The 60,948-nt window shown below is 32.8% G+C and overlaps 4 protein-coding genes and 1 pseudogene across 4 annotated transcripts; 3 read left to right on the top strand and 2 right to left on the bottom strand.

The window, feature by feature from the left end:
• Nucleotides 1-8,666: 8,666 nt before the first annotated feature.
• On the top strand, nucleotides 8,667-9,427 carry LOC107956602 (uncharacterized). The gene is made up of 2 exons (XM_016892209.2): nucleotides 8,667-8,921; nucleotides 9,008-9,427. Exons 1-2 carry the CDS (start codon nucleotides 8,810-8,812, stop codon nucleotides 9,280-9,282), a joined length of 387 nt encoding a protein of 128 aa, XP_016747698.2. The 5' UTR covers nucleotides 8,667-8,809; the 3' UTR covers nucleotides 9,283-9,427.
• Nucleotides 9,428-11,009: 1,582 nt separating this feature from the next.
• Nucleotides 11,010-12,955, top strand: LOC107955992 (replication protein A 70 kDa DNA-binding subunit C-like; annotated as a pseudogene).
• Nucleotides 12,956-13,042: 87 nt separating this feature from the next.
• Nucleotides 13,043-17,163, bottom strand: LOC107953932 (EEF1A lysine methyltransferase 2). Its single transcript, XM_016889378.2, has 7 exons — nucleotides 16,765-17,163; nucleotides 15,594-15,719; nucleotides 15,083-15,283; nucleotides 14,336-14,432; nucleotides 14,120-14,223; nucleotides 13,796-13,847; nucleotides 13,043-13,478 (listed from the first exon to the last, which is right to left on the bottom strand). The coding sequence occupies exons 1-7, from the start codon at nucleotides 17,001-17,003 to the stop codon at nucleotides 13,248-13,250; spliced, it is 1,050 nt and encodes a 349-aa protein (XP_016744867.1). The 5' UTR covers nucleotides 17,004-17,163; the 3' UTR covers nucleotides 13,043-13,247.
• A 1,768-nt stretch (nucleotides 17,164-18,931) lies between these two features.
• LOC107955993 (loganic acid O-methyltransferase) lies at nucleotides 18,932-23,604 on the bottom strand. The gene is made up of 3 exons (XM_016891757.2): nucleotides 23,512-23,604; nucleotides 22,086-22,757; nucleotides 18,932-19,261 (listed from the first exon to the last, which is right to left on the bottom strand). Exons 1-3 carry the CDS (start codon nucleotides 23,602-23,604, stop codon nucleotides 18,932-18,934), a joined length of 1,095 nt encoding a protein of 364 aa, XP_016747246.2.
• A 10,983-nt stretch (nucleotides 23,605-34,587) lies between these two features.
• LOC107956603 (uncharacterized) lies at nucleotides 34,588-35,466 on the top strand. The gene has a single exon (XM_016892210.2). It carries the CDS (start codon nucleotides 34,677-34,679, stop codon nucleotides 35,208-35,210), a length of 534 nt encoding a protein of 177 aa, XP_016747699.2. The 5' UTR covers nucleotides 34,588-34,676; the 3' UTR covers nucleotides 35,211-35,466.
• The last annotated feature ends 25,482 nt before the right edge of the window (nucleotides 35,467-60,948 follow it).

The raw sequence follows: 60,948 nt of genomic DNA, 5'->3' as shown, positions 1-60,948 counted from the left end.
ATTGGCTTTGAGTGGCCCTTGTTATACCTGCCTGCATTATCCAATTTATTTCCCTTCTTCCTTGGGGCATTTGTAGTATCTAAGTACTCCACCCTCGCCTGCTTTATTTCAGCTGGGTTATCAAGAGCAACAGGAAAATTGTTCCTCAAATTGGATCTTAAGCCTGTCAAACAATTCACTGGTGTCGATGTACCAGTCTGATAATGTTACGATTTGATAGTAAAGAGTGCCCCGTGTGAACACTTATCTGGCTGGATCTGTGCACTTATCGGAGTACAATCTAGGGAATAGGCCAGATCCTCAGTATTAACCCCAAAGTGGACCACTGGGTCTTTCCTTTTTTCTAACTCTCAAGCTAGAAATCGGTTGAACTGGCTCATCATAGTTCTCTGCAATTCTAGCATCTGATCTCTCATTTCCTGTTGAAATTCGGTCAATTGTTCCTGCATCTGTATCTACATTCGCTCTAATTTTTCCAACATTTGTTCCATTTCTTTAGTCTTTGCTTGGATATCGTAAGGGTGTTTGGTTGGTTAGTTTTCCAGATTAGCTGAAATAAATTTACTCCATTAGGCTCTTTCAAAAGATTTTAATGCATGTAATGCAAATGAATGAAATGAATGCCTAAAGACACGTTGAATATGATTCAATTACATTTAGAAAACTTTTCCAGAAAGCAAATTCCTTTACATAAAGCAGATGCATGCGCGACATCGCCATTATATTCCAAGAGACAACATCGATCTTTTTCTTCATTCGCATGTTTGAGACAATCTCACCAATTTCCAATAGATGCCATTACTAGTTCCTTTTCTTGATCTTAGTCGCGATTCATCATCTGCCAATCTTCATAAGGCTAGTCAGCTTTTTTAAGGGAGTTGAAACGTCGAAGGCTCTTAAACAATTGCCTTGAATCCTCAGGCCACGAAGCAAAGTCACGAACTCTTTTATCACCATTCCGGTGTTTCATGGAATATATTAGGGCAGTCGTACTATTTTCCACTTTACCAAGGAATCTGTATTCCATGACAAGCTTTCTAATTTAGTAATCAAACTTGAATCAATATCTCCTTCCTAAGATACAAATGCAATGCAATCACAATCAAAACACAACAAGAGGGGTTAGTACCAAACAGGAGTAAACAAGGAAAACAAAAGTACCTAACCGGGTGACCACTAAGGATTTGGAGTGGCTCTACCTAGGATGGGTTCCTAGGTCTTCTATATGTAGTTTGGGCTTAAAGTCAATGTACCCGAACCAGCAGATTCCTCGATCTACACCCATTATAGGCTTATACAGACCAAGTTCGGTTCAAGGGAATACATTTCCCTATGGCTGCACGGAGATGAAAATCTCACGAAGACATAGTTACGGATGTACTCCGAAAGTGATCCACTATCCTGCACGGAGGTGAAAACCTCATGAAGGAGTAGCTTCTCACTCCCACCTAAAAGGGTAAGACTAAATAGTCTTTATGCAATATGATGCCAAAATATAGAGCTTAATTTACAGTAATCATGCAAACAAATGCAAAGAGAAGATCGTAAATTTTTAAATCAAATTTTCAATTTTCAACAATAAGACAAAAAAACAATCAGTTTCGCGACTTGACTCTCGAAGTCCCTAGTGGAGCGCCAAGCTTTCGAAACCATTTTTTTATAAGTTTGAAAATGGGAATCGACTTTTAAAAATGAAAATGGGATTCGCCACCGATCTTTTATTGTGGTGTGATCAGATCGCCTTGAAAATAATTTTAGGTCTGCGAATTTTGAGAAAAATAGGCTCGGGAGTCGGTTACATACGAGGAAGGGTTAGCACCCTCGTGACGCCCAAAATTGGTACCGAATTGATTGTTTAATGTCTTAATGTCGAAATTTTGAAAATATTTTAAAATACGATCCTTTTATTTTGAATAAAATGAATTGGATGATAAAGCTCATTTATTTCAAAGAAATAAATTGTCATACTCACTAAGTTAGAGTGCAACATTTTTAATCTTTAAAATTAAGTTTGACTTTTCAAACCTATGCATTTTGAGAAGGATATTTGATTATTTGGGTCAAATGAGAAAATCAAACCCAATAAGTTAGGATTCGATTTCACAAAATTCCTAAATAATATTGCCTTTATTTTCGTCCGGTAGAAAAATCCTCGTCTCGAGAAAACAATATGTCATATCCAATGCGTTAGGACACCACGTATCGAATTCTTGAGAATGAGCTTTTTATTTTTTTATGTCTTAATTAAAAAGGATACTCGGTTTACTAGATTCAACGAGGAAGATTGGAATCCAGTAAGTTAGGACACAATCTTCTCGAGGATCCCCAAATTCCGAGTGTCGCGTTATTTTGAAAGCTTTCGAATGAAATGATTTTGATATTTAAACGACCTTTGATGTAACCTTTTAAACGAATAAAGTGTGATGGATTGATAATGGATTATGCAAAATAATAATTCGTAAGTCACGATGTATACTAATAAATGACGAATAATCAAATAATATGAACAAGCATAGTGACAATAATTTCAACCATACATTATGTAAATATCAACATTAGCTAATAATAGGAAACTATTTAAAAATCAAGCAGATTTACATAAACATAAATAAAACATACAAATTTGAAAATAACTTAAGAAATAAATAGCAAGAAAGAATGGGAATGATAAACCGTATGCGAAAATAAATTTAAAGCAAATAATATATATATGAGAGTTTCAAGAAAAGATCCAAAAATAGAGTAAAAATATATGAAATATAACATACAAAATAATATATATTTAACCTAAATAAGTATTACATACTAAATAAAAAATAACATCATATATGTACGCATGTATAATGAAAAAATAATTTGATATAGATTCTGTATATATAATATTAAATTTATATAAAAATATAAAATAATACATAATAAATTTAGATGATAATACATGAAAACTTCAAATAATTATGTGATAAATAATAATATGTTTTAAATTAAAGTACTATTGATGATAAGTTAAAAAATATATTAAGTTTAAACATAAAATAAAGTCAGATTTAAAACAAATATCCAAAAATAACAGAAAAATAAATTTGAAACAGAATAAAAACCAAATGCATTAAATTAAATAAATATGGACAAAATTATATCAAATTCGAAATATATAAAAAAAGAGCAGAATTAAGGATCAAAAAGGCATGCGCGAAGAACATGGGGACTAAAGAGGAAAATATTCCCAGACCCAAAACGCTCGGTGGCAGAAGGGACCAAAATGAAACAAAAATGAAATATGCGGGGAAAATTTAGAAAATAAAGGAAAATCAGATTAAAACTATTTGAAATAAAGAGGGACCTGTCGTGCAAATAGACCAATCAATCCCCACATGCACGGATCCTACCCGAATCGGGTCACCGTTTGGGTCGGGCTCTTAGAACGCTATCGTTTCAAAGGCATTACATTGGCTCCATCCCGCGACGTTTCGAAACCGCTTTAAAGGCCTAAACCTAAAGAGCCTCTCACTTCTAAAACCTAAAGGGAAACCATTAGTCCTTGCGCCGCTCGGTATACTGCACCCTTGAACAGTCCCCGATCCTAGCCCGTACTCCAATGACGATGGAGAGAGCCAAGATCGCACTGCAAGGTACGTCCCTCACCTTCTTTCTAATGTTTCTCTATTAACCAAGGACTAATGAACATAAAAAACCAGAAAAGGGAATGAATCTGGTAACCAGCAAAATGGAAAAGAAGAAAAAAGCTGGGAAATCACCTTTTAGTTTTCTTTTAATTTTTTGTATTTTGAATGCGTAAAAAAAGAAAAAAAAGCCTCATTTACAAATTCGAAAACGGCTTTATATAACCGGAAATAAAGTAGAAATTTACAGGAAATTTTTTTAAAAATTTCGGCTATTTTTCTCTACTCTTCTCCTGTATTTTGCTGCTGTTGCTGCCTTTGTTGCGTTTGTTGCGTTTGCTGCAGGTTGTTGCAGGTGCGAGGCCATATGGTGACGTGGCACGGCTCGGCGCAGCGCATGGAGGCTATTGTTGCAGCGGCTGGAGCTGTTTCAGAAACTGCTAGGGTTTCTGCTTATGTTCTGGGCTCAGGGTCGGGTCTAAGTTTAGGTATTGGGTTGAGATTTGGGCCATTGGGCTGGTGTTGGGTTTGTATTTCAGGTTAATTTGGGGCTTAATGGATTTGTTGTATTTTGGGTTTGGGTAAATTAATTGGGTCTGCTATTGTAACAAAAACTGGACATTTATTATTATTTATTTTATATATTTTTATATCTGGGTTTTAATAGTTGGGCTCAGGCCGGGAAAAATTTGAGTATTACAACCTATATAGATGTTGGATGCATATATTCCACCCCACTTCACCTTACTCCACTTTAATTTAATTTAGTTTTTATACTTATGTTTAATATTTTTAAAATCAAGTAAATATTTAAACATAATTTTTCAAAAAAAACATAAATTATACAGAATTTGTTTTTATAATAAATTACTACATTTTTACCTTTTAATAGTTATATATATACAAGGAGAAAAGGTAATTTCATAAGGTGGCGTGAAAATAGACAGAGTCGATAAGACAAACAATTACTATAATTATTCCATACACATTGTCCAAAAGAAATAATCCACTCTGTTTCACTCTCGCATCCACTTAAAAAAAATCGCTCCAATCAAACTGTTTAGATTTTACCATCCCTAATTACTAATCTATCTACCACCAATTTAATTGGAAAATAATTTAAAATTTTAATAAAAAAATTAACCCAAGGTTTCTATAAAATATATAGCATGGAAATATGTTTCCTTTTTGATATATAGTTTTATACAAAATCAGCATAAACAATCGAAATGAAATTGCAACATAAAATACTAAAGATTTTGAAAATTAAAATTTATTTTTAATATATTTATGTTCAAGATTCGTAACTGTCTATCTCAATAATATTATCTCCAAAACTTAAATTTATATTATTTTTTAGAGTAGATTATAGCAACATTTGTTAATTCAACTTTAGCATTTTAATTTTGAATGAAGAAAGCTAGATATGGTTGGCTATTCTATTGAAGAGGCAAGCCCATCTCCAATTGAGATTAGGGTTTTTTTTAACCAATTGGTTGATATTAAGTTTAATTAGATTTACACTTTATTTAATTAGAATGGGCACATGGGAGCGAAGTTAGGGGTGGGTTGTTGTTTTTATTAAATGGTATAATTGCATTGTTCACTCATTTTAAAATTTAATAATTCGTTTTAGTCTCTTTTACCAAGTTAATAATACAATTTAAATTATTTTAATTTTATTTTACACCTCTACGAAATTTCAGGCTTTGGCCTTGCACGTAATGATAAAATTTTATTGAAAATATGAAAAATACAAAGTTATTTTCGTGGTGCTCATGTCTTATACATATTAAAAAATATGTTAGTTTATTTTGACTAATTTTCACAATTTATTTCTGCATATTTTCTAGTTTATCCAACCTAAAAATAAAATATTTTCTAAGCGTAATAATTTATTTGTCCTTTTAATTTTTTTAAAATTATTTTAATCTTTTAATTTTCTTTTTTTTAGCTTTTAAACTTGTAGGTTTTTTTGTTAAATCATTCAAAAATGAATGGAAAAATTAACGTTTTTAACTTTATTGATGTGGCATACATGTGGATTGCCACATGAATGACACATCAATATTTATTTATTTTCTAAAATTAAAAAGCATTAAAATTATTTTAAAAAATTAATTAAATTTGTCATGTCTTACACGTGACAATCCATGTGTATGCTACAACAACAAAGTTAATAAACTTAATTTTTTTATCTATTTTGGCGTGATTTGATAAAAAATTCAAAGTCAAGGCTAAAAGAAGCGGAAAAATAATGAAGGACTAAAATGATATATATTTTTTATAAAGTTAGAGGGATAAAAAAGTTATTATACCTATTTTGTTGTTGAAGGGAACAAGGTTGCAAATTGATTTATTAAAGAATGGGAAATTTGGTATTTAATTAACTATTTCTTTCTTTATTATTGTTGTTGTGCTCTTTTTCAAGAATTTTACCATAAAATTTGAAGGTCCCAAATACAAATTTCCCAATATATATATTCCTTTTTGACCTGGTAAAAGAATATAAGACTGTAAGCATTCCTCAAGGGAAACAGCTTTGCCTAGTATTGTATGGTTTACCTTAGGAAGCCCAGAAGCATAGTAGTTGTAGCCTAGTTATCTCTAAGGGTGAGCAAAACTCAATTCGACTCGAAAAAATCGAAAAAAATTTGAATTTCGAATTAAACGAATTGAGTTATTCGAGTTAATCGAGTTATTCGAATCAACTCGAATTTTTTTTTTCGAATTTCGAGTTCGAATCGAGTTGAGTTTTCGAATTCGAATAACTTGAATAATTCGAATAATTCGAATATCAAACTATAATATTTTACATTTTTACTTCAAACTCCCAAACCTTTTTACTTTTCCCTCAAAACTTTTACTCCTTCCCACTTTCCCCCCAAAACTTTTACTCCCCTCCCCTCCCAACCCCCCAATCTACCCAAAATTTATTTCCCACCAAAATTTTACTCTCCCATTTATTTTTTTCTCAAAATTTTACTCCCAAAAACCCTCAAAACCTTTTATTTTCCCCCAAAATTTTTACTCCCTCCCACTTTTCCCCTAAAACTTTTATTCCCTTCCCATCTCACCTCCCATCTATCCCAAACCCTCCCCCCTCCAATTTTTTTTTTAATATTTTCCCTCCAAAATTTTACTCCACCCTATTTACTTTCCCTCAAACTTTTATTCCCCAAAATTTTTTATTTTTTCCCTAAACTTTGACTTCTCACCCTTTACTCCCAAATAAAAAATCAAAATTATCCAAAAAAAAAATCACTAAACATAAATAGTAATAATTTTATTTATATCTACTATTTATATTATTAAATTAAATTTCACATTTTATATTATTTATATTATTGAATTGTTTAGTCATATTGAATATTTATATTAAAATTGAATTATTAATTATACCATAAAATATTCGTGTTAAAATTTTATATTGGTATCAATTTCACATTTTATTTTTAAAATAACTTTTATTAAAAAATTATCTTTTTACATTTACTATATTTTTTTAATTCTAAAATACATAGTGACAAGAATCTGAAGATAATTGAAATAACTAAGCAAGCAAAGAAACTAACCAGTATATAAAAAATTAATAAATAAATTATGAAGTGATGAAAGTTAATAAAAAATTTGATTAAGGTGGACAAATTTTATTACGATGGGTGACAATGGTTACAAGGACCCAAAATTATTTTTTAAAATTTAACTCGAACAAATATATTCGATTCGATTCGATTCGAATTCCATCTCACTCGACTCGATTCGAGAAAACTTCAAATAAAGTTAGGATGATAAAATGAGATTCGAAAACTCGATTAACTCGAAAATTTTCGATTCGATTCGATCGAATGCTCACCCCTAGTTATCTCAATCCTAGCATGCACTATCAAATAAATTACATATAAAGATGCAATCAAAATATACCTCCATAATTACTAAATGAGAAACATTAAAACTCTATTAAGATGTTTTAAAAGTTAAAGCGGTCAAAAGTTGAAGTTAGGGTTCAAGATCGTAAAACGAACAAAGATATCGAAAAATGATTATATGAATACAAGAATCATACCTCATTTTTGAATAAAATACAATCTAATTTTAGTATTATAATGTCCATAGATATTAAATGATAAGGTTGGAAAAGGTGTTTTATGGTGGGCTGCTGATGAACTCATAATTCAATCTTCTTCGATGTATCCGACGCCGAGCATGCATGACTTCAATTCATCCAAATGTGTCATTCCAAATATCTTCTTACATTTTTTTAATTACCATCCATCAAAATGTTGGTCTAACACATCTTTATGGCCGTCTTCATATTTTAATATTATCTTTTAATGATTAAATACGCTTTTAACTTTAAATTTGTATTTAAATCAACATATATTTCCACATCTTGAGTTTATATTTTAGTCTGTGCGAGGATTCTAGGAATTTTTTTAGGGGAGATTTATATATTTTTACGAATCATTATATTTACTTATATCTTTATGGTTTTTAAAAGGACTAAATCAAATTTAGTATTTTTGGAGGGATAACAATTAATCTTATCATATATTAATTTAGGATTTTTTAATATTAAAAAATAATTTTAAATTTTAAGAATAGTTTTTTGAATTTTTTAAAATTTAAAAATTAATTAAATGTTGATGTGACAATCTACACATATGCAATGTTAGCAAACTTAAAAAATATTAACTTTTTCATTCATTTTGGAGTGATTTGATAAAAAAAATACAAGTTTAAGGGTTAAAAAAGATGAAAAATTAAATATTTTTTTTTGTAAAATTGAAAGGCCAAATAAGTAATTAAAATAGTTAATATAAATATATCAATTTTCAAATTATTCTGAAACAAACTGTTGTTATAAACACATTTTTTTTAATATACAAGGGCTGGATACAGTGACTAAATAAAATTCAATTAAATAATAAAATAATCCAAATTGTTATTAATTTAGCCGATTTTAATCTTGTTTTATTCCTTCAATTTGGCCTAAAAAGTAATCATTTTTTTCTATATATATATATATATTAAGGTGATAAACTTGGTCAAAACCTAATCAAATTTGCAGCAAAAACCATCAGTTGAGAAATATATTATTTTCTTTCAAAACCTAACTTCAAAGCAAAGAAAACAAAAATCATTGCATATAAAGAAACTACAGAATAACCTAGCCTCCTCAAAATCCCATGGCTTCTTCTTTATTACCTTCTTCTTTTACCATAGTTTCTCCATCTTTCAAGCATCACAATAATCGTCATCAACCCTTTCAAGTTAGAGCTCAAAGCTGCAGAGATGGAGGTAATAGCCATAACTTGCTGTTTTTCTTTTCTTTTTTTATCTTAAAATTTGTGCAACAACAACATAGTTTTTGTTTGTTGTTGCAGGTGGAAGATCTAGCAATGGGGTGGATGCGAATTTGAGGGTTTTAAAGGAGAGAATAGAGGTGGTGAAGATGAAGGAGAAGCTTGGGAGATGTTGCAGATATGAATATGGATGGAATTATGCAAAAGGGTATAATTATAATAAAGTGAAAAGAAATGGGGAGATTTCAGAATTGTTTGAACTTCTGGGTTTGGTTGGGGCAACTATTGGCTCAACTTGCTTTACTGGAACTCTTTTCCTTTGCCTTTTTTCTATATTTGTTCATTTACAGTCATGAAATTCATGCATAAAAGTAGGATTCAAATTCTTTTATTGCTATGTAAAATAATTATAAGCATTTTGATTGATCTTGAAAAGTGTAGTTGGTATGCTATGTAAAGTTTGGGGTTCTTCTAATTGAATAAAGTTTCAAGCTGGGAGTACAGATTTAATATCAACTTTTTTTTATTCGTGATTCCATTCATCAGTTGCGTTGGTATATTCAAACAGTACTATGAAAGACAAGCTAATGGTTCACATTAAATAATAATAATAAAACCTTCCGGGATCTTCAACACGTACACTGTAAAAAGTGATCTATTTTAATATTATGATATATAGTTTAATAAATATCTCTGTCTACGTAATACTTAAATTTATTCATGAGTTGAGTTATTCGTAAGTGGTGAAGATAGGAGAATGGACAAAGTTTCTGATTTTTTTTTAAATGGAAAAGGTCTTATCTAAGTTTATAAAATTTTAATTTAGTAATAGTAAAATTACATTTTGACTCATCCCAAAATGATAAAATTTTGATTTAATCTTTTAAAAATTATAAAGATATAGGCAATTAATATGGCCCCACAAAATTTTTTTGGCTTCACCCCTGTAATTTGTCTAAGTTTGAAAACTCGTTTAATTAGACAAAAAAATTAGACTGCTTAAAATATAGGTTAATCTTAAGCTTGAACATTCGAGGCCCAAGTCAAACTTGGCCCAACCCATTTTTTTAAGTTTAAGTTGTTTTATATTATATTATTTTCATATAGATACTACTATAAAATAAACAATAAAAAGAATAAGATGGCTAATAAATAAAAAATATATAAAAATAATGTAAATAAAATTCTTATTATTTAGAAAAATAATATGAGCAGACGTAAATAAATTTGGAAAAATTATTTACAAACATGAAAAAAGTTAGACAAAATTTAAATAAATTATTAAGCTTGAGAAACACGTAATATTATGTCTAATTTCGACCCAAATCTAACCCCGAGTGTTGAGAAATGAGGTGATGGTTATAATTGTATGTTTTAATTAATTCAAGGTTATGTCATGTGTAAGTAATTTAGAAGTGGAAACTAAATTATACGTCGTGTTACGTGTAAGCATTGAGAAACGAATGAATGATTAAATGAATCATTTACACGTGTGGTTCATGGTTCATTGACCTACGTCAGATTTCTTTTTCTTGCATGATTGCAAAACAATTATATTTAGTTAATACAAAAAGAGATGTAAATTTATAAGCTGGAATATTACCCAACTAATATTTTGATTATTATCAACATTTGAAAAAGACTTTGTTAAATTGCATCTAGAAGATGATTTTCTTAATTAATTATATATGGATTATATATATCTACTCCAAAACAAATAAATGAATAAATGCAAAATTGTTACGTAGGAAGGAAATTAGTCTTAACCTAGGCCAGTTTGGAGTCTATCTGATACAAATTTAATTTAAATCATTTTAATTTTTTTTAAAAATTTAAAGCATTAGAAATTAGATTACATTTTGTCGTAAATTAATTGCCTTCAAAAGATTTTAGAAATGGTATGCTAGTGTTTGCTGGTTCTAATTTGGCTTAACGTTTAATTGTTCTATTTTTGCTGGTATCTTTATAATTCATCATTGTCTTGTACTTGAAATTAACATATTCTGATCACTTGATATTGTTTTTCATCATTCAAGTGTTATTTTGGGATCAATGTCTGCTTTTTCCTAAGCTTTTATATTCCATGCGTCTGTTCTTGTGCTCATTGGTTATGGGATTATGTTCATTCCAATGCATGCAGGATGTTTATTATCATTGAGTTGGAAGTGATAATTGAAAAAGTATGATATCATTGGGAAGCCTAAATTAGCTAAGAACGAGATAACACCGAGGGTAATCCCGATTTCTGCTCTAAAATCGCATCAGCGGGGTTGGACAACAAAGGCCAGAGTAACGAAAAAGCAAAAACTCAGGCACTTTAAAAATGCTCGTGGTGAAGGGAAAGATTTCTCTTTCAATCTCCTTAATTCTATAATTGAAGCTGGTAAGGTTTATTTGATTTCTGAGGGAAGTCTAAAACTTGCTCAGAAGGAATATAATGACCATAACAATGATCATCAAATCCTTCTTGCGAGCACAAAGATAGTACAGCAGTGTTCTGAAGATGACGACATGATTCCTCGACAGCAATTTTTGTACCATAAGTGATGTCGAGGGCATGAAGAACAATGATGTTGTGGATATAACTGGTGTGGTATTTTTTGTTGGTCCTACTGCTTTGTTTATGAGAAATTTTGAAGAGATCCCTTTATTTGAAGGACATGTCCGGCAAGAGCGTTGAATTAACTTTCTGGGCAGCTTTTTGCAATGATAAAGGACAAAAATAAGATTTGTTTGATTCTGGGAAGTTTCCGGTTCTAGCTGTGAAATCTAGTAGAGTGAGTGATTTTAGCGGGAAGGAAGTGGGAACTATTCCTTCAACCCAGCAGTTTATAAATCCCGATTTTCCCAAGGTTCGTTTATCAGAGAGGAGGAGGAACACTCTTTCTGCCTCCATTGCTAGGGAAAAATCAAGTCGGAATAAGACAGATAATCGCAAAACTATTTCACAAATAAAAGATGAAAGACTAGGAACTTCTGAGAAGCCGGATTGGATTACAGTTGTAGCTGTTATTGCTTACATTGAGTTGGACAACTTCTATTATCCAGCTTGTCCTTTCATGGATGGGTGTCTTCAATGCAACAAAAAGGTTACAGAAAACGTAGATGGGAAATGGTGGTGCGATAAATGTGACTATAGATATGTAATTCAGTTACAGATACAAGATCATACCGGCACAACATGGGTGATTGCTTTTGAGGAATCTGGTGAGAGTCTAATAGGGGTGTCTGCAAAAGATCTGTATTGCTTGAAGCATGAAGACCAAAATGTGGAAAAATTCAAAGAAATCATGCATCAAGTTTTGTTTAACAAATACACTTTCAAGTTGAAAGTAAAGGAGGAAAATTTTAACAGCAAATCGACAGTGGTGAATGTAGATGTAAATTTTGCATCAGAATCGAAATATCTTTGGGATTTGATTTACAAGAGTAAAGCAAATGATTTTTGTCCTTTACAGTCTAAGGGCAAGAACTACACTAATGGAACACCTTTAGAGGCAAGTGTTGGACGTACTTTAGACCTGTGCTATAAATGCCATCGAATTGGACATTGGGCTACAGATTGTCCAAGGAGGTCATATAAAGGTGTTTGAAGCATGACAAGGTAAGGTTGGTTTTGAAGCCTTATTGTGCATCTGTTTTTGTAGAGCTTTGACTGTTACTGGCTTTGCATGATGGCATGACCAGGGCATTGAACTTGGGAGCCATGAGCTGCTGTTGGAATATCATTTTGGAACAGCTTTTTGCTGAACCATGAACCAAACATAGGTTAGAGCTTTATGTTTAACTTTTGTTTCTTTTGGTTGTATTATATATATTCAAGTTAAAAATGCACACTGGTAAAAACCTGAAACTGGCCAGCCTAAAAATGGCTGTTCAATCATTCTTGCTTTGGTGGGAGCTTTCCTAGTCTCTTTTTGGTTTTTATAGGAAATCCCCATCTCTGTATATGCACAATGCTTATATTTTTCACATGTACAAAGTGAAATTCTGGTGGCAGCTTATCTTTTTCATGTGTGTGCTGAAGATTGGTAGTATCTTGAGAATGTTTAGAAGCTAAGATTTTTTATTTTTTATTTTGACATTTAAAAGCCATTGCATTTTGAGATTTAAGGATGCTTAAAGATTGGCTGGGCTTCAATTTTGTTCCAGCAAAAGGAGATCAATTTCATTAAAGCTTTTCAACAACAATAAACCAAAGGTGCAGAGCCACTTGGGAGACAGACCATGATTGTGCAATTAAATATATACATACATATCATCTACATATGGTGTTATGTGGGTCAACCACCAATCCCAAAGACCTAGCCTTCAGTTATCTTTAGTTCCGTACGAATGCGACAGTAGCAACATGTGCTCCCAGAGATCCGCCGAACATGAATGTTGGATAAGTTTGAACATGGTTCAGATATTGGTACGGGGGGCAATCTCTGTGTGTTTCTCGGTCCTTGATTGTATTTGGGTCTTGGCGCAGCATTCCAGCGTTTCTATGATTGAAATTTTCCACCTCTTGTACCAATTCATCTTTTGTATGGTTGCAAGATGTAATCACCTACAAGCATCATTTTAAAGAGGAAATGATTGTGTGGAAATTGTTAAATCTACAAAGTATAATGTATTTCATTTAAATAAAATTCTCAAACAACCTATAACCATGCCCGGATGTCTAGCCTTCTCAAAGCTAAGCTTTGAACAACTCCACTTTTAAACTCATTTTTCATATATAATACTTTCATATGTTATATGTATATATATTCACAAAGCTAGCACTCGAACTTGAGCTTTGATTTCAATGGTTCTTGTTCCAGACAAGCATAAAAATCTACAAAAATAAAAGTAAAACAATAAATGAGCCTGTAAAATACTTACTAACACTCCACCTGGGGCAACCAACTTCGAGACTGAGTCCCAGTACATCATCCTGAAAGGAAAAGTTTAGGAATTTTTAGAAGGTGATCAAATAAGAAATCATAGCAAATGCACAAGTTAGAGCTACTGGAAAACTACAAAGATGAGAAACAGACTATTTTATCTCAGTAACATAACTGCAAATTATGCAATTCAAATTATGAGATTCCACCGGCATTGACAAGAACTTCCTAATAAATCAGTTATTTGTTAATATATGTTGGTGTACAAGGGAAACAGAGAGAGCAAAGGGTGAATTTGCAGTAAAGATGGTGCTATTATTACCTTTTGATAGGTCCATCAGGATGCAAGCCAATGGCATCAAGAGTCCCCTTATCCATGACAAGTTGAAATTGTCTTTCCAACTTTGTCTCAAGAATATCATCAACCTAAGGACCAAATGGAAATGGAAAATGGTCAATGTGCTCTGAGGATAATTAAGCCAGTAGAAGAAAATACCAATATGCAGTTTACAAATTAAGTCAGAAGTTCCATCCATACCAGAAACTTGATGCTTGAAAATCCATCTCTGTCAGCATGACTTCGAGCGAAGTCAATTGCAACCTCGCTATAATCAATACCAGTCAAATCCGTGAACCTGAATTGAAAAAGGCGAAGTATTCACTTGACCATTACCATAACTACGATGATAGTAAGAAATTTTAGTTAACCCCAAAACACATTTATCAGAAAGTTGACCCAAGGACTACACGTCTCACAGCACCATTAATTTAACAAAAATCACTGTTGTGACAAGGTACACTTTAAGCTCTAGAATCCTCATATTACCTAAGGTGCAAAGCACAATATGTACATGTGTTTGTGTGTATATAATAAGTTTAAGATATGAAATTACGATAATGAACTCCATAGATTGGTCCAGTTTTATCCACAGAACAGCAATTATTTTTTTCTTTTGTTGGGCCATATGCATGAATCATTGTCCTATGTTGTTGAATACTCGATACTGAGAAGTAAAGAATTTGACATCATTCCCCTTGTCAATAGTAAGGGTAAAGCTTATGGAAACAAAGTTAAACATAAAACACATTAAACGAGAACTAAAGTCAGGCAGCCCTTTTGTTTTGGTCATTGCCTTACTAAAAGTGCACCTAGGTGCATGGGATAGACTGAACAATATGCAAACCAATTTATTGTTGAACTTGAAAAAACCTATGAATTTTTTTTCTTGAATTAATTTTAGCAGCATATATATAACACCAAAACCACAATTAAATCTCAGTGTACCCCTGCTTAGCTAGTTCTTGAAGGAGTAGACCATTGCCAGTGCCAATGTCAAGTACACTCCAGCAAGACAAATATTTCTCATCCTGTGCAACAGACTCGAGCTTGGCCTCGTCAACATGATTTGGCATGTGACCTTGAGAAATATCAATACACAAGTTTTTGGTCCAAGAAGTAACAGTATCCATGATTTCAGCTCCAATCCTATTGAGAGAGGTAAACAGTGAAGAGATAAATAAATTAAAAGACCTAAAGTGAAATTCCCATAGTTGGAAGCTCTAGGAATCTGTATTAATGAGAAAGTTCTTAAACATGGCCTAGATAACAATGCAGAGTTGTCAAGCCAGTCAGTTATTGGGGGAAGAACCATTGAAATGCATATTATGTGAAATTACATTTCATATGTTCACACACAAATTACATAATTATGTGATTAGTAAAAAAACATTTTTGCTAGTAGTATGAAGATATTGCCTAGAATGAAGTGAAATTACATAGTTAAGGTTATACTGACCAAATTTCACCAGCATGACTATGATCACGAAAACTTGTCAGCTCATCTGCATATGCACCGTTCCTATAATTCTGAAGACCAAGCACTGTTGTCATAGCATCAGCATCAGCTTCATCCTTGTCAGAACTGTGTATAGTGTATATAACAGAAACCAAACAAATCCATGTTAAGCATATCAGCATAATAAATTTACATTATTAAATGCATTAAAAGTCAACTAATAAGCCTCCATTAGGTTGTTACCTTTCCTACTTTCAAGAGAAAAATATATTGTATAATAACAAATAATAATCTTGAGAACGGTAAACAAAAATCACATAGAGAACAAAAAAAACATGGTTTTTGACATTTGCATGGAACAAACACATTTCAATAGGTAGTTCATTTCAACCATCTGCACCTTTTTAGAAGGAAGTATGCAGTGCATGAGATATTTTGGGAAGTCTCAATGTACATAGCCTCCCCTTTGTTCACAAGAGAGGCTGTTTTAAGGGTTTGAACACATGTACCAGTAGATGACAATTGACCATCATGCTAAGCACAACCTTCAATCATATATGATTTTGTTTTTATACTAATTGTAATTGCTTTATAGCGAGAAAAGCACAATTAACAAAAGAACCAAAATAGAATATAAGAAGCAAGAACTTGCTTTGTGATTGCATTCATTTATACATTTATACCAATAAGCCATGTTACCTGCACAATTCATTTTTCTTTCAAGTAGCTATGCCCTCCAGCTGTGTCCAACAAGGCATGTGCACATAGGGAAAAACTTAAAAGAAATTAAGCATACACATCTCAAACAGATTACAGTATCTGATACTATTACTCACCATGAGCTAAGATAACATAGAAGATAACTAATTACGTATTGAAATCCAAAAATGTATTATTTGGCTAAAGAACTCAAATTGTATAGATTGATCATTTCGATAAGTTTTCTTTTCGTTCCAATAGCATTGATCCACTTAGAAATCAAACCAAGACAGCTAAATGTACATTTGACCTTATCACAAAGTTCGATACTTTAATTGAATTCTCAATAGATCAAATCTCAAGCTTAAAATCCAATACACTGATTCATTAGCTAAAACTCAAAATTTAGTCAAACATTCAATTGAAAATTGTGAAAAAAATGAAAGACAAATAGAATTAGAAAAAGAAAAACCTGTAATTAAGGGCAGCACGGAAATTGGCAGCGGAGGAGAGGGCTTCGGCAGCATCAGCGTGGCGCTGCTCATCGTCAAGTGTGCTCCCGTAATCGCTCTTTATAGACCAGGAATCTGCAGCCACCGACCGCTCGTCGTCGGACGCCACTTCTCGACCGGCCTGCAGCTGTTGTTGCGGCGGTGGATGTTGTTGGGTTGGATCCGGTGACTCTTCCGGCGCCAATCTGAATACCGCCATGGATTTTAAGGTATTTAATTTTAAAATTAAAAAAAGAAAGAAAGAAAATTTGATTAATTTGTAATTGAAGAAAAGAAATTCCGAGGTTTCTTTTAGTAATATTTTATGTGAAATTTCATTTATTAAAAGTTGCTTATAAACTATGAGAAATATTCTGATTACGCACGTGTGCTGAATTTATAACACCACTACTATATATAGGTCAAGTTTTTCTTTTAGTCCCTGTGTTATGTTAAAGTTATAGATTTGATCTTTATCCTTTTTGAATTTTGAAATTTCAGTTTTACCCAAATTGTAGCAATAAAATTCTTTAGGGTCAAATTTTGCTATTATTCCCGTACTAAGCATAAGTTGTGGATTCAATAATTGTTCTCCATTTCGATAATTCTTAGCCATTATATTTTTAAAATCTTGACATTTCAATCCCGACTCAAATCTATTAATTAAAATAACGTGACTTTGTTTTATTTTTTTTGTGAATATCATATGGAAATAACAAGTTCACATAGCATTATACATTTAATAACATGTTTACCGCATAAGGTTTGGAAATAATAGAATTTAACTTAACAAATATAATGGTTACGGTTTTCGTCATCACTAAAATATTAAATTTAAGAAATCAATACAGGATTTGACCTTATATCTACTATTATTTATCTTTTCATTTATAAAATCAAATTTGTTTTTGTCTTACTAACTTGAAATTTAAGATTCATCATTTTATTCTACTCTATTTTATAATATTATTAGATGGTTCAATTCAAATGAATAAAATTGTTAATTAAGGCATGAGCTTAGTCCATTTGAAAATACTCTATTTAATGAATTTTCAGTCTCATTTAAAAATTAAAACCCAACTCACAATACATTTTTTTAATTTTTAGTTAATAATAAATTTCTAGAATTAAACAAAGTTTTAAAAGTCCAAGGGACGCAAAACTAGACTAAAGTAATAATAGGATATAATGCCAAATTTAATCTTTAATGTTTATATCTTTTATTAATTTGGTCCTTCTTTTTTAGTTAAATTTAATTTTATCCTTTTAAAAAGAATCAATTTGTTTTTTTTAACAGAAGTATTAACTAAAACATTAATTTTTTTAACCGACCATATATACTTCATATTGACATGTCACTCTCTACCTTATATGTCATGTCAGCAAATAATTTAAAATTTATAAAAATATTCAAAAATAAAATAAAAATTCAAAAATTATAAAAACTTGATAAATGTTCAAAAGAAATAGCATGAAGACATGTGAATTTCCATGGTTAAAAAAATTAACATTTTTGTCAATATTTTTTGTTAAAAAAATTGATTCTTTTTGAAAAATTTAGCTCTAAAGAATAAATATCAAATTGACAAAAGATACAAACATTAAGGGTTAAATTTACCATTATGCCTAATAAAAAAAATTAAAAACACATAAGTACCTAGACCATGGTTTAGGGATTGTTTAAGAATTGAATCAAAAACTGATATCAATAGAAAAATAAACTTAAGTCTTTTATCGCTTCTTTTGAGATTTGGTGTATCGTAACACACTAAAAGTACCATAGAAACTTATGTACTAAGAGCTACATTTTGTCCACCTGACTAAGAAAATAGGCAAGTTAATCTCTACACGTTAAATCAAACAACAAACTGGTCTTCTCTATTAAAAATTTCATCCATTTCTACTGTTAATGATGCTACTCATAGAATAATCAGATAATGACACGTGGTATCCCGCATGTACCTCATGTGGATGTTCAGGGATAAGTTTTTAATAGTAAAAAAATTGGTGAACTTTTTAATAAAAAGACCCATTTACTTTTTGATCTCATATACATATACTAATTTACTTATTTTTTTAATAAAAATGATAAAATACAACTCGATTCCTAGTACAAAAGCTTCCATAGTACTCCCTCCATCATAACACTTAAATGCGCTTGAGAATCATAAACATCAAGGTATTGTCAACACCATTGTCTCCAAATACGAAGCCCTTTTTAGCGTAACATGCGAAGAACTCGTCGACGATCTCAGTTCCGAAATGGTCTTTAATCAATCCTTCGAATCCAGCTCTTACGTGAGATATACAGTTTTGGGCACTCGGCAATGGCTGCCCACGTTTTAGTTGCTCGGTTATTTCGTTCATGCTTTCGATGCTGAAACGCCCGTTTCTCTCAATTAATACCTTTACCTCCTTAGCCGAGGGAAAGTATAAGGGCAAGTTGAAAGATTTCACCTTTTCTTCATTGACTAATCCCTGCAATAAGGAACTGGGTCACATTATGGACCACATATGGTCTAAATCTGCTCTTAGTCCCTCTATTCTTTAGATGTTTGAAATTTAATCTTTCTAGTTTCTAGTTTGGGCAAACTACATTGGCAGTCACCAATTATTGGTAAGTTTCTTTTTTGTCACTCAACAATTCAATTTTGTCTTTATTATTCACCAAGAGTTAAATGGTTAACGAAAAGATGATGTGTCAGCTTTTAAAGTTGGCATAATAGTAACTTTAATCCTCAACTTTTATACACTGTGTCAATTTAGTCTTGATTTTAAAAAATTTAACCCTCAATATTTACACATTATGTAACTTTTTTTTAATTTTTACTTTTCTTTGTGACCCTTTCACCCAAAAATCTAAGATAATAATTTTCAAATATTCTCATTTCTTTTAAAATTAACTCTCAATGTCACAAAGAAAAGCAAAATTAAAAAAAAATAAATTACACAATGTGTAAATGTTGAGGGCTAATTTTTTTAAAATTGAGACTAAATTAGTACAATGTATAAACGTTAAAGTTGCTATTATGCTAATTTTAAAAGTTACTACATCATCTTTTTATAAGTCATTTAACGATTGGTGACAAAAAAAAAGACAAAATTGAATAGTTGGGTGATCATTTTGTAACTTTTCATAGTTGGATGACAAAAAAAAACTTACCAATAATTGGATAACTTACTGTAGTTTATCCTTATACTTGTAATGCCTATAATTTAGTTTTTTTTACCATTTTAGTTTAATAATTGAACTTTCATCGATAATTTGGTGAGTGGAATTTCATTAAATTGGATTATATGGCTTTTGCCCTATTTTTCTGAGTCGATATTACTTAATTTTAAAAGTGTTCATGGGTAGAGCCGAGGTTCGATTCTAAAAGAAATTTCAAGTCCAAGCCCATTTTCAGTTTAACCTGACTTGCTCAAAAAGTTCATTTCACTATTTAAAAAATAATAAAATAATAAAAATATATATTTAATTGATATTTTATATACTTCTACTTAAATTTAAAATTTAAAAATATTTTTTATTATTTAAATTGAATTCAGGTTAGACCAAACTAGCCCGAGGTGTGAAATCCTTGTCCAAGCTCGACTCTAACTAGACGAGGCCTACCGTACCAGGCGGACTACCCGACCCTTGAACAAATCTACTTAATCCTAAATTCAATGTTTTCATTTACTTATTTCACTTTCTAGGCATGAAATATTCAACTCAATTTTTTAATTCTAAAAATGCTACATAATCTAATTTAATGACAGCATAAATATATATTCGAACCGACCACTCAAGTTAAAAGCAAACTTCAACAAATGAATTGATAAAATTTGGATCCAATGAATAAGTGTAGTTACAATCAACTCCTATATTCAACAGAAAATAAATTAATTGAGTCATTAAGAAGCAAGTAAAATACAGTATTTCATGGTTTCATAATAGTCTTTGTCTCCATAATAAGGATGAATTAACCTATTGTATGTTGGTTTGTTAAACTATTTAATTTGTCAGTTAATCTAGGATAATAATTAATCATGTTTAATATATTTACTATTATTTTAATTTTATTTAGGTTTAATACATTATTTGGTATTTGAGTTTGACTTTTTTTTTCTAATGTAGTATCTGTGTTATTTTTTGATACAATGTGGTACATATATTTTTATATATTTTGGTACCTAAAGGTGTTTAATTCGGATTTTAGGATTAATTTGATGTAAGTTAATTGCAAATATTATTAAGTTTGATTTTTTCATGATTTTTTAATAGAACACATTTAGTGTTAATTGTGAATTTGTTTAATTTGTCAAATGAAGTTCGATAAATGTGATTTAATTGAAGTAGACTTGTTCGAGGGTCGGGTAGTTCGCCTGGTCCGGCAAAAGTTAATGGATATTATATCAATAAGGTTGATCTGACGGTTAAACTTTAAAACATTCTAAATTGGTAGTCGCCTAGATTTAGAATGATTGCCAGGCGGACTACCCGCCTAAATTTGTCAGAACGGTTAAACTTAATTTAAGTTTTAAGGTTCTGACGAAAGTTAATTGCTAATATTATTAGCTAATTATGAATTTTCATCAAATCAACTCTAAAACTCGAATTAAACACTAAAAAAATTAGGAGTTAATTACACCAAACATCCTTAAACCATGGCAATCATTCTAAATTTTCCTAAAACTTTAAAACATTCTAATTTCATCCTAAAACTATTGATGTTATATCAATAAGGTCTTTCCATTACTAAAATCGTTAATTTAACCGTTAAATGAGAAACCATATCCTACATGACATAATTTAAAACGAAGAATTTAAATAAAAATGAAATCGTAAAAATGGATATTGTAAAAATATTAGTTTTGAGGTTTTCGAAACTTTTACAAAGATTATTGTTTACTCTCTCTTTTCGATTTTACTTTATTTTTAATTTTTAATTTTAAAAGTTATGCGGCAACACTTTTCTTTTCTTTTAAAACTTTTATTTTAAATTATGGCACGTAAGATTTTGCGTGTCGTTTAATGGTTTCAATAATGGAAGGACCTTACTGATATAACATCGATAGTTTGAGGTTGTAATTAGAACGTTCTGAAGTTTGGGGACCATTTTAAAATAAAGGTTATAGTTTGGAGATGTTTGGTGCAATTAACTCAAAAGTTAACACTGTTACATTTAGATATCAATTTATATAACTTTTGTGAAATATAGGTATCACATTAATAAAAAGTGTCAAATTTATATAGTAAATGGTATACTAAGCATTTTATATATAAATGCAATAATTAAAAGAAAAAGAAAAAGAATACCTTGTTAGTCAAATCCAGAAGGCAAGATCCAAAAAGGTCATAAAATTTGCCAATTGCAGTGTGAGATAAAGGGATTCCATTGGGAACTCCACCCATAAGGATTACCATCAGCCCTCCATTAACAAGTTCTTCGCCTCTACCATTCAAAAAGCTTTCCATATCTTTCTCAAATTGAGCTATATACGCTTTGGTCACTTCCTTTTCAATTCCACGACAATATATACTTCCATCGTTGTAAGCTGGAGACTTACAATCAACCACTTCTTGTGGAACTTTGGACAACCATTGCAACGCGTTGGATGAATGTCCGATATGAATAGATGATTTCAGGAACAATCGTCTGTAAAACGAACCTGGAACACCGGCGACAAAGTATGGCCACGAGGGAGGGATGGATTTGAAAAGGGTGTTGAAATCGTTGGTCGAATGATCATTGAAAAACAACTGAAATTCGAGAATGGTGGGTGAGTTTCCATGGTTGTTTTCGTGGTGTTTTTGTTCTAATGCTTGTATGATGTTTTGCATGGAGAAAATTGTGTTCGGTCCAATGGAACACCCAAAATCTGCTATTCGAAATGTTTGAGAAGAAGATTGGGAACAAAACTTGTCCATGTCAAGGTTGTTTGCGATTGCATGAATGATCATTCCTTTTGTAGCGTCCACAACTCCTTTCTGCACCGAAAATTTTTGTCACTAAAGAACAAAGATCGTCGGGAAAACATTATTGCTCATGCATGTTATAATTAAACGCATGGCTTTGTTATCCCATTTAGGTTCTTCTTTATATTGTAGTGATATATAGGTCAAAATTGGTTTTGAGCTGTTACTACATTAAAATTCGAAATAGTAGACACGAATTTAGAGGAGGTAAGCAAGGTATTGGCCTCAAAATGAAATTTTTACCTTTTCATTTTTTTTTATAAATGATGTAATTAAAAGTTAATATATAGTAAAAGTATATTTTGACTCTCCAAAATTGAAAAAAAATTATTTAATCTCTTCAAAAATGATAAAATTATAAGTTAATACAATATACACTTTGACCTCACACAAAATTTATAGGTCAATCTCGCCCCCTCTCCCACGCAAAAAAGAAATTTGGCTTCACCCCTATCAAATAATTAATGCCATTAACTATTTTGATTATAATGTTGATGTGATTTTTTCTTAAACATACCTTTTTCAACTAAAAAAATCATATAATCATATGATAAATTAAAAAAATGTGTTTTTTAAAGAAAAAAAATCATTGTTAACATTTTAACCAAAATAGCTAATTGTATTGATAATTTGCACCAACTAATACATATAAAAGTATCAAATTAAATCAATTTAAAGTATAAAATTTAAAATTTAAAATTGAGGATAGAAAAAAGGATCAAAGTCATAATTTAACCTAATATTTAAGATAGTTGGTGAAACCTACCTGCAAACTAGAGTTCTTGGCATAGCTTAATGGGCCATCCCCACCTTTCATTGTGATTTGTTGAGGCACCGTTTTGGGCTCTTCATTGGCCATTTCCATTTGCTTAGAGAAAATAAGTACCTTTATTTTTTTGTTTGCTTTAATTTCAATGGTATGATGAGCTTTTATAGCTTGAAATCTAGCATATAGGGTTCCCTTTATATTATACTTGAAATATAATCATATTTTATATTTACATAAAGCTTACAAACTCCTTGGATATATTCGATGCTCTAAGGCATGCATGGACGGCTAGTCGGCTACCCTATACGATGGTGAAAGAAAACGATTCTGTTGAAATAGTATATTTTTTTTAAACCAAATACACTTATCCCATTCGGCCATTACATAGGTAATTTTTTTGTATGAAAGGTTGGGTTGTAAATATTTATAATGAAATTAAGCTTGCAAATTCCTTCATGTGTTCGATTTTATATATGTTACTACAGCGCACTTATTGTGAATACCAATGAAAGCTTCTCCAATTGCACGCCAGCAATATAATATAATGTTTTTTTTCACATATAATTTAATAAAAAGACAACGTAGCAAGCAAAGCAAACATGGATTAAACCTAAAAAGCTTTTGGGGTTTTTATTTCTTACTTTTTTGTCTCAAAACTTATACCGGTAATTATTTGATATATAATTATGGATTTTTTAAAGATTTTTAAGTGTTGTAGGCTGCGATTTAAAGTTCGTGATGAATGTATATGGAACATTCCATAGAGGTTTACTGATCAAATGAGACTCATTTAATCTACTTGAATTGACTCAATTTGTAGAACATATGGAGAAACCCATCTACTTGAAGCCTTGGTGGCCCAGTGAAGCACTCCAGTAAAATTAGAGTTACGTAGGTAATTATTATAAATACTAAGGGATAAAGATGTATAGAGTTTAAATCTCTTAGGACTCTCATTTTGTAGATAGGTACAAATATCAACAATTGATGTAATTCAATCTGTACTATTGGATCTAGGGGAGCTCAACAATAAATAGAGGTCTTCCCTCATTTGTAATCACCCAATTGTAATCCTTCAAAGTAATAGAATACTTTTAAGAGCATTTATTCAAACATTTTGTGCATACTATTTTTCTGTTCATTTGTGGCTTCTTTCTCTTTTGAGTTAGCTTTCGCTTTGCTTCGATGCCTTAGAGAATTTTTGCGAGTTCTCATTTTTCAAGAGTAAGGCTGACTTAGATGGATTTGAACCCAAGAAATCACATAAGGTTGTGTAGTTTGCCAAACTAAAGTTCTAGCCCCGTGACAGTTGGTATCCAAGCTAGTGTTCTAAGGTGCCGGTTTTGATGACGAAAGGAGGAGACAGGTGATCTGCCACAATTCGTGGTGGCAAATTAGGTTCTTTCCGGCAGTTAATGAGTTTGTTTTCGACATAATTTGGTGTTGTGTTGATTAGTTTTGCATTTTAGCCGTTAATGTTTAATTTTGATAAAATAAACATTTTTACGCATATTTTGGTGTTGTGATGACTCGTTGGGCCAATGCAAGCCTAGGGTAAGACTAAGGAGCCAATTTAGTGTGCAATACACTATTTTCAGACAAAGGAACATTAGGGATGACGCCAGTGTCGTGACACTAGCATGTAGTGTCACAACACCATATTTCGAAGTAAGGAAAATGCCTTGTGAAGTTCAGTGTCGCGACACCAATGTGACTGAGGCTAAAATACTGCTAAGGGTATTTCTATCTGTACAATGTAACTAAACTAAAGGTTGAAATCCAATATTTTATCAATCAGCCCGCAAATTGCTCTTATTTACATTAGAGCTCGCTCAAATATAAAGCTTTTCAAATTAATACCCAAAGTTACCATTGCAACTCAAGCTTTAACATTTCCAAGTGTGACAATGTCCTAAAAAAATGGTATTGTAATGGACATGAATTTAACAAATATTCTTAATGATGTTAACAATTCTTAAAATTTATGCCAACATTTTGATTAGAATAAAATTGTAACAGCCCAATTTTTAGTCGTGATGGAATAGTGGTTTGGGACTACAAATTTTTGTCTTGTCGACTCGTAAATATAATTTTTAGAATATTTATGAAGTCATTAGAGTCGTATTAAAATTTGGTTCGAAAATATTAACGTTTGGATAGTTAATTAAAGAAAAGCACTAAACTGAAAAAGGTGCAAAAGTTAGTAATTAGTTCAATTAAATGATTAAATAGCTTATTAACTACATGAGGAGGGACCAATATAACAATTAGTCCGTAATGGATAGTGTTGGACGGCAAAAGGAATTAAAATGATAAATTAATGTGATTTTAATGGAAAAATTATAATTAGGTTAAAATTAAAATAAAACAAATAGAATTAATTAGTGTTCTTCTTCATTTTTCTTCTTGTTAACCGAATGTCCATGGTTTTCTTAGGAAGATCGGCCAAACTAATCTCCTTACATATCAAGATCCCGTAGATACTCGTGGAAAAGGAAAAATAACAGAATAGTCCCTAAACTTCTACAACTACTACAATTCAGTCCAGGTAAGTTCGTACGGTTAAAATTTAACATTTATATAAATTGATGACTAATATTACATGATATAAAATATATACATATTCCGTTGTTGAAAATGAATTGTTATTTGAGATATGTTATTGAAATTTGATTTTAGGTTTGGATTGAATACGGGATAGAGTACAATCGTGATTTGGTGTGTTACGGGGGTTTGGAGTGGAGATGGTATTGGAGGGAGACATTTGCATATTACCCAAGTAAACCGAGGTTCAACATTTGTTACGAAATCTCGTATTATACTCTCTGTCTAGTGTGTTCGGTTGGACTAGCTCTTATGAGCATCTATCTAGTATGTTCGGTTGGACTAGCTCTTATGAGCATCTGTTTGGTGTGTTTCAGTTGGACTAGCTCTTATAAGCATCTGTCTAGTGCGTTTCAGTTGGACTAGCTATTATGAGCATCTGGTCTGTTTTCATTTATCTGACGATACTCTCTAATCCATAAGACGTTCGTCAGGTTGAAATCTCGGTAAGGTAATTTGTTGAGTAATTTTGATGAAATTTATATATATCTAAGCTTTGAATTGATCGTTTACGATTTACCAATTGAGATTGTGGATTGACAGGAAACTTTTATGGTTGTTGTTACTTTTGAATTGTTATACTTACTTCGGTAAGATTTATCGTTTTATTTAGTAGAACTTACTAAGCTTCATTGAGCTTACTAGTTGAAATCTTTGATTTTATAGATACTTAGAAGGTTGGACGATCAGATCAACGTTCAAGTCACACTATCCAGCTTATTTCGGTGGTCTTCAGAATGTTTGGCTCCGTTTATATGGCATGTAATAGGCTTTTGTGTTGTTATTACTAATGTTTTTGTAACACCTCTTACCCGAGACTGTTGCCGGAGTTGAGCACGAGGCGTTACTTAACTTATCTTACTAATTCGGAGTATAAAAACTTGTTTGAAAATTTATTTCACTATTTATAGCAAATCTGTCCAATTGTGCAGCAGTTACTAAATTAATTATAACTCCAGCTACGGGACTCGAAATTTAATTCTGTAAATTTTCCTTGAAACTAGACTCATATATCTTATTACCATAAAATTTTTAGAATTTTTGGTTCAGCAAATTAATACAGTTTATTAGATAAAGTCTCTCCTGTTTCACCACTTATCTGTCCTGACCTCTTGTCACTAAAAATAAATTTTCTCATTGTAGGATTTTCATATGAAGTTATTACTTGTTTCTACAGAAAATAGACTCAATAAGGAATCTAAGCATGTAAAATACAACTCATAAATATTTTTTTTACAATTTTTAATGATTTTATAAACTAAAAACATGGGACACCAAAAACTGTTCTGACCCTGTGTCACGAAAATTCACATATCTTAAAATATAAAACTCCTTTTGTTAAACCGATATTTTTCTATGAAAATAGACTCAACAAGATTTAATTCCATATATCATTCACCCTCTAATTCATTTTATACTATCCTAGGTGATTTTTCAAAGTCACATCACTGTAGCTGCTTGAAATCTGTTTATTTGCAAATTTTTACTCTTTCATGATTTCCATGCATGATTTATCATCTAAACATACATATTACCAAACATATTCGTACTTAACCATTTTAAAAGCCAAACATTATCACATACTCACACATCTTCCTTTAGCAATATCATAGATACAAACATTCAAAATGACTAATCTCTGTAAATCACTTAAGTATATACATTACTTAGGTACATGCCACGTTATCAAAAGAAAGTTACATCACTAAAGTTTCTCTGAAGTAGGGATTACTTTGGATGCTGGAGCGACACTGATTTTCTACTAACCTGCGCACGGAAACAACCGTACGCTGAGCATGGGAATACTCAGTGGTATTACCATAATTCAAATTTATAACATTAATCGATAAATTATATACATTCAATTTATATCTACAATTATTCATTAATTATCTCATACTTTAAATCAAGTAGATCATTAATAACAATAAACAATATTTCAAATCTTGTATAAATTTTATTCAAATTAACTCATACACTATTTCTTAATACAATTTATACCATTAATCTTTCAATAAACATTTAATACATTAAATCAACTTGTTTCAACAATAATAATAATAATAACTATCTTTCAATTCGATTCATTCAGTTATAATCAATTTTACACTTATAATCTTTTAACACTCAATTTATACATTAAATCCATAAATAAATTTCAATAACTTGTATTCAATTAAATTCAAGTATTATTTCACTATTTCTAATTATTTCATTTTCACTTCTCATTTTTTTTACATCATTTCATATTGTCAAAAATCTATTTCATAAAATTTAACCTTATCTGTTTCTTTAACCATAATTCCTACCTTTCGCATATGTCATATCATTCAGATTTAGTTTTATCAGTAACTTTATTTCATTTGCCCCTATTAACTTGACTCGGACTCGGCGGATACACGGATTCCAACCAAACACACCAGTAAACAGTAATCAGTAATGATAGCAGTAACAGTAACAGTAGCAGTATTCAACACACAAAATACTGAATCTGTAACAGTAACGGTAACAGTATTCGACACACAAAGTGCCGAATCGGTAACAGTAACAGTAATAGTATTTGACACACAAAGTGTCGAATCAGTAACAGTAACAGTAGTTGGCACATAAGTGCCTGATCAGTAAGCCGGCAAATACCCCGTACTCTTCCATATCCTATGGCATGCCAACTATATCCGACTTGCCCGACTAGTTAATAGGGTATTTAACTCACTTTTCAGTACAATTTTCGTATTAATTCAGTATCAATTATAAATTCCTTATTTCAATCAACTTCACAGTATTACAATAATTTATTACTTCAGTAATTTCACAATTCAATGCATTATACATAACAATATTCAGTATTTTCACAATTCACTCAGTATTCAAAACAATATCCAGTATTCCCTAATTCAGTTCAGTATCAGTCTCACATATCAATTTTCACTTTCTCAATTCAATTCCAATAAAATCCATATCAATCACCAATTTCAATATTCCAGTTCAATTCAATGATTCAATTCAAACCATTTTAGTTTCTATTCAATAATCACATTTCAATCTAATTTCATTCAGTTCAATATCAATACTTAATTTCAATAATTATATTCACTAGAAATCTACTCCATTCAAAGAAATATTATCATGCCAAATTTCTTACTTTATTTATTTACCATACATTCTAATTAAAACACAATAATTAATAATAATTAGATTTGAATTATGGTAATACTAACCGAAATTTCGCTCGAGTCACTCCTTGTTCACCTTCTCCTTTCCTTTCTCGGACAATAACTCTTGCACGGCATTAGCTACGTAATTAAACAATTAAAAATCATTAATGCACAATTTCATTAAAATATTTCCTTTTATACCTAAACTTTACCCAAATTCCAATTTAATCCCTTATCAATACTAATTTTATTTTCCCATTCTAACTCCATATTCTTTCTTAATTCTTACTAAAAACTCAATTTAGCTCTTCAATTTCATCATAAATCCCTAATTTAGGGATTCTTTCAATTTAGTCCCTACTTTTCAAAATTTACACTTTATTTTACAATTAAATCCTTTACTAACTTCTAACTTGAAATTAAATCAATTTAACCCCTAACACTTCAATTTATTCAACATGAATAACATCTAATAATCTACTAACTTTCAAAATATCAACATAAATCAAGTAGTATTTATCTCTAGGATTCCTAAAACATCAAAACTAAGAGAAAATGGATTAAATTGACTTACCAAATGAGCTTAGAACCTCAAAACCTCAATTTTCTCTTTTCTTTCTTTCCTTCTTTCCTTCTCTGTTTCGTCCATGCTATTCTGTTTCTATTCTCTTTTCTATTTTTTATTTCATTAGTTTAATATAATAACAATAAAATAATAATATAAAATTATTTACTTAAATAATAAGTAAATGTGTAATAATTACTAATATATGTATTTTATTTTTCCACATTTCATCATATACACCATACATTTGTCAACAATTTTGTTTATTTAAAATATAATAATATAATAACATAATATAATTTACAATATAATAAAATAATAATATACTTCAAAAAAAATCTCACATTTTATCATGCATATGCCGCCTCATTTATGGGACTTGGCATATTTGCCTATTTAGTCCTTTTAACTTTTCTTTAATCTATAATTAAACTTTTACCCTTGTTGCAATTTAGTCCTTTTTAATCAATTAATCATTGGAATATTAAAATTTCTTAACGAAAATTTAATACTACCCTAATGACACTCCGTAAATATTTATAAAAATATTTGCGGCTCAGTTTATAATATTGAGGTCTCGATACCTCGTTTTTGACCCAATTTTCCTAATAATTTCTTTTAAATCACAAAATTCGCTAATTCAAAAATATTTCTAAAATCACGCTGAACTTATAATTATTAATTAATAAAATTTTCTAACTTTTTCATCGGATTTAGTGATCTCAAATCACTATTCTGACACTACTGAAAATTGGGCTGTTACAGTTTTGGTTTATGTAAATGTTATGTATGATCTTTTGTGTAAATGGTCAACTTATATAATACATGAGAATGAGGTATAGTTTTTATGCTAGTATGAATGATATGTGTTAAGGAATGGTTGTGATTGAGGTACCTTTGATAGGTATATTAGTTAGGTATTAGCTTGAAGGATTGATGAGTTGAATTGATGTTTATTTTGATGTAGAGTTATATATACTTGTGGTACCAATGAGGGTACACTGGTTAGGTACTTAATAGGTTGATTTTGGTGTGTTTTTGGCTTAATTAATGTCATTTTAAATAGGTATTTTTGTTGGTATTTGAGTTTCTGACGGTCCAAGTAAACTTGAAATGGTAAACTTGTGTTTTAAGGTTCATTTTGGGTCCACATAACCTGAGACACGGGAGTGTGTCTCAGCCGTGTGTGACACACGACACGACCATGTGTCCCCTGTAGGTTAAAGGCATGCAAGTCAGGCAATTACACGGCCTAGCACACGGCCTGGCACACAGGCGTATAGCTTGGTAGTGTGACCTAAATCAGAGAGTTACACGGGCACAGACACAGACTGAGACACGACCATGTATCCCTATTTTGAAAGTCACACAGCCTAAGACACGGGCGTGTGAGTCACGACCGTGTAAGCCCTGTAATCCAAAAATTTCAACTTTCCTAAACTTTCCAAATATTTTCGATTTAGTCCCAAATTGTTTCTATAGTATTTTTAGGGCCTCGAGGGCCCGATTAAGGAACATTATGAAATTATTGGAATGATATTAGATTATGATTGCATTGATGTATAAATTGAATGATTTACTATTTTTTTTGTTCGGTAATGCTCTGTAACCCTATTCCGGTGACGGATACGGGTTAAGGGTGTTATAAAAATATTTAGGTTAACTAATTGCATTATAAACGTTGAGGTACCGAATTATGTCAAAAATTACAATATAAATATTAAATCTCAAATTTGAGTATAATATATATAGGGGCTAAAATTCAAATTTGATCATTTTTATATAATCTATAAAAGAGAGTCTAGAATTAAAATTTAATCACTATGATTAATAATGTGTAAAAAAAAAAGGTAAGGCGACTAGTCAAAGAGGGAAGGACTTAGGGCTTCCTTTTATATATAGTAGTATAAGTTATATTGCACAAGCCAATTGATTATTTAAGCTTAACTTTATTTAATCATTTTCAATACATAAAAATAAAATTAAATAATAAGAGTTAATTATACCATATATCCCCAAAATATGATACTTAATTTAAATTGGTTCTTAAACTTTAAAATATTCTAATTATATCTCTAAACTATCAATGTTAAATCAACCAAGTTCTTCCATTAGTGAAATTGTTAATTTAACCATTGAATGACATGTAAAATCTTATGTGACATAATTTAAAATGAAAATTTTAAAGAAACGTTGCCACAACTTTTAAAATTAAAAAATAAAAATAAAGTAAAATCGAAAAGAGAGAATGAACAATAGTTTCTATAAAAGCTTCAAAAACCTCAAAATCTAGATTTTTACAATATTCATTTTGCTTTAAATTTGGTAAAAAAGACTTCTCTAGTCCCTCTCAATTTTGAAATTGAGCAAATTAGACCCTCTCAAAAAAATTGGAGCAACTTAATCCCTACCAATTTCGAAAGTGAGCAATTGAGAACGATTAATTACAACGTTAACGTCTTCCATCAATTGTACATAATTTTGATTAATATAATAACAAATTTAGCCTTCCCTGTTTATATATTTTGTCATTTTGGCCTTAATTCTAAAAAATTCAACAAATTTAGCCTCAATATTTACTTATTTGCACAAATTTTGTGAGATAAATTTGTTAAATTGGGACCAAATTGACAAAATGTATAAACTTTGAGGTTTAAAAGTGTTATTATACCAATCAAAATCATGTATAATTGATGGAAAACATTACTTCATGATTAATTGTCCTTAGTTGCTCACTTTTGAAATTGACAGGAATTAAATTGCTATAGTTTTTTTGAGAGGGACCAATTTGATCTATTTCAAAATTGAGAGGGACTGGAGAGATCTTATTACCTTTAAATTTTTCATTTCAAATTGTGGCACATATATAAAATCCTAGTTCTAATATAACACGGATAGTTTAAAGGTTCAATTAAAATATTTTAAAATTAATTTAAAATAAAAATCATAGTTTGAGGAGATTTGGTGCAATTAACCCGAATTATAAATAAAAGGAATTGAATAAGGAAAAATAAGGCAGCAACAATCCCGTGATGCAGCAGCAATGGCAAGTATATGTATATGATGAGCTGCAATTCAATAATACTTTCAGTAACCGACACCGACAGACACCACCACCGTCAACGCCGCCGACACGGACATCCAACTGTGCCAGAAGAAAGAAAGAAAACATGTAGTGACAATATACTTGAATAATTTCATGCCAAGTCGTTGACTATTTTCATTAAAACTCACAAGCTAAGCTTCACATGAAATTTTCCAGTAAACTATGGATATATATGAATGATCTCTCATGCATATCTTTTAATTAAATTAAATGAATCAAAGCATATGAATTGAATTGCAAGGAAGTTGTCATTTCAAGTCTAATAATATAATACTGATGATGCAACTTCTTCCAAATTGTAAGTCTCATATTAATGAAATATAACTTCAATTCTGAGGGAATCTCTAAGCAAAACAAGGAAAATGATGCATTATTTAATAGAGCTAAGAGGATTTTAGTTCACATGCTATATATAAGTAAGGTATAATTATAGTTTTCGTCCTTCTATTATGCTAAAATTTGATCTCTACTTTTATAATGTTATTACTAAATATAAATTGATATACATAACTATTAATGGCTGTCATTAAAAAGTTAACTAGGATAACTTTCGGTCCCTTTATTATGTTGAATTTTGATATTTAATCTTTTTACTTTAATTTGATCATCTATTTTTATAATATTATTAAATCTATCCAAATTGATATCACTACTAATTGCTGCAATTAAAGTTATAAAGTAGATTTTTATCGTCAACAATGCTATTTGGGCTATGTTTGTTGTAAGAAAATTATCAACAAAAAAAAACATCATTTTAATGGCAGCAACATTACTGATGATATATCAAATTAAACCTACTGATGATATTATGAAAGTAAATAGATCAATTTATGTAAAATTAAAGTAGAAGTTTCCTTGACAATCGGTTTGAAGGAGTAAAAGTGGACTTCTTTCTCAAACATTTGACAAATCTAGAGTTGTTATTGTTGGGAGGGCTTTATTGAATACAGTAGTGGATCTTGGCAATAAGTCTTTTTTTGGGAGGGGGGGAACTAAAATTTTTTTAAAAAATTAAGGGTTTTAATGAGAATTTATAAAAATTTTGGTAGGTCTAATTATAAACTTTCAAAAATTTTGGAGGTTTAAAGAAAATTTACAGAAAACTTTTGAAAAGTCTAATTGAAAATTTAAAAAAAAATCAAAGTTTGATGTAAATTTTCAAAAATTTTAAGGGACTAATTAAATTTTTTTTAAATTAAGGGTACAATTAAAATATTCAAAAAAAAATTTGTGGGGGGCCTAGGTCTTAATGACCATCCATCGCTGAATACCATTCTCAACTCGAATAAGATTAATTTTTTTATTATAAAATGGATGAGGGTACCTGTGATTATACCCAAAAAAGTAAAAGTTTCGAATTTCAACACAATAAAGGGACTAAAACCATAATTAGACCCATTGTGAAATAATTCCAACCACATAGAGATTGTATGTAGCTTCATTGGAACTTTGACTCTCATTTTCCTTGACGCGGGACTTAGCCAATCAATGTCAAATTGTCAACCATTTTAAAGTGGTTCCTCGTTCCTTGAAGAATCCTCCAACACATTTTTTCACCATTAATGTTCATAGATGACTTTTTCCATTTCTCCATTATAAATGCATATCAACCACTCCCAAAACTTTTCAAACAAGACACAGTCCTTCCCTCAATTTCCCTAAGAAATCCTCTTTAAAACCCATATTTTCTTTTAATCTCTTCCATTGAAGAAACTAGCTTTTAGAATCAAACATGGGGAACTATGTTTCTTGCACTTTATCAACCCCATTCAGCAAATCATCAAAGACCACAAAAGTGATTCTCCCAAGCGGTGAAATCAAGCAATACGAGGAACTCATCAAAGCAGCTGAGCTAATGCTAGAAACACCAAACTTCTTCGTTGTAAACTCTCGATCCCTCAAGGTGGGAACCAGGTTTTCTCCTCTAAGTGCTGACGAAGATTTAGAGTTCACCAACGTTTACGTTATGTTTCCAATGAAAAGAGTGAACTCTACGGTCACAACAGCTGATATGGGAGCTTTGTTTATGGCTGTAAATTCGGTTACCAAAAAGGGGTTTGGTGGAAAAGTAAGAACATTGCCAGAAGATCAAGATAATCTAAGTGATGTTTCATTGGAAAATGAAGATAAGAGAACAATGACGAATCTGAATTTGGATGATATTGAAGAGTTTTCAACACCAGAGTTTATGCATAGATTATCAATGTCAAGGTCTAAGAAACCATTGCTAGAAACTATAGTTGAGGAGCCTATTCGTGCTAGATGAGGTGCTATATGAAGTTTCAATTTGTGGTATTATTTGCAAGTTGCGAGCTTTGTGGGCGGGATTGATTTAGGAACCTAATAGAAAACCGAAGATTCTGATGTATTGATGGAGATAGTATTTAAAATATTTTTTTTAATTATGTTTATGTTATTACATTTATCTGTAAATGATTTTTATATTTACTGTAAAAATATATTGAGGCATTGTGATTTGTGAGCAAAACACCTTATTGTAGGACTCAATTGCAATACTTTTAAAATGTATATCCCTAAGAAGCATTAACTGAGCAAACATTCGAAAATGATCGTCACACCAAAATTTAGTCCCAGCTATTTATTTCTTCTTGATTCTTGTATAATTCTTTTTATTTTGTTTGCGGATTTCTAAATACTATTGAATTTGTAGATTTCTTTTTTTTTTTTTAGGTTTAAATAAAAATACAAAAGCCCAACTCAGACAACATTTCCTTTTAAGTCAATGTTTCCTTATATTTCATCTTTGGCTTCCAATTCTGCCAAAAATTTAGTAAAAACTTTTTAATTAGAATATTTACGTTAAGGTGGTTTAGTGTTTCACATGTTATACTCTAATAGAATGTGATTCTTTCAAATGTAGTTATTAGGAATGTGATTAGTGAGAAGGTTATTTTACCAGTATTAATTAAAATCTATAGAAAGCTGCATTATCTTATTTGATTCATTAAATACTTTTTTGAGAATATAATGATAATTTACAAAATTACCCTTATTAAATAAAAATAATATTCATGTATTTAATATTTTACTATAAACCTTATTAGTAATAGGTTGAGTCTTAGCTCGATTGGTATTAGCATTGTTTCTAGTGCAGGAAGACGTGAGTTTGAATGCGTTAAAGTACATTATTCTCTTATTTAAGGGGTGGGGGAGTGGCTATGGATAGTTTTAAAAAAATCAAAATAAAATAGAATTAATTTTATCTTTTTAACTTTCCAAACTTACTTAGGAAAGTAGTTTTCCCACCATTTATCATATTTATAGGAAAGTAATTCGTAGAGAAAAGTTAGATTAAAAAACAAGTAATTTATTTTTACATACTAAACATTAAAATCACTCTTCAACTGATTAAATTCTCAAAAAAGTTATTACATTCTATTATATCAAATGCTAACTAATAATATTTTATTAAACAAATCAGGATGAGGAATTCGGGTAACCTTTGCAATTAAATGTAGGATTTTAGCAGAAAGTGTTATCACATTTCTATATTTACATTTTTGGAAATATGGTTTTTTTTTTCAGAATTTAATGCAAAAGTTTCTTAATAGCTTAGAATTAAAATGAAACAGAACTGTGTTCTATATAATTTGAATAAATATATCATTTACAGTTGCATTTAATTTGTTGCTATCATTTAAATGGTGGAGTTGGGTCTAATGTGCCACTAGTTGTACGCTTGACATTCAAATATTGGGAAGTTGCGGGTTCTGTTCCAGCGTGCCTAATTAGGGGTGTGCAAAATTCGGGTAAAATAAAAAAAATTTAATTAACCGATCGAATTTGGTTAATCGATCGGTTAACCGAATTTTTTCGGCCGGGGGTCGGTTAATTATTTTTTGATTTTCGGTTAACAGTTAATTCGGTTCGAAACCAGTCGGTTAACCGAATTTTTTCGGTTTAACCGAAAAAATTACTAAATAAAACTATAATATATAAATAGGCCCACTATTCACCTAAACCCAATCCAAACCCAAGTATTCAACCCAACCCAATTATCCAACCCAACCCAATCATAAAAATTACAAATAATTTAATAAATAAAAATAAAATTCTAAAACTAAAACTAAAACTAAAACTAAAGTCTAAAAGTCTAAAAATAATTTAATTATGTAGTGATTCAATTCAGTTAATTCGGGTAATTCGGGTAATCCGGTTAATTCGGTTAATTCGGGTAATTCGGGTAATTCTTAACCAAAAATAAAAAAAATATAATTTTCGGTTAATTCGGTTAACCGACCGAATTAACTGAAAAAATTTCTGTTCGGTTAACGGTTAAAAATTTTGAAAGGTCGGTTAATTCGGTTAATGTTATTTCGGGTCGGTTAACCGAATGAACACCCCTATGCCTAATGTTAATGTTCTTAAGTTTCACATTTTCACTCTGCAAAGTACCGCTGTAAAATGCTGTAAAATGTGCCACGGATGTTGTTAAAGCTTATGTTGCTTAGTTTAACTTTTGATTCTTCCTGCGTTAATACAATAATGATTCAATGATTGATTAAATATTCTCATTCTATTAGGATTTAGATAAATATGTATATACTTTTAACTTGCATTTATTCTATGTACAATATTTTTGCTCAGTTAGAACAGGGATAGGGACATTGTTCACAGTAATATCCTGAAATGCATTTTTGATATAGTGCTAGAATATTCGCTTGGCCGATTTGATTCGAATGCCATTCACAGTATCACTGATGGTACAATTTGAGACTTTAATTCCCTCAATCGACTCTTCATTTGGAACTCTCTAAGACTATCAATATTGATACCATGTCCTGGTCCACAAGTTACTCCTTTTGAGGAGCGTACCTTGCATTTTCAGACATTTTGCAGGCACTTGATGCAACTAGAAACGAAGTAGAGGTGACATCTTGACAAGGAAGCACGGGACATCATGACGACACGACGACAACGTTCCGATGAGGAAGCATGTGACGCTGCAATGACGCGACGTATTCTTCAAGCAACATAGTCACGTTTTTACAGCCAAGCAGGACTCTTTCTTCCACTCAAATCTTAATTACTCTAGAGAAGATTTAGTCATATTAATCCTTTATTTTTAGCCTATAAATAGAGCCATTATAATTCTAATAGAGGTGATCACAATACACAACGTTAGAGAAAAATCCAAGAGAATGTTTTAGAGAACTTTAAAGGAAATTTTGTGTTTTAGCCAGATGATGGAGTGGGATACATTGTGTATGCCAAAAGGAATGGGCGACATTGGTTTCAGAGATCTAAGGCTATTCAATTTCGCGCTTCTCGAGAGATAAGTGTGGTGGCTCATAAATCATAGAAATACCTTATGTTACCAAGTTCTTAGCTCCAAGTACTTCCCGGATGGTGATGTGTTCCACCTGAAGAGGGTTGACAAACCTTCCTTCTCATGGACAAGTATTATGAATGCGACAAAAACTCTTAAGGCTGGTTTCGGGTGGCAAATAGGGGATTGCAAGAAAGCAAGGATTGAGCTGGATAGGTGGGGTTTTGAAGGTCTTGATGGTAACTCCTTGAAGGATCCTAGTAGTGATAGTCAAGAAAAGGCTGTGTGTGAGTTGTGGGAGTCTAATAACCGTGCGTGGGATAGGGACCGGGTTCAGGAGCTCTATAGTGACTTTTTGGGAGATCAAATTTGTGCTCTGCCGCTTATTCAGGATGGGCTATTAGATAGAATTATTTGGTTCCATAATAAGACCGGATGATACTCGACAAAATCTAGTTATTCTTGGCTTATCATTAAAAAGATTGGGTATGGGCCGCATTGACTATTTTGGCGAATCATTTGGAAGCTTCGTGTTCTCCCTAAGATTCGTATTTTTGCATGGCGGGTTGGCCATGGTTTACTCCTAACAAACATTAAAATTTCCTCCATTTATCAGGGTTTTAATCACGGGTGTTTGATGTGTGGGAGTGGGGAAGAAATGACTATTCATGCCCTTAAAGAGTGCCTTAAGGCTTGTGCAGTTCTTGCTCTCAGTGGGATTGACAGATGTCTTCTCGACAATGAATATGAGAGGTGCATCGATTGGCTAGAGGAGGCCACTCGACTCTTGGATAAGAAGGCCTTTAAGGACCTTATTTCAGTTTTGTGGAACGTATGGAATAACCGAAATAATGCCATCTTCCACGGCAAGGATGAAGATGTAGGATAGTGTGGGATCAGGCTAAAGCTTTAGGGGACGATTTTAGAATTCACAACTTCACGAACGCTCCGATAATTCCCATGAATCCTAGTGAACCGTATCAAGAAGTATCATGAGGACATCACTATCTTTGAGTCCGATTGTGTAAGTTTAGTGAGCCGTATCAAGAAGTATCTTTGAGGACATCACTATCTTTAGCTATCTCATAAAAGAGATTATTGGCATGTTAGAGTTCTTTACCAAAATTAAGATTAATCTGATTGGTCATACAAGCAACAAAGTTCCAGACAGTCTGTGCAATTTAACATTAAACAAAAAGTGTACTCTATCTTTTGACATGGAGTATCCTTGCGATATCCATGAGTTTGTAATGCTTGATTCTTGTTAATGAGAGGTAGTGGCCTTCGAGCCCATTTTTGTTAAAAAAAAGTATAATGCTTTTTCCACACATTTTTATTTTTCGCAACATAGTTATTTAACATTCACCCAAATATACCATTTCATATCCTTCACATATATTTTTCCTTAACATATTTTATTATTTCACAAATTAGTCCTTTATTTAATATACATTTTTATTTTACATTTGTATCCTAAATAACTTCTATACTACAACATAAACATTTAACGAAAATAATTTAAAATCCTTGTAGTACTTACAACAAAATGGTTAAGATGATGTATCTTCTTCTTCCTTTACTACATAGCCATCTCTTTTCCTTTTCCTTCAATTAGGTTCTCTCCATTCTTTTCTTTTTCTTCAATTTCATATAAAAATATATAACGCTTACAAGTTAAAACTAAAATCAAATAACTTTTCTATGCTAGTTTATGAAAATAAACATGTATGGCATGATAATTTCATCATATCTTATGTAATACCCAATTTTAAGCCCAGGCCCAAAACCATAAACACCAAATTAAAATAAATTAAAACTAAACCTAACCCAAAACCCAAATCACACCCGAGCCCACCTAGACCTAAGCCCAAATATTACAAACCCAATACCTGGGGCCCATTACACCAGCCCAAATTAACCTAGCACAGAAACCTTAAGTGGCTAGCAGCAGATTGGCGTCGCACGCCCCACGTCGCAGCAACCGCCTATGGCGCAACAACCGCCCACGTTTAGTAGCCCCGCACGTTATGCACATCTTGCCAGTACCCACCTGCAATAAAAGCACGAACCACGAACAGTGAGAGGGACCGAAAATATAGAAAAATTGTAAAAAGATTATTATTTTTTCTCTGTAAGGATTCGGCTATATAAAGCCAAATGATTTTTGTAAAAAGGGTTACAAAGATCGGAGATCCAAACACTATTGAAAGAAAGAATCAGGAGAACATTTTTTTGGAAGGTGATTTTCTTCACTTTTTATCATTTTCTCCGTTATTTCTTTGTTTTTTTCATTTTTTTGGGTGTGCAAAACAGAAGTAAAAAGGAAGGGAAGAGGTTCTTACCAGTGGTGGCGCACTGTCGATGCCCTTGCTGCGCTTCGTCCGAGTCGAAGTTGAAAAGGGGGAAGAGTGCTGGCGTGAGAAGCAAAGGAGAGAATAGAGAAGTTTTTTTTCTCTTTTCCCTTTTATTGCGGCTGCTATGACTAAAAATGGATTAGAATGGGATTAGGGTTGGAAGTTGGCTTTTGAAAACGGCGTCATATTTAGTGTCCCAATAGCCTGTGTGACCCGACCTAAAAACCCGATCAGATCCGCGTGTTTTAAGCATTAATGGGCTATTTATGTTTTTAATCCTTTTCATTTTTCCATCATTTCAAAACCATGGTTTTTGTTTTCAAATTGTTTCCATGAAATATTGAAATTGTTTCATTTTAATCCAATGCTGTGCAATGTTTTGAAAGCAGGATTAATTTCCCTTTGGGCCTTCCTCCTGTTGCACGCGTTATGATTTGGTTCCTTTTTATTTTTTCATTTTTGAAATTGGCCCCTAAACTCCGTTTATTTTCAATTTAATCATTAATCTGTCATTTTAGGTTTTTTTTAGTATTTTAATATTACTAATACTGTTATATTGCATCATTATTATTGTATTATTATTAGTATAACCATGTATTTGTGCATACTTCTTATAATATACGCATATACATTTTATAATACATATACATCTTCCATATTTTATAATTCATGCACACATACATGCATTTTCTATAATATATATACGTACTTTTTTTATATATACGTATTTTAATATATGCATATACATATTTTTAAATTTTACTTATATATATCATACTTATATACATACATATTTTGTAAATACATACACATATATAATTCATATTAAAGTATTTGTTTCATGTTGTATATTAGCATTCCATCACATTTTTAAGGAAAATATATTTGGTTTCATCAAAGCATTAAAACCATTTTTGTTCAAAAGGCTTTCAAGATAACGTAATATTTGGTATTTGGGATCTTCGAGAGGATTTAGCCCTAACGTATTGGGTTCCAATTTTCCTTGTTGAACCTAAACAATCGAGAATATTCTTTATTTAAAACACATAAATAAAAAATCATTTTTGGGAATTCAACATGTTATGTCCTAACGCATTGGGTATGACTTATTGTTTTCTCGGGATGAAGATTTTCCTAAAAAAATAAAGGCAATATTCAGTGCTTAGGATTCTGAGAAATTGTACCCTAACGTATTGGGTCTTAACTTCTTCGTCTGTCTTAAACAATTGAATATACTTTTAACTTTCATCGCTTGAGTTTTTTTGGACAAGCTCATTCTTAAAGATATGAAATATCATGCCCTAACGCATTGGGTGTGACATTTTCTTTTCCCTAAATGAGAGAGTTTTAACATGTAATTTGATTTATACAAGTTTTTAAATACAAGGATCGTATTTTAAAATCTTTTTAAACTTTTGATACTAAGACATTAAACAATCGATTCGGTACCAATTTTGGACGTTACGATGGTGCTAACCCTTCCTCGTGTATAACCGACTCCCGAACCTATTTTTCAAAATTCGTAGACCTAAAATCATTTTCAAGGTGAACCGATCACACCTCAATAAAAGATTGGTGGCGACTCCAATTTTCGTTTTTAAGTCGACAACTAATTTTTTTTTGTTTTATCCAAAAATGGTTTCGACAGCTTGGCGACTCCACTAGGACTGTTAGAGAGTCGAGCCGAAAATTGATTATTTTGTCTTTTTTGTCGAAAATCAAAAAGTTGTTTTAAATCATGATTTGCCTTTTGTATTCATTGGTTTTCATCATCATATGCTTGCTTGATTGGCCTAAGTCTGTTAGCTTATTTGCATTTTTCATTTCATAAGTCGATCATTTTTACCCCACTAAGTGGGAGTGAGAAGCTAGTCTTTCGTGAGGTTTTCACCTCCGTATAGGATAGTGGATCGCTTTCTGGATACATCCGTACCTATGCCTCCGTGAGATCCACATCTTCGTGTAGTCATAGGGAAATGTATTCCCCTGAACCGAACTCGGTCCATATGAGCCTATAATGGGTGGGGATCGAGGAATCTGTTGGTTCAAGTACCTGTGCTCTAGAAGCCGAACCGCATAACCTTAAGAACTCACCCTAGGTAGAATTACTCTTAACCTTAGTAGATACCAAATTAGGAGTTTTTACTATTTCTTGGTTGTATTGTATTTAATTGATACTGACTTTTTGTGTTTTACTCTGATAGCATGGCATTACAATTACATGTCATTTCATTATAAAAAGGCATTGGTTCGTATTCGGTTGTTAGATAGAAAGCTTATCATAGAAAATGGGTTTCTTGATAGAGTGGAAGATAATGCGACTATCCAAACTTTGGCTGAGATAACACAGCGTGAAAAAAGTGATAGTTTGGACGAGGGATATGTATCAGAATTATGGGACTTCACCCGCGTTAGCGTAACCCAAAACAACTTGCAGGAGTTGAAAGAGATTTGGGATCAGTGGAATAATGATGTTAGACAGTTATTCTATTCTAATTATGGGGATTTGCCCTATTTACTTGATATGAAGATAGACAAGCGTCTGTTTTGAGCTCTTGCCCAGTGTTGGAACCCGACATACAGTTTCTTCACATTTGGGAAGGTCGATTTGGTGCCTACAATAGAAGAATACAGAGCTTTACTTCGGTGTTCGAAGATTCAAGTGGACAAAGCCTACTCGAAAGCTGTAAATGTACCGACCTTTTTGAAAAGGCTGATGAATATAACGGGGATAAGTAAGCAGTGGCTTATAGCTCGGATCAAGCAAAAGGGGGATAGCAAGTGCATTCATTGGAAAAATTTGAAGGACCTCATTCTGCCCACCCAGATGGGAAGAAGAAGGTAGATGTCTTTGCTTTAAGTATATATGGTTTGGTTGTGTTCCCTAAGGCTTTGAGACATGTTGAGGAGGCGATCACTGACTTATTTGATCAACTTGATAAGAGAGTTACACCAGTCCGGGCAATTTTGGCAGAAACCTTCAGGTCACTGAATGAATGCCGAAGAGCGGGAGAGGGTAGATTCATTGGATCTACGCAGCTCCTACTTGCATGGTTTTATAGTTACTTTTGGAAGGTTGATAAAGTTTCATATCGGGTCTTATTTGAAAGTTATTCACCATTGAAGGAGATAGTGGCTACACCAAGGAGGGATGACATCTCGAAAGTGAAATGGATGGCAATTTTTCAAAATTTGTAAGAAGAGGATATCAATAGGAGAGCTCCGTGGTTACTTCCAGATGAGATCCTATATCGGTGTAGAGATTTTGACTGGGTTCCTTTGCTTGGAATTTGAGGAGTTGTTGGTTATGCCTCATTGCTATTGCTTAGGCAATACAGGTCAAGGCAGTTTGTGCCCGCAACTTAGGGACTGGCCGAGTGTGAATTCTCGTATAGGAGCAATGGTTACAAAAAGAGAGTTCATGAGATGGTCAGTGCATAGAGTCAGACTCGCCGAATAAAGAGATTGGTTGTGGGTCCGATGACAACTTTCGAGTATAATGAATGGTGGGTTAAAAGGATCAACGATAACATTCCTAGACCAAGTTCAAAAAATAGTCAGTCGATAGAGGAGCATTTGCGTGTTGTCCCTTCTGAGCTGGAGATCATAAAGCAGGACTTTAAAAGAAGAAACGCAGAATTGGAGAAGAAAATAGAGCAAATGGTGGAAGATAAGATAAATTTGAGACTGGATGTGGACATTCAGAAACTCGAGGCCTGGAAATTAAGAAAGGGAAAGAATAAGGCCGAAGAAGAACTAGATAGCTTGAAGATGGATTACAAGAAGCTGCGTTTGTCAATGAGAACTGCTGGGCTTGGAAAAACTTCAGAGCAGTGGTGTGAAGAGATTCGAGAAGAAAGAAACAAGGCAAACAGATGGGAAAGAAAATTTTAAGAGGTTCAAGCACAAAATGAAGCATTAGAAAAGAGCTTGTCAGAGAGCCAAAAGGAAAAATGCAAACTAAAAGACAAAGTGGTTGAGTTAGAAGGGTCTCTTCGTCAACATAGAAGTCGAAATTCTGTAGTAGAGCTAAAGGCAAGTCTAAGCAAGATTGAAGAGATGAAGAGTAAAATAGAAGAATTAGAAGCAACATTACGAAATTGTGAGGTTCAGATTGAGCATCTAGAGGCAAAAGAAGGTCATCAGAATGAGCAACTTCATTATTTCCAAAATCAAGTTAGAAACAGGGATCATGTTATGGGAGAAGCTGTGGTTCAGATTCGAGAGGTAACAGATCACTTACAAGCTCTGGCAGTACAACCCAATACATTGAGCGTGAAGTATGAATTGGAGTCAGACCGGGGACAAGAATTTGCCTCGTTACTTAAGAAGATTAAGGTCTTGAGTATTAGGTCAAAGCCTTATTTGTAGTTCATTCTATGTAAAGAGATTTATTTTCTAATAAAGTATTCTAAAAGTAATTGAAATTAAGATTGATGTCTTTTTATATTCATTTTCATACATCACATCATATGCATTAAAAACTATTAAAATTTTCTAATTAATCAAAATCATTCATCAGTTAACCTGGAAGCTAACCAGCCAACCCAACACCGTTACGGTACACGGATGAAATAAAAAAGTGTGGACAAAAGATTAAAAAAGCTCGAACAGTTCCAAAAAGAAATGTAGGATCAACTTCAGCAGCAAATGCAAGAGCAGCTCGAGAAGATCCAGTAGAATGATGGAATCCCAAGGGAGCATGATGACACAGTTAACACGATTGTTAACTAAGAGAAAAGATAAGGGAAAGAGCCCTGTGGCTAATGTCGAAGAGGAAGGTGATGACAGACCCCTATATCCTCTAGGCTTTACTCCTCCGCATGCGCAGCCCCAAGCTGAAGTATACCCGCGCAAATCTTCTATTACAATTAGGCCTCAGTAGTTTCAGGTCGATGCTTCGAGGTCAATAAATTACCAAGCTGGATCATGCTCTAGCCCTGAGAATAATTCTGTCAATCCTGTTTTCCCCGATTTCGATGAGGTGGTTGAAAAAGAAAAAGTGAAAAAAGAATTGCCAAAGCAATTTCAAGAAAGGTGGAAATGGGTTGAAGAGAAGTTCAGAGTGATGGAAAGCACTGAGAGATATGGTAGGATTGATGCTAAGGATTTGAGTTTGGTTCCAGATTTGGTGCTCCCTTACAAGTTTAAGATGCCAGAGTTCGAGAAGTATAATGAGGCCAGTTGCCCTGAAGCCGACATCACCATGTTTTGTAGGCGAATGACTGGATATGTCAATAATGACCAACTATTGATACACTGCTTTCAGGATAGCCTCACATGGGTAGCATCTAAATGGTATAATCAATAGAGCCGTGCTAGGATTAGTTCCTAGAGGGATTTAGCATAGGCTTTTATGAAACAGTACAGTCATGTGGCAGAGATGGTTATTTATAGAATTACCTTGCAAAACATGGAGAAAAAGTCGAATGAAGGTTTCAGGCAGTACGCTCAGAGGTGGAGGGAGGTTGCAGTTCAAGTCCAACCACCACTCCTTGAAAGAGAAATGACGATGTTCTTTATAAATACATTGAAAGCCCCATTCATCACACATGTGTTAGGAAATGTCACAAAAAGCTTTTCTGACATAGTCATGAGTGGTGAGATGATTGAAAGTGATATAAGGAGTGAAAAAATTGATGTTGAAGAGAATAACAGAAGGCAAATCTCAAAAAAAAAAGAAAATGAGGTGAATAATGTGAATACATACAACAAATCAATTACGGTAAATCAGCCTAGAAAGGTAGTGGCTAATCAACAGGGTTCATCAAAACAGGAATCTGGCGTGAGGCCAAGTACTGAGAGGCCCCAGTTCACACCAATTCCGACGTCATATAAGGAGTTATATCAGAATTTATTCAATGTACACATTTTTGCCCCTTTTTACTTGACCCCTTTATAGCCGCCGTATCTCAAATGGTATGATGCGAATGCACAATGCGATTTCCATGCAGGAATTACGGGGCATTCCATAGAACATTGTACAGCTTTTAAAAAACTTGTTAAAAAGTTTATCAGTATTTGCATTGTCAAGGTAGACGATACATCTGGTACAGGAAATCCATTACCCAATCACACTGAAAGTGTGGTAAACATGATGAGTGAAAATATGGGGAGAATAGTCAAAGAGAGTATTGCTGAGGTAAAAATCCCTTTGAAGTGGGTTTGGAAAGAAATGGCGGGAAGAGGGTTAATCGTCTCAGATTCAGAGGGAGGTTGTGACACTTAAAATTATTGTAAGTTCCATCAAGAGGTGGGATACGAAATTCAAAGATGTAGGGAATTTAGAGCTCTGGTCCAGAGCATGATGGATAATAGAGTAATGGAGTTTTTCGAAGAAGTGGAGGAAAAAGAAAGTATATGTGCATCAAAGTTAATGATGAGGATTTCGAAGATTAATCACCCTGTGATTATCATCTCGCGCCCTAAGGTTAATGAGGTTAGGGCACAGGTGACACCGAATATTGTAATTCAGAAGCCGACAATTTTTTCTTATAAAGATAGTAAAAAGGTCCCCTAGAATTATGAGTGCAATGTAACAATATCGGGAAAGGAAGCTTTGGTTATTGTTGCAAAAGAAAACCAAGAGTCGGGTTCTTATACGCGTAATGAGAAGCCCTGCAATTGGATAAATGCCCAAGCAGAATCGGCGGAAGGACAATTTTTCGCGGCAGAGCAAAAGGAAGAGAAGATAGTTGAATCAGGCCATTGATTAATGAGCCAATAAAGGAGGAAGAAGCCACTGAATTCTTGAAATTTCTGAAGTACTGTGAGTATAGTGTTGTAGAGCAGCTGCATAAGCAACTAGCTCGTATATCTGTGTTAGCTTTGCTCATGAGTTCAGAGATGCATCAAAATGCGCTGATAAAGGTGTTGAACGAAACATATGTGGCTAATGATATTTCTGTTAACAAATTGGATCGGTTGGTCAACAATATAAGCGTCGATAATTTTATCTTCTTCAATGATGATGAAATACCATCTAGAGGTATGGGGTCCACTAAAGCTCTGCACATTACTACTCGGTGCAAAGGATACATGCTGCCGGGAATTTTGATTGATAATAGGTCCGTATTAAATGTATTGCCCTTATCTACTCTCAATAGGCTACCTGTAGATAGCTCACATATGAAAACGTGTCAAAATGTAGTAAGGGCTTTCGATGGAACAGAAAGGAAGGTTATGGGGAGAATTGAGATACCATTGATGATTGGCCCAAATACTTATGAAGTGGATTTCATTGTAATGGATATCAAGCTTTCCTATAATTGTTTGTTAGGAAGACCTTGGATACACTCGACAGGGGCTGTGCCTTCATCGCTGCATCAGAAGTTGAAATTAGTGTCAGAGGGACGGTTGGTGACAATAAATGCCGAGGAGGGTATAATCGCATCAATAACCAGTAATATACCATACTTGGAGACTAATGAGGAGGCGGTGGAATATTCTTTTCGATCTCTATATTTCATGAATGCAAAATTTATTGCTGAGGGGAATAGAATCCCAGTGCCAAAGATATCCAAGACTACAAAAATAGGTCTCCAATTAATGGTGGGAAGAGGAGCTGTATCAGGAAAAGGATTGGGAAGACATCTGTAATGAGGAGTTGAGGCACCAGTGATGAAAAATAAGTTTGATCGTTTTGGTCTAGGCTATAGACCAGACATAAAACAAATGAGAAAAGAAATAGAATAAAGACAGGAGAAAAGAAGGGCACGCCTGAGTGGAAATGAAGTTAAGTGGGAGCCTATGGCTTTTCCTCACATATCCAAGACCTTTGTGTCAGGGGGTTCATTCATCCTGAGCGAAGAATGCTTAAAGAGAAAAGTATTGAAGAAATGCTGGGAGATGTTCACATCAATGCCATAGACACAATTGAGAGAAAGACATTGCGAGAGATTCGCCCTTATGAACCTGGAAGCGAGCTGAACAATTGGACTGCGGAAGAGATTCCTGTAGTTTTTAGAGCTTGTTCAGAGTAAATGTTCAGAACATCCTTGTTGTTTTTGACTTAAAAAATAGGAATTTCTTTATGGAATATACACATGTTGAACGTTATGATTCTAATAAATACACTTTTCGTATTCATTTTTGAGCCAGTAGTCTTTTCATTCTTTTTCGAGTAATTATTCTTATATTTTTTTCCACATTATTCTTTTATTCATTCATAATCATATTTGTTCATAAATTCATACATTCTTTGTATATTCTTTGGCACCTACCATAGGTCCCCTGATATCGATGATATGAATGACGCTGCTTCAGACTTAGAATCCCCTTTTGAGCAAGAGATGTGTTTAGAGGGATCACATGATTTTGAAGATGACGTAGACTGTGGTGTATCTCCGGACTTATTGAGAATGGTAGAACAAGAGGATAAGCGAATCCTACCTCATAAAGAATCATTGGAGATTGTGAGCCTAGAGGAGGGAAATGAGGTAAAGATCAGAACTGACGTTACTACCAAGACAATGCGAGACCTCATCGAATTACTCCATGAATTCAAAGATGTCTTTGCATGGTCATACCAGGACATGCCTGGGTTAATCACTGATATTGTGGTACATTGTCTTCCTATAAAAGAATATTGCAAGCCAGTTCAGTAGAAGCTCAAGAGAATAAGGCCCGATATTGTACTAAAGATAAAAGAAGAACTTAAAAAGTAGTTTGATGCTGGGTTCTTGCAAGAATTCAAATATTCAGAATGGTAGCCAACGTTGTCACTGTCCCTAAAAAGATAGAAAGGTACGAATGTGTGTCGATTATAGGGATTTGAACAGGGCCAGTCCGAATGATAATTTTTCGTTGCCTCACATTGATACTTTGGTAGATAATATGGAAGGCTATTCACTGTTTTCTTTCATGGATGATTTTTTTGGATACAATCAAATAAAGATACATCCGGAAGATATGAGAAAGACCACATTTATCACTTTGCGGGAACGTTCTGTTATAAAGTGATGCCCTTTGGATTAAAGAATGCGGGAGCAACTTATCAAAAAGCCATGGTGACTTTGCTTCATGACGTGATGCACAAGGAGATTGAGGTTTATGTTGATGATATGATTGCAAAATCTAGAACGGAAGAGGAGCATGTTCAAGTTCTGAGGAAATTATTTTTGAGACTAAGAAATTTCCAGCTCAAGCTTAATTCAACAAAGTGCACCTTTAGAGCCAGATCAGGGAAGTTGCTAGGCTTCATAGTCAGTGGGAAAGGAATTGAGGTTGACTCAGACAAAGTCAGGACAATACGAGATTTGCCTCCACAACACACTTAGAAAAAAGTACGAGGTTTTCTGGGAAGATTGAATTACATTGCTCGGTTTATTTCACAACTAACTGAGAAATGTGACCCCATATTTCATCTTCTGAAGAAGCATAATCCAGGTGTATGGGATAAAGAATGTCAGAAGGCTTTTGATAAAATAAAACAGTACTTGTCCAACACTCTAGTGCTATCACCACCTAGCCCGGATAGGCCATTAAAACTGTATTTAACAGTATTTGACAATTCCATGGGGTGCATGTTAGGCCAACATGATGAGACAAGAAGAAAAGAAAAGGCAATATACTATCTCAACAAAAAATTCACCGATTGTAAAGTGTGGTACTCGTCTATCGAGAAGTTATGTTGTGCCCTAGTTTGGACAACTCGGAGATTATGGCAATATATGTTGTAACATACGGCGTGGCTGATTTCAAAGTTAGACCCCTTAAAGTATATGATGGAGTCGACTGATTTGAATGGAAGGATGGCCAGATGGTAGATCTTGCTTTCTGAATTTAACATAATGTACGTGAGTCAGAAGGCCATGAAATGGAGCGCAATAGCTAACTTTTAACTAGCAGAGCCTTGGAGGATTATGACCCTTTGAACTTTAATTTTCCAAATGAGGATTTGATGTATGTGGCAGCCACTGAAGAAAATCCCCAAATGGATCATGTGTGGAAACTAAATTTTGATAGAGCCTCAAATGCTATGGGTAACAGAATTGGGGCAGTCCTAGTATCTCCAAGCGGAGATCATTATCCAATTGCTAGCAAACTGGATTTTGATTGTACGAACAATATGGCAGAATATGAAGCATGCATTATGGGCATTAGTGCAGCCATTGGATGTAAAATTAAAGTGTTAAAAATGTATGGGGATTCCGCATTGGTGATATACCAACTCAAATGATAATGAGAGACAATAGACCCTAAACTAATCAGTTATCGAAAGATGGTTTTTGAATTGATGGATGAGTTTGATGTCATCACTTTCTGTTACCTTCCGCGAGATGAGAACCAGATGGCTGATTCGTTGGCCACCCTAGCCTCTATAAACCGAGTGAAAAATTTAGAGGACATGAAGCCTATTCAAATGAGTATTTCTGAAACCCCAGCTCATTGCTATAATATTGAGGAATAAGAGAAAGATGACCATCCCTGGTATCTGAATATATTGCAATATGTAAAAAATCATGGGTATCCAGATCAGGCAACGGAGAATGATAAAAGAGCATTGAGAAGAACTGTCATTGACTATGTCCTAGATGAAGAGATCCTATACAGAAAAGATAAGGATCAGGTACTGCTAAAATGTGTGGAAGCTAGAAAAATTCTGGAAGAGGTCCATGAGGATATCTGCGAAACGCATGCAAATGGTTTCACAATGGCCAGGCAAATTATGAGATTTGGGTACTACTAGTCCAATATGGAAAGAGATTGCATCAATTATGCTAAGAAGTGCCATAAATGCCAAATTTATGGCGATAAAATGCGTGCACCTCCTTCACATCTTCATGTTATGACTTTTCCATGGCCTTTCTCTATGTGGGGTATGGACGTCATTGGGCCAATATCGCCAAAGGCTTTTAATGGGCATCGCTTCATCTTTGTGGTTATTTACTACTTTACCAAATTGATGGAAGCTGCTTCATATGCAAATGTCACGAAGTCAGCAGTTAGCAGATTCTTGAAAAAGGAGATCATATGTCGATATGGAATGCCTGAAAGGATCATATTTGATAATACGCTGAATTTGAACAATAGTGCAATAGCGGAGGTCTGTAGTCAATTCAAGATCAGACATCATAATTCGTCGCCATATCACCCAAAGATGAATGGCGCAGTAGAAGTAGCCAATAAGAATATCAAGAAAATTATGAGAAAGATGACTGAGACTTACAAAGACTGGCATGAGAAATTACCATTCACCCTCTTTACTTATAGAACGTCTGTCAGGACTTCGATCGGGGCAACACCTTTCTCTCTGGTTTATGGTATGGAAGCAGTTTTACCTATTGAGGTGGAAATTCCTTCTCTTCGGGTATTGGCTGAGTTAAAATTGTATGAGGCAGAATGGGTTCAATCTCGTTATGATCAGTTGAACTTAATAGAAGGAAAAAAGGCTAAAGGCTATTCAGCACGGTCAGATGTATCAAAGGCGAATGATGCGAGCCTACAATAAAAAGGTTCGTCCTAGAGAATTTCACGAGGGGGAGCTAGTGTTGAAAAAGATCATTCCAATACAAAGGGATTTTAGAGGAAAATGGATGCCAAATTGGGAAAGTCCATATGTAGTAAAGAAAGCCTTTTTAGGGGGAGCTTTGATCTTGAGCGAGATGGATGACAAAGATTTTCCAAACCTTGTAAACTCAGAGTCGGTTAAGAAGTACTTTTCTTACAAAAAAAAGGAGAGGCCAAGGCGAAAACCTGCAAAGGGTGCTTTGAGACCCAAAGGGGATTTGAGTTAAAAACTCCAAAAAAGGCAGCTCGAATGTTGATCAAGTGGGGCATCTAGTGATTTTACTATGATTGAATCAGTAGGAAAGGGGACGCGACATCTTGGAGCATCAACAGGGTACTGTTGATCTTTTAAGCAGATCTTTTAAGCACATGTCAAACTCAAAATAGTCTTTAGAAAGTCTGCACAGAGAAGTTGAAGCTGCGATATCTGGGGTGCCTAGCCTTCCCACTATTTATATTAAATTGGCTGTCCTGGAATACTTCATTCTTTTTTAAGATACATGTTTCCAATCAATTTCTCTTTTATTCTTATTATTCTTGATGATTTATTCATCTCGAGTTTTATTCTCAATAAATTTTATCTTGTCCATTATGATAATCTTGTTCAAGCATTTTCCATTGAAACAACGATTAATGGGCTAATAATACTTTTACAAAGGAAGTTTTGCATATTATTCTTGAAGTTTTTAAATAATATAGAGACCTGAAACAAGGCCATTGTTTAGAATACACCAAGTTCAAAGGTTGAAATGTTTAAAAAAGGAAAATTCTAAAGTAAGATTATCCTTTTGGATTTTGTTGTCCAAACACTGACTGAACAAAATGAAAAGATGTGGTATTGGTGACAAAGCTTCATCACGTTGTGATAAGAAGAGGTTTCCTTGGAGAAGGAAATCCTTTATTTGTGCATAGGCATTTGGTATGACACCCTGAGAATGGTATAAAAGACCAGAGTGCTTTACATTGCGATAAGAGAGGATTGAGAAAAGTCATAGTTTTTTACCCTTGGGTTACAATGAAAAAATGATACAAATTTTGTGTCCCAGTGGATTAAACTTTGAAGTTCACAGTGGGGGGCAATTGGATTAAGTGTTTTTTAGAGATGCTAGCCGAGCAAGAGGACGTTGTAGTGCGTCAGTGATACGGCCTTAATAAACTTTGAGTAATGACAACCTAAGCGTTAAAGAGGGATCATTCTTGGAAAAATGTCATTCTGCATTCATTCAAATGTCATTCATACACGTCTAGTTAGGAGCATTTGATCCATTCTGATAATGACATCCTAATCACTAGGCATAATTAGGTTCATAAAATGAATTATACAGGTCATGTTCCCAGAGAATAGATCGGTGAAGATAACAAATCCTATCTCCATGAAGTTGCAGTGGAGTGGATTAAAGATAGCAAGTCTTATCTCCCTGAGGTTACAGCGGAGTAGATTGAAGATAGCAAATCCTATCTCCTTGAAGTTGCAGTTGAGTGGATTGAAAATAACAAGTTTTATCTCTCTGAAGTTGCAGCGGAGCAAACTGAAGATAACAAGTCTTATCTCTCTGAGGTTGCTGTGGAATAGACTGAAGATAGCAAATCCTATCTCCCTGAAGTTGCAGTGGAGTGGATTGAAGATAACAAGTCTTATCTCCTTGAAGTTACAGCGGAGCAGACTGAAGATAGCAAATCCTATCTCCCTGAAGTTGCAGTGGAGCGGATTAAAGACAGTAAGTCTTATCTCTCTAAAGTTGTAGTGGAACAGATTGAAGAAAATAATCTTATCTCTCTGAAGTTGCAGTGGAGCGGATTAAGACTGTAGATCTTATCTCTCTGAAGTTGCAGAGAGCAGATCACATCTAGTCTTATCTCCCTGAAGTTGCAGAGGAGCAGACTGAATAAACCAATCTGATTTCCCTGAAGTTGCAGTGGAGCAGATTGAAGAAAATAATTCTATCTCCCTGAAGTTGCAGTGGAGCGGATTAAAATCAGATCTTATCTCTTTGATGTTGCAGAAAGTAGATTGTATCCAATCTTATCTGAAGATGCAGTAGGTCGAAATGGGGCTACTTGAAGAAGAAGAACACCAAGATCCAGCACGACCGGGCAATATTGGCCATTTCTAAAGTTTTTGTTATGTTCTCGTTACACGATAACAAGCAAAGAGGATTAAGCCATAACGTATTGAGTTCCAATTTTCCTTGTTGAACCTAAATAATCGAGAATATTCTTTATTTAAAACACATAAATAAAAAATCATTTTCGGGAATTCAACATGTTGTGTCCTAACGCATTGGGTATGACTTATTGTTTTCTCGGGATGAAGATTTCCTAAAAAAATAAAGGCAATATTCAATGTTTGGGATTCTGAGAAATTGTACCCTAATGTATTGGGTCTCGACTTCTTCGTCTGACTTAAACAATTGAATATCCTTTTAAATTTCATCGCTTGAGTTTTTTTGGACAAGCTCATTCTTGAGGATATGGAATATCATGCCCTAACGCATTGGGGTGACATTTTCTTTTCCCTAAATGAGAGGGTTTTAACATGTAATTTGATTTATATAAGTTTTTAAATACAAAGACACTAAGACATTAAACAATCGATTCGGTACCAATTTTGGGCGTTACGAGGGTGCTAACCCTTCCTCGTGCATAACCGACTCCCGAACCTATTTTCTCAAAGTTCGTAGACCTAAAATCGTTTTCAAGGTGAACCAATCACACCTCAACAAAAGATTGGTGACGACTCCAATTTTCGTTTTTAAGTCGACAACTAAATTTTTTTTGTTTTATCAAAAAATGGTTTCGACATCTTACCTTAAGCCCTTGAAAACCCAAAATCCTAACTCTTACCTTTTCTTTCCTTTAACACATCTATGGAGTTTCTCTCATGAGATTAAGGTGTACACTAGCCTTATTTATAGTTTTTACTAAAGAAATGCCAAAAAAAAATGGAAGGTTTTGAGCTTGGTTTGTTCAACAATGGAAGAAGAACTTAAAGGGAATAAAAGAAAAGTTTGATGAAGGCTAATGGTGGGTGACGATTTGGTTGAATGAAAAATATGACAACTTTTCATCTTTTTCTCCATTTTTCTACACAATTCTACTAAAATGTCTCATCGTTTTTTAATTAAAATAGTAAAAGTGATAATAAGTCCTCTAGCCATCCATCTTTACACTATAGCCCATAATCATTATGCCTAATAAATATCTAATTGGCTAACTACCACTTTATCCTTCCTCATCTTTTATAATTTCTAGGATGGCTCACACTTATCTTTTGGTTAAATTTATTCACAATCCTTCTTTCCTTCCCACCATTACTATGTATCTCTTAACTTTTTTAATTTTCCTACTTTGGCCACAACGATTTCTCTACTCTTTCAATTAAGTCAATATGTCTATTTAAAATTTTCTTATATGAGTATTTTCTAATCTCCTATCGGGTCTAAATACTTCCTAATTTAACACTCAAAATTCTTTTTTGTTCAATTTCAAGAATTATGCACTAATTCCTGACCCAATTCATTACTGTACCAACTCCGAGTTAAAACGCAGATATTACACTTGCAATTTGTGCGGCCTTAGGTGATTTCTTTGCTTCAAATCTACCTAAGTTAGCCTAACTTTTGCAAAGTGGGAATTCTTAATAGAAATTCTCCAAGGCATCGAAAATAAAACAGAAGCAACTCAAAACAAAATAGCAACGAAAGAACAGAAAAGCCACAAAAAAAGCAAAAGCATGCCAAGTGTTGAAGTAAATGCTCTCAATAGTATTCAATTACTATGAAGGATTACAACCGAGTTATTACAAATGAGGGGAAAGACCTCTATTTATAGTTGAGTTCCCCCAAATCCAACAATACAAATTGAGTTACATCGACAGCCAAAATTAGAGCCTATCTGCAATTGAGATTCTTAAGAGATTTACACAACCCTTAAGATTACAAAATCAAAACTTATCATAGTACAAATCTTCTAAGATTACTTGTCATACTTACCAAGATAGGCCTAATTTTCCCTAAGTGCTTCAATGGGCCACCAAGGCTTCAGGTAGAGGTGCTTCTCCACATATTCTACGAATCGGGTCAGTTCAAGTGGGTCAAATGAGCCCCATTTCATCAATTGACCTCCATGGGACGCTCTTTTTGTATTCGTCACGGGTTTTGATTCGTAGCCCGTGACATATAGACGTTGATAAGTATCATAGCATTTGATAACATTTTTTTATACAATGCATACTTTTATCCATAATCTCTCTCCAACCCTTAAATTAGCGGAATAATGTGTTTAAGCACACTGAAACTCACACCTCTTAATTATTGCAATAACAACTGAACCAATTGAACTAAAACAGATGTTTTGATAACACTTAAATGGAAGGTTTGTATTTTTGTTTTGTGTCATATTTCTCATTGTTCTTCTCATTTCTCATGTGTTTTTCTTTCTTCTCTATTATTTGTTTGACTTATACAAGTCCCCGGCAATTAACCTTTGAATATTTAAAGGCAGATATGACTTTGTTAAAATAATAATAATAAATGAAAAGGGAGCTTTCATTGTTTTCCACGAGAAGACCAAGGAAGATTATTCTTCTTCCTCACAAATGAAATGTTAATGGCATTAGAGTAAACAACAAAAAAATTGATATAAGATCATTATAAATTATAGTAAATAATCCCGGCCATTAAATCAAATAAGTAGATGGCAAATCACTATATTATATATTAGAATCTCAATTGAATCATTTAAACGGTCAAATTGTAAATAATTTTCGTTACGTAAAAACTTATACAAAATCCAACAATTATGTAAGTTGACTAATTTTAATTCTGCAAATATTAATTATTGTTTATAAACTATTATTCATAATCATTTTTAACAACATATACAGATAAAGCCTTTTGATTCGAGTACTCGAATGCAAAGAGTATTGTAAATGATTACGACTAATCATGGTTAGCTTCGGGTTGGATCGATATAAAATTTTAGGCTCATTTTTAGGTTTGAGTTCGATTTGACCTGAAAAATGAGCTTAAAATTTTATTCAAGCCAGACTCAGATAAAAATGTTAAACCCAAGCATGGTTTGTCTGTATTAATTTTTTTATATAAAAATATATTTAAAAAATATAATACATCAAATACAATCAAAACATTAAAAATAAATATTTCTCGACAAATTTAAAAAGTATTTATACTCTAAATAACACTAAGATAGTTGCAACATATCAAGTAAATGCCTTTAAAATATTAGCAAAGTTAACAATAAAATAAAAGATATACAATATCTAAATAATAATAACAAAATAGTACAATATAATAGCAAAATAGCATCAAAAGAACAACAAAATAGTAGCAAAAAAAATTAGCCAGATTCGAGCCGGGTCGAGTTGGGTTTGAGCCAAAAAATTTTACCCGTCTGAACGGGGCTTTTTTTTTCCCAAGCCAATTTATTAGGCCTATATTTTTTCCAAAGCCCTCCCAATTTTGGGTTGGTGGCTTAGCCCACGATCAGGTCTATATATGACAAAGATAAATTACTAGACCATTTTGATCACTCGTAGTTACTAAATTATTAGTAAATTTACATTTTGATCACTCATTTTTTACGAAAATTTTCATATAAATTACTAGGCTATCAAAATTGTTGATGTATGACTTGCTTTGTTCGTGCTACCTACAACAATTGAAAGCTCTCATTCAAATTTTTTCTACGGTTCAAATTTTTTCATGAAACAATTTTGAATATCATAAATCTAAGAATCAAAATTCAAACAGTTTTTTTCTTTGATCTTAGACACTGGCCATCAGATAGATTTGGATCTAAGAGATGTTCTTTTATTCATCAATGGATATTGATCCACAGTACTAATTATCGAATCGTCGCTTGAAACTCACTAACCGAAATTTTAAAATAAAACTCGACATCTAAATGTTAAATTAAAAATTTTAAATAATTTGATAACCTAAATGAAAATTTTTAAAATGATGAAATAATTTCCAAAATTTCAGTGTTTTCCTACACCAGCGTTGGGATTGATTTTTACAAGACCTGCACCAAACTTGAAAAGGAAAACAACCATGAAACAATAAAATAAAATATAGTAAATGTCCAAACCACTACGAAACAATAACATAAAATATAGTAAATGTCCAATCTTTTGCACAGACTCTTTAAAAACATCAATAATTAATTACATGAGGACATATACAAATAGAACTGTTTAGCTAAAAATATAAATAATAAAACCAAGCAGATCACGTTGATGGTGACTGATAGATTCCATCTAACACCATGTTTGGTTTGGTGTATTGGCATAGCCAATACATCCCTAATCGGTGGGCCCCACCTAATCCCTCTCTAATCTGCCGTTTGGTTCAATGTATTACTAATCCCCCTCTAATCCGTTACTTTCCTAATCCCCGAAATTCTCTGTTTTTCAATCCCTGCCTTCTCCTCAGTTTACAGCCGTTTTACATCTCACACCCTAATTTGCCCTCCCAACTTGAAATCCATCTCCAGCCTCTCCCTCCCAACATCAAAGAGAACCTGCGAGCAAATTCACCTCCACCCTCCACCGTCTCAGGTCTCCGCCCCATTGTTTCGGTAAGTTCTTCTTCACTGTATCTTTCCATCCCCATGTTTGGTTTGGTTCAAAGCCTATTCAAAGCCTAGATTTCGCAAAGTAGTAGTAAAGCCAGTAGCTTTCATATAAATGATTCTTTTCTCTGCTTGGCTAAATGCAGTATTATTCGAACTCGTGATTTTAGAAGGGTTTTCTATTAAAAGTTTAAGAATCTATGGATGGGGTTTTCTTGCTGAGCCAAAGAAAAAAGAATTGGGATTTTTTGTTTTTCAATATTTCTTTAATAGCTTAATGCAGTATCTTTGGCTATCAATTTATTCCAAGAAATGGGATTTTTATATTCACTTTCTTCTTTCTGTCCAGATGGTCTTTGTGAATTTCTATTTATTTATTTATTTTGGTTATTTTTGTGAGAACTTTGCTATCATTATTACACTGCTCTGTTGAGGTTTACTGGTTTTGCTTTTGTTCCGACCCCCGGCCGATCGGGTATTTCACTTTCCTGCACCACATCACACAGCATTGTACTGGTATGCTTAGATATGCCAAGAGTGTTAAGTCCTGGTATTTGTTGAACATTGGCTGGAGTGACCATTGATCCTACTTGGTTGGATGTAATTCCTGGAATGTTGAGCCCTGAAATATATTGCAAAGATAAAGTTTCAAAGAAAACAAAGAACTAAAGAACACACCACCATCTTTAGTATCATTAAGTACCAAACCTAAGCTCGATTAGATTCTTCTAAGAATTGTTAGTTTATGAGGGATGAGAAATCTAGTTCGAAAGCATGTCTATTTATAGATTCTAGCCACACTGCAGGTCCATTATCATTTTCATTCTTTAATTCCATTTTTAAAAATGGAAACAGATGAAAGATTTGCCAAGGCTGTAATGAATTACTGTTTTCTAAAGAAATGTGAATGACTCATTCTTCGATCACTATGTCCCATTATACATTGCAATGGAACTGGTCTTCTTTGTTCTCTAAATACTCTATTGACTTAAAAAAATCCAATTATGGTGTTTCCACTTTCTAGCTTAAGTTTTTGAACTGGATTAGGGTGTCCATGTATATCTTTAGGTTGAACGGTTCATAAAACCACAAGTATTGAATCTTTCTAAGGTCCTTTCCTGCAAATACTTCTTAACTCAATCCTGCTATTTTATTTGAATTAATTAATAGATCCAAAAGGTGGTTAATAAGTAGGCCTGGAAACACAATTTCTCGAATTCGTTGTTACAATAAAATAGAGGTAAATATACGTTCATACAGTCTTGCATGCATGAAAATCCTTACAGGCCAGCATCCTATCGTAAGAATGACAGTAAAATATGCAAATTCTGTATTTGAATGAAGGGATTATGTTTGAACACTGCCAAATGGCAAAATGTAGTCAACCTGGACGTGTTAACATTACTTAAATTACATTTTTATATGGCCTGGAGTGATATTCTTGCTAGAGCCAAAAATGGAACTGGGAAAACTGCAGCATTTTGCATTCCTGCATTGGAAAAAATTGACCAAGATAACAATGTTATTCAAGGTTAGATTTCATCTACATTTAATTTCTTGATTGTGTGTGTTTGTGTTACCAATTCAAGCCCAATAAAATGGTAGTGGGTACTGAAAGTAGGATTCTTTGGCCATTTCAATTATTTATTGTTCTTCTAGTTGTCTGATCTGCTTGTCAATCTGATATTGGAGAAGTGTGAGTGTCATTTGTTTCATTTCTTTTAACTGATATTTGAATTATGGGCTTTGGCATGGACGGACTTAGTTGACTGACGATCAAATCTTTGTAGCAGTTCCTTAAACATGTGCATTAGGTCCTCCATTTTGTAAGTTGGTGCAACTTTTTCCATCAGTCCAAGCAGAAATTTTCACTCATCTTTCTGAAACCTTCCAAATTAAGTTCTTTGTTGACCCTTATGCTGTAATTTGAAATATGAGTTATATTAGGTGCAATACCGAGGGATGTTTTCAACACACTACCACCGTTTAGCTGTGGACTATAGGAACAATTCCAAGGTGTGTCTGCTTTCTGTTGGATAATATATTTTTTAAACTGAAGTTTATAGCATTTATAATTGGCAAATTATATTAGGTGCAGAGAGAGTGAATGAGATATTTTGAGTTGTACAGCATCAGTTTGAAGTCTTATCTGCCAATTTGTTTAGTGAAAATTTGTAAAATGCAGGGCTCATTGCTATTTTAGTGTTGATTTTTCCTTGAATTTAGTTCATATTCTCAGATTGTTGAAATGTGCA

Source organism: Gossypium hirsutum, chromosome D07 (assembly GCF_007990345.1).
Source record: "Gossypium hirsutum isolate 1008001.06 chromosome D07, Gossypium_hirsutum_v2.1, whole genome shotgun sequence".
Classification (NCBI taxonomy): domain Eukaryota; kingdom Viridiplantae; phylum Streptophyta; class Magnoliopsida; order Malvales; family Malvaceae; genus Gossypium; species Gossypium hirsutum.
The sequence above is the reverse complement of the archived record's forward strand: the minus strand, read 5'-3'. Positions and strand labels throughout refer to the sequence as shown.

Excerpts from the sequence above, each read along its gene's own strand:
- LOC107953932 (XM_016889378.2), bottom strand. The coding sequence starts at position 17,003 with ATGGCGGTATTCAGATTGGCGCCGGAAGAGTCACCGGATCCAACCCAA. Across the intron at positions 15,720-16,764 it reads CGTGCTGCCCTTAATTACAG|TTCTGACAAGGATGAAGCTG; the intron begins GTTTTTCTTTTT and ends CACTATACACAG. Across the intron at positions 14,433-15,082 it reads CAAGAACTAGCTAAGCAGGG|GTTCACGGATTTGACTGGTA; the intron begins GTACACTGAGAT and ends TTTTCAATTCAG.
- LOC107955993 (XM_016891757.2), bottom strand. The coding sequence starts at position 23,604 with ATGGCCAATGAAGAGCCCAAAACGGTGCCTCAACAAATCACAATGAAA. Across the intron at positions 22,758-23,511 it reads CCAAGAACTCTAGTTTGCAG|AAAGGAGTTGTGGACGCTAC; the intron begins GTAGGTTTCACC and ends TTTTCGGTGCAG. Across the intron at positions 19,262-22,085 it reads TTCTGGATTTGACTAACAAG|GGATTAGTCAATGAAGAAAA; the intron begins GTATTCTTTTTC and ends TCCTTATTGCAG.
- LOC107956602 (XM_016892209.2), top strand. The coding sequence starts at position 8,810 with ATGGCTTCTTCTTTATTACCTTCTTCTTTTACCATAGTTTCTCCATCT. Across the intron at positions 8,922-9,007 it reads TCAAAGCTGCAGAGATGGAG|GTGGAAGATCTAGCAATGGG; the intron begins GTAATAGCCATA and ends TTGTTGTTGCAG.
- LOC107956603 (XM_016892210.2), top strand. The coding sequence starts at position 34,677 with ATGGGGAACTATGTTTCTTGCACTTTATCAACCCCATTCAGCAAATCA.